Source organism: Panicum hallii, chromosome 4 (assembly GCF_002211085.1).
Source record: "Panicum hallii strain FIL2 chromosome 4, PHallii_v3.1, whole genome shotgun sequence".
In the NCBI taxonomy this organism is placed as follows: domain Eukaryota; kingdom Viridiplantae; phylum Streptophyta; class Magnoliopsida; order Poales; family Poaceae; genus Panicum; species Panicum hallii.
In genome coordinates this window covers 24,752,604-24,824,692 of record NC_038045.1, presented here as the reverse complement: position 1 = coordinate 24,824,692, position 72,089 = coordinate 24,752,604, and the positions used below count along the sequence as shown (strand labels likewise).

Below are 72,089 nucleotides of genomic sequence, written 5' to 3'. Positions count from 1 at the left end.
GGGATGTGGGTCAAATTAATCTATTAGGCTGAATTGGGGCTGAATCTTCCAAGTGATTTCCTCCCGGCGATGGATGCATGATTTATAGCGCTGGCGATATATAGTCTCCTCGCACTCTGCCTAGAATCTGGCAAACGAAAACTGCATCGAATGTAAAAACAATGCACAACAATCCAGACTATAAGCTCAACTGCATGAATCTGCAAACACGCGCGTAGCCATCCAAATATAAGTGACATAAAACAAAAAAAAATATTGATGACACTTAGAAATTTCATTCCTCAATTCGCTTGAACGGTGTCCTGCTGGACACTTTCCGCGTCCCACGTGGGGACTACGTCAAGGTGACCAACTTTCGCTGTATTTATTTTTGTTTATTGCTGATGGACTGTTGTAGGTTTTGCATAATGTGTCAAGGAATGGCACTGTTCATGGACTGAAGAGTGTGCCGTCGAGCGCCGGAGATTACACACTTACTTTTTTTTTATGACAGCTTGCTTTTCTTTGACACGGAAGAACAAGCGATAAGGATCGAGGAAGCTCTTATGTCCTACTGTCGAGCCACCGGCGAGCTCATCAACTTTGACACATGTTCCATTTTGTTTAACAGGAACCATGATCACAATGTGATGGAACAGATCCCGAGGCAATTGGATGTTCATAGACCTGTATTCGAGGCCAAATACTTAGGACTACCAACTCCTGAGGGCAGGTTAAAAAATTACAGGCAGGTTAGTCAAAAAGGTGAGTTCATGGGATGAGAGGTGCTTGTCATCGGCAGGTAAGGAGACTCTCATCAAGTCAGTTGCTCAGGCCATCCCAGTCTATGTGATGAGTGTTTTTCAGCATCCCGGTCTAGTACAGAGTGCACGAAGCAAAAAAAACACATAAGGAAATTTAGGCGGGGTGAGATGACCGGAACAAGGAAAACTCACTGGATTGCATAGGAGAAATGCACAAAACCTAGGGGTGAAGGTTGCCTGGGTTTTCGAGATCTGAAAATTCTTAACCAGGCGCTGTTGGCACGCCAAGCATGGCATCTGAGTGATAAATCTGATAGCCTCAGTGTCAAATCTGATAATCTGATAGTTGTTTATATTTTTTCTAGGTGCATATAATTTTTGTTATGAATCTAGATATAACAAATATATATTATGTCTAGATGCATAAGTCAAATCTATATATTAAAAAACTTAAAATAAATAATAATTTAGTACGAATTTGGCACGCCAAGCATGGCATACTACTATACATTCATGGGAGTCTGCTAGGCATGGCTTTCCCATCAGTTCAATCGCCCACTTGGAGAGCAGTAGTACACGGGCTGGAACTTCTGAAGGAGGGCGTGATTTGGAGAATTGGTTTTGGTGAAGGAGCACATATTTGGCAGGACCCCTGGATCCCTAGAATCTGGTCGCTAAGGCCAACAGCTAAACAGCTAAATGTAGGCCATGCCGCTTAAAGTGGGAGTCTCAACTGAGAGAGGATGGGAAGGCGCGAGGAGATTATCCATAACTACTTCTGGCCACATGACGCCCAGCAAATTCTGGAAATCCGACTACAGCGACATCCAGAGAATAACTTTGTTGCCTGGCAGTCTGGCATTATGAGAAGAGTGGAATATTCACAGCCCAGAGTGCCTATCGGTTGGCAAAGGCCCTGCACGATGAGGAATTGGGGAGGATCCAGACGAGTTCAAACAATCAAAACGGTGGCCACTATGGAAGGATTATTGGAAGATCCCGCTGCCACATAAAGTTCATCTTTGGATGGAAGGTAATGAATAATGGTCTGGCCACTCAGGACAATAAGAAGTGTAGGAGAATCATTGAAACAAGCACTTGTGAAGTCTGCGGAATGGAGTTAGTCATGCACGCGTTGGTTAGCTGTGGGCATGCAATGGCTTTGAGAGCAGCCATGCGATAGGTGTGGAGTCTGCCGAATGAGGGACAGTTCATGGAACTGTCAGGTGATAAGTTGCTAACTTGCGTTAATATGTTGGGGGTGGATGCTGGGGCACGGCTATTACTCTTATTGTGGAAAACATGGCAGGCGAGGAACGACATCACGCATGGCTCTACCAAGTTAGATTGAAGGTTTTGTAGCCTTCCTGAATAAGCACTGGATGGAGCTATGCGCCATCCGACAACAGCAGGATCTTTTCGATGGAAAAGGTAAGAAACCAGTTGCTGACTCTTTGCTTTCAGGAAAGGTGAAAGAAAAAGAAAAGAAGCCATCCCGGTGGCAAAAAACAACAGAAGGTTGGATGAAGATCAACATGGATGGTGCCTTTGATAGCAAGACCGGTGATGGAGGCATCAGTGTGGCCATCAGGAAAAGTATGGGGGATGATCCAGCTCATGGCGTGGAGATATGTCAGGAAGGGAAAGGATGCTAAGGAGGTGGAGGCATTGCATGCAGGGAGGGGCTGGCACTGGCCGCAGAATGGTGCAGACAGGAGGCGATTTTGGAAACTGATTGCAGCACCATAGCAAAAATGTTGGCCACCGAGGAAGGATTACATCGACCTTAAGGTTCATCCTGAAAGAAGCCCGCCAAGCTGGAAGGTTGTTACCTGAGTGGAAGGTCATCCACATGGGGAGAGAGAGAGAGAGAGAGAGTAAGAAAGTAGCGCATGAGTTCGCGCATTTGGCAAAGCGAACAAAACATTCTGTTGTCTGGCATTTCGTTGCTCTGATGTGTGTCTAGCAAACATTTGCTCAGGAATGTACAGAATTTTCTGAGTAATAAAATTTTCTCCTCCCCTTGCAAATTTTTTTTAGGAATTTCATTCTTTCAAACCATATATGTTTGGTGTGGCCGTATGGATCACACTCGTACATCACAACATACATGCACTTTACATACACAAGTCGTTTACTATTGAAATAATAGTTAGAAAAACTATTGAAACTTTAGCTGGACTCAAACTTAGATGTGATGAATCTAAGCTACTAAGCTATATGCATGTTAGGGAACTCTCCTGACCCAAGCCAATGCGCAAGGCTAAAAGTTCATTTGAATTTTAAGTGGGAATAGTGATTTTATAACTAAAGGAAAAATATTTACAAATAATAAAATCTAAATTTGTTTTATAGGTGGAAACGGGAGTTCAGGTGAAATAGGGATGAAGAGTTTGAGAGATGAAAGCTGTGATTATATTAACCAAGTTGAGAAGTTGTAGGTTCTGAGAGAGGAGTATTGCATAGAGAGTGGATCTCTTCTCACTCGTGTCTCATCGTCTCCAACTGCCGCTGCAAATACTGGATAGATTGCCACATTTTTCTCTTCTTGAGGTGCCTTCGAAGGCTCTTCCTCCCATTTTCTGTGCATTTGCTCTAACATCCTCTTCTTTGCAACAATCTGTCAGTGCACTGTATGGCGCTGAAGTTCGTCTTCCCTTAACCTCTCAACTTAGCCTGAGCTTCAGACTACCCCGCCCGCCTCTCCTTACCCTTTGATCTTGTTTGTATTTGAGAAACGAAAGGCTGCACTAAATCTGGATAACATCCTCGAAGAGAGAAGAGCAGGTTCCGCCCGACTACCGGAGGCTCAAACTCCCCCCTCCCACCCAATTGTTTGGTGGCGTTGGGACTAATTTGCATTTGGGAAACAACTGGATAACATCCTTGAGAAGGGCGCCCCACTTGCGAAGGCTCATCCCCCTTACTTCTTTGGTGGTGTTGGGACTAACCACAATAGGAACACCCTTGAAGAGAGAAGTGTCACAACAATCTCGTGATTACTTGAAGGTCGTATTAGTAGACCCTATGTTCTTATACCAAGATACTTCTACTAGAAACAAACTACCAAGCATATAATTAATAAATCGTCTAAGAAAATGAACTCAACAAATTAATTAACTTTGGATTAGCTGTCTTTTCAAGTGTATGACCACTTGTATTTATAGAGACATCAAATCACCAATTAAGACGGATTACAACCTAATACCCTTCAACGACTATATTCGTTAATCGTTCAAATATTCTAGGGCTCACAATAATTTTCTTCCTAACATCAGCAGCTTTTCACTTGCTCCCCTTCAGCCTTATGCAGCTTCTCGCCGAAAGTTTTGCTCCCCTTCGGCCTTAAGCAGCTTCTTGCCGAAAGTCTTGCTCCCCTTCAGCTTTAAGCAGCTTCTCGCCGAAAGTCTTCCAGCCCTTCGGCCATGCTAGCTTGAACTGCATCCTCGGTCGGCTCCGAAACCATGTTGAGCATAGTCTCCAAGCCTTTGTCGCGTCCTTTCAGCCGCAACCCTTTGGCTCATCCTCAATCCCATGTGATTCACACAAGAAAATTACTGAAGATCGAAGCTAAGTCAGCGGAAAAAATTTTGCCGAGTCCTTGAGTCAATGAAGCCGAAGGTAGCTTCTCCAACAGGGAAACTATAGCAGTCTGAACTTTTATTACGGAGGCAAACAAACAGGTTACACAACATATTTAGGACCAGGACCGTGCCAGCATAAACGGGCTCTGTACGAAACTCTAAAATAGGGCCTACTACGCTAATGAAATAGAACATTAAGAAACGTATATATGGTATAATGTATTAATAGCAATAGAATACATCAAGAATTATATCTATTAATCTTGGTTGCATAATATTTACTTGAAAATCTTCATTCTTACGGTGTTCCTTTAAATGAAATCTTCGTTGATAGACTCATAATCAATCTCCTTGAAGAACAAAATTAAAACTAAACTATCAAAGATTCAAAGAGATATACATACATATAACTGAAACGTAACTGAAGTAGTGAAGTCTGAATGTAGATTAGTACTTTGTGGAGAATAAAATTACCTATTTACCTTGAGTCCGTGTCTTCTTGGCTGTTGATGTGATTGGGCGCCGTGGAGTCCGAGAGTCCGAGGTCACGGCCCTCCTCGAGTCCTGGTCCTGCCGATCATCGACATGAGAACGTAGTCGGAGAGTTGGAGTACGTGAACGCCGAATGCTGCGAAGAGACCGTCCTCCTGTCCTCCGCCTGCGACAGTGCGGCCGCCAGCCAGCGGCCCTCGCGTCGCCCACGTACTCACGTCGAAAAGACTGAAGACGAACCGGTAAGAGGAAGCCAGCCGCCAGGTCCTCGACTCCTCGCTCCGCGGCCTTTCGGTCTTCGGGACGGGAGGACGCGCCACCGCCCGCGACTCCGCGAGGTGCGGACCTCCAGACCGTGTTTGGGCCGGCCAGGGAGGGGAGTGCGTCGCATTTGGCTGGCCAGCGATTCTTGGGCCTGATTCCGGATGGGCTGCAAAGAAAATTAGGGGGCTCTAGAAAAATAGGGGCCTGTACGGTCGTACGGGCTGCACGCCAATGGGCCCGGCCCTGTAACAACAATTTTTAAGGAAAAATAAAGTAAAAACTGACACTAACCACCGATACCATAAGGCAAAAGAAATAGTTCGTCAATTTTAAATTATATATCATTTTGGTTTTTCTAACATATAATTTTATTATTATTTAAATATAACATATATCTAGATGCATATTAACAACTATATATATCTTGAAAATACCAAAATAATCTATAATGTGGGGTAGAGAGAGTAAAAACCAAAGGGAGCCTTGTTATTTAAGTTGTGAACTAAAATCTTTCATGATGCCAAGTCAGAATAAATAATATTTTGCTATCTATTTCTCTTTTTCATGTTTCATAGTTTTTAAATACAGTACAAACACAGGTACTAACAATACGCACGTATATTCACCCTTACAGATACATGCACGCAATCCTACCTCTATAAGCATCTTCAAAAGACTGAGCCGGCGGTAGTGCATACTTCTAACAAACAATAAAGCAGGACCTTCTCTGACACAATTCCTCCCTTTCTTTCTCTCTCACACACAATTTCCGACTTCGTGTGGGCCTCTCTTCACGAAATAAAGTTTTCCAAAATTTGTCAGGTATGACGGCCCCCACTATATTTCATTAAGAAGAAGCAACTGGTTTCCCAGTCGAGAAAATCTCTGAACCCTGGCCGCGCAAGTGAGGGGAATTTTTTTAACCCAGCCTAAGATTCACTCCCACGGTGAGACGAACCTGAGATTTAAGGAGTACTAGTAGAGCTAGCTAACCAATTCAGCTTGCAGAAAACAAAATTTCGTCAGCCTTACGGGCCAGCCTACTAATAGTTCTACTCCCAACCAGCCCAGGTGGACGTCCCCACCCATCTTGCCCTTGGATTTAAAATTGGACAAGTATTGGGCCGAGGCATAATTTTAGTGTTTCCTCCATTATCTTATTTTCTTTTTTTATATAATAAGGATCTTATTTGCTTTACTTTCCTCCACAGATGATGGGTCAAACGAGCAGTGGAAAAATGCCAATGACGTGACCTCCCAAGATTGTCCTGCCTCTTGGGTTTGATCGAACGGTGTACATAAGAGGAGCACCATGCTACCAAGCACCTCAAAGCGCCGCAGACGTCGTCTTCGACACAAGCCTCTAGAAACATTTGAGGACACTGTTACACCAGGAGCATCCCGATGCAATAATAGTTAAAAACACAGGGACCACACAGGGCGTGCAGTGAGCCCCCCACCCCTGCCCGCAACGTCCGTTGACGTCTCGACCTAGCCCGATCTCCTGCTATCGATAAACAATCGAGATCTGGCGCGGGGGTCATCGATCCCCTTCCTATTCATGGACAGCCAGGCCGTCGTGATTCACGAGCAACGGAGACGGACAGCACGAAACCGGCAGCTTGACGTAACCGCAAGTTACTGGTAGATGACACGTATGGGCTACCTGTGGTCCTCCATTCTTCGAACTCTCATTAAGATCGGAGAGGTGGGCACGAACGCATCCACGAATTAGTGTGTGGCCCGCTAGCTGATCCGCTGCTAATCTTAATCTAATTAATTAGCGCACGCTAAGGGCACCGAACTTTCTACAAGTGGGGCTTACGTGACCCTTCCTCATCGGCTGGTTTTGGTGGCTGGCTCACTGGCGTGCGTACTTCGGGAGATTGATGATTTGTGTGCGAGGGACGAAGGTCAAAGCTAGGATTTTCTATTTGATATCATGTGGCGGGCTTATAGTCAAGCTCACGGTCGGTTTCTTAATTAGCATCGTTCTGATCGATGCTCAAGTATTTTACATATTTACTAAGAACTTGTGTAGACAGATTTGCTTAATTAGATGTTCCACGGATAGATTTTCTGAGATCGTTTCCACAGAGCAAACAAAAATCAAATTTATAAAGTACCTGAAGTAAAATTGAGCCGTACTAGAGAACGACTGAAAGGATCAACTACCTAGTTTTCTCGCAGAACTTAAAACCTACGTACATATCTAATCACTCTATGTGTCTAAACCTTAGAAAGTGTGACTATTCTAGTGGTTCCAAAATTTTACAACCTAGTTACAACCCTGTACTAGCATGTGTTGGCAATCCTTAACCCAATAGAATAAATCCGCAAGCGTACGAAGATACCAATATAGCTTTCACCTTGGAGTATTCTAGATATCATATCCACGAGGAATGATAGGTGTACTGGTAGTGACTCTTGTTTATCCAAGTAATATGATGGGAGTGAAGAGGTCCAGATGAGATAGATAGAGGTGTTCTAACATCGTGTTGCTAACTACTTCTATCAAGAATGCTTGACTTTACTACTCTAGTTACTAAGCGGCCCTAGAGGAAGGACTCAGACACGAATGAGAAGAAAGTCCAACGGCAGTCGGCTACTACTGCTATAAAAGCATCCAAACGTGATGGACTATGTAGGACGGACAGGTCTGTCACCAGCTCTCGTGTTGGTGTTTTACTGCCACGCCCACTGAGAGATATCCCCGAGATGGTAAGTTTGTAGGTAAAGTGTGGCAGAACCGCTCGAATTATTCCGGCTCAAGTGCGCTATTGATCGCCGTACAACTGCAATCAGCTTAACGCACTTCAGACGGAACAATCCTTTGGTCTGTCGGGTCTCCGCCCGATTCAACCACGGTTCAGCAGGATCGAAGTAGGTTTACCTCGCACGATGGCGAGTTCACATCACAGAATAGCTCATCAACTTTAATTTACAGCCATATATATATATATTATTACAAAACGAGTTCAAGAGAAGTAAATTTATACAACCATGTTCATACTGACAAGCGTAACAGCTTGTCTAAACTCACAGCGGAAGAAAAAGTTTTACGCGACTACACACGACGCGAAGGCGAACGCCAAGCTTAGCCCAGGGCTTGGTGTCACTCCGGAGGGTCTGTGCTGGCCGGGGACGGGTCCCACTCCACGGACCAGCCAAACGGAACGGACGTTGGCCACCCAAGGTTGTCCGTGGGGTTCTCGTAGGTTATACCTGAAACAAACATTGGCAAGGCTGAGTATTCTAATACTCAGCAAGGCTTACCCGGGTTGGGTATACTTAGCCCATAACTAGACTCATGAAGGCATTGCAAAGGCTCTGGGTTTATTTTCAGCTGAAAAGTAACAAAGAGTATGAACTATTTTCAAGTTTTAGCTTTCATTTTCTAGTTGAGTATTTATTCTAGATTAGCACCTACACTAAGCAAGCAAGGTAGTGTTTATCATTCAACAAGATTATCTACCATTAGTTCCACTTCTTACTCAATGTGGCAGAAGGGATAAGCAGTCTCAAGCTTCGTGAGAGGCGGACGATTCGAATCGAATTTAACCTTGCAAGGTAAACCTAACACACACGTTTGGAATACCAACAGGGCGTCCCAAAGCAACCGTTTACCTTTCTTTCCGACTCGTGGACAGGCCACCACAAGCGACTTGCAGGACCGTACGCACACCCAATGTGTACAGGACATACGTCTGTAGCGCGACTACAAACCCGTATTCCTGTCTGCCTTGCAGAACGTACTCCCACAGGTCGGTGCGTGAAAAGAACCAAATTAATCGAGTGGTGGGAGGTATGTCCACTTACCGGGCCGATTGGTTACTAGGCTTACCGCTTACCATATTTCGCGGCATGTGGCTAGTACTTTCAAAAACGTAGCCACCACTACCACACTTTTCGACCTTAAAGCTTTTATCAAAACAGACAGGGTAAACTTCCAGGTCATGATACAACACATGACCCTGTCCGTCATCCTTATAGTGGTTGCAGAAATGTAAACATGCAACTCCTATACCGCGCGAGTGACAGGAAATCACTCGACTTCTACCGGTCCTATTAGCGGAGCAACTATCCGATAAGGACTCGGGAGCATTACATTGGATTGCTAGGATTCATGCATCTAGGGTTTCACTTCAACTCCTAGACTTAATGCAAGATATAATATAAATAAGTATAGATTGCAGTGTAGATAAAATAATGGGATATGTCCGGGGCTTGCCTTCGGGAGTAGGGGTAGGGGCAGGAGAGTCAGAGATTTCCGAACTCGGGTTCGGAACTTCAGTTAGTCCTTCGACGACTTGCGCTGGATCTCCTAGAAAGCCTTGGTCTTGTCCTAAGACCAATTCGTAATCTCCGTCGTCGAGTGTCGTTGATTCTATATGAGATGCAACAAATCAAATAAGGTGAAATTTAAATTTAGAAGTTCACATTCCAAATATTATAGCTTATCCAAATAACACATAAACTTGTATAAAGTGAAGAGGTTTTTAGATTTAAAATACTATTTATAAAGATATGGTAGAATTTACTAAAACATTTAAATTAAATTTTACATGAACCAAAATTTGAACTAAAAGTTTTTAAATAAAAGTCTATAGAAATTTACTTATATACTAAACATTGTAGATATTACATTTATGAATGATAAAAGGTCCAATTAAAGAAGGCTGTACATTAGGTCTATTTAAATTTTGAAAGTCCAAGTTAAAGATGTTAAGTTTAAATCGAATTTTGAGTTTGAAATTGCACAAGATTACTTAGGGTTTAAAGAACATTCATGCTAAACTTAAAGATAAACAATAGAGCATGAAATGACAAGGTCAAATGTGTATTACCCCTTAATCTTAGATGTTTAATAAAGGCAAAAGTATTTTGTTTCACACTAAACTCTATTAACGAAAATCATAGAGTTTGAAATCTATTTTCTAACAAAATTGGTTTCACTATTTTTAGATTTTTCTGTGAATTGTTATGAATTTTACAAGACAGAAAAGACCCTCACATGAAATAACAGATTCCCTTTACACATTAGCCCCTACTCTTTAGCAGAAAACCCCCTGGAAGAAAAACCCTTCACGCAATTAGATCCAGACCATGGCCGGCGGTGGGGGAGGCACAAGTCCGGCCAAAATCCGGCCGGAGACGTCGCCAGCGATGAGGGGAAAAGAGAGGGGGAGCATGAGGAGAGCTAAAGCTACCTGTGGGTGGTCTCGGAGGGGGCCAAGGTGGTCGGAGGAGGGCTACCCGCGGTGGGCCGAGCCGGTGACTGGAGGCGCACGGCGGCGGGGAGGTTCCGGCGTGCGGGGAAGGGAAGGAACGGGCGGGGGAGGTGCAGTGGGGCACGAGGAAGCTACGGATGCAGTCAATTTGGGGAGGAGAAGAGTGGAAAGGCAAGTTCCACGGCGACCCGAGCTTCACGGCGGCGGCAATGGAGAAGTGGCGGCTCTGTACGCGCGCGAGGTGCTCCGGGCGGCCTTTTTATAGACAAACGGGGTAATGGCGGCTCACTGGTGCCGTAGGGCAGAAGGGAGGGGAGGGGATAAGGCCTGCCGCGGGGTTTTGCGGCGGCGGCAGGAGAGGCGCCGGCGGCGGTGCGGCAGTGCCGCAGGCGCCGTGGCGCGCGGCCAGGACGCCAGCAAAGGGGAGGGGTAGAGCGGTGGCCAAGCAGCAGTCGACGCGTGGATGGGGGGAAGGGCAGGGGAGATGGCCGGCGGTGAGCCAGGGCGGCTCATAACTCCGGCGACAGAGAAAACAGAGAAAGCAGAGCAGGGGGGGGGGGCAGAGCGCAGGGAGGAAGAAGAGGTGAACTGACTTAGGGACTGATCTGTGATTTCAGAGAAAGACAGGGGCCTTACTGTAAAGGACTTGTAACTTTTAAACCAATGCTCAAATGAAGATGGTCCAAAAATCAAAAGTGCATGGTTTTTCAAACCCTACAACTTCTCTTTAAGGTTCATCTACGTTTGAGCAATAGTTTTGGAAATAAAATAGACTTAGTAATAATTTCATGTTTTATGTAAATCCCTAAGTAAAATTACTTTTGCACATACATCCTATGGTAATTTCACATATATTTTTGCAATTTAACCACAGATACTACTTTTTGCAATATAACCCTTATGCTTTTAAATTTTTTTCCTCATCTCCATCCATTTTGCATAAAAGGACCTTTAACTAATATTAATTACTTAAACATCCTTTCTTTCATAGCAGTGCATACATAAAGTATATCTTTGCCAAACTTTGAACATACAAGCATGCTTAAAATCTAAGGTATAACCTAACTAATTACCTGAGTGTCACAGCCTTCCCCCCTAAAAAGAATCTCGTCCCGAGATTCTGAAGCAGGATGGGACAGGAAGATTAAGCTCGAAGATTGGTTTGGAAGAAATCGGGAAAGTTACTTTGGAGATAAGATTCGGTTTCCCATGTTGCCTCTTCCTCTGTGTGATGGTTCCATTGAATCTTGTACATTTTGGTGGTCTCTCTTCTGGTACTTCTCTCTTTAGTGTCAAAGACTCTGATGGGATGTTCTGTATAGGTCAGATCTGGTTCGATTTCGATAGCTTGGGAATCGATGATCTCGGTGGGAATTTTAACACACTTTCTGAGTTGGGATACATGAAAGATGTTATGGATGGCCGCTAATTGAGAAGGAAGTTGGAGACGATAAGCTACAGGTCCACAAATTTCAAGGATTTCAAAGGGTCCGATGTATCGAGGAGCAAGTTTCCCCTTTACACCGAATCTTTGAACACCTCGGATAGGAGATACTCGAAGATATACGAAGTCTCCAACGTAAAACTGTAATGGTCTTCTTCGTATATCCGCGTAGCTTTTCTGTCGAGATTGGGCAGTTTTTAGATTGTTCTGGATAAGCTTGACTTTATTCTCTGCTTCTACAACTAGATCAGGTCCAAAAATTTTACGCTCGCCGGTTTGTGACCAACTCAAAGGAGTCCGGCATCGGCGACCGTATAATGCTTCAAAGGGAGCCATTTTAATACTTGTCTGATAGCTATTGTTGTAAGAGAATTCTGCTAGTGACAAGTACTTATCCCAATTTTTGTCGAATTGGAGTACACAAGCTCTGAGCATATCTTCCAGAATTTGGTTTATTCGCTCAGTTTGCCCATCCGTTTGGGGATGATAGGCGGAGCTTCGAATTAATTTAGTCCCAAGAGCATTATGGAGCTGCTCCCAGAACCTAGCAACAAATTGTGCTCCACGATCTGAAATGATCGTTTTAGGTATTCCATGGAGTCGAATAATTTGATCTAGATAAATCTCGGCATACCTTTTGGCATTATATGTGGTATGCACGGGAAGGAAATGTGCAGTCTTGGTTAATCGATCAACGATTACCCAAATAGAGTCATGCCTCCGAGAAGTGTTGGGCAAGCCAACAATAAAGTCCATACTGATATCCTCCCACTTCCACGAGGGAATGGGTAGAGGTTGAAGGATACCAGCAGTCTTCAAATGACTGGCTTTGACTCTTTGGCAGGTATCACATTCTGACACATATTTGGCGATTTCTCGCCTCATACGAGTCCACCAAAAGTTGTGTTTCAGATCCTGATACATCTTTGTGCTGCCAGGATGTATAGAGAATTTGGATAGATGGGCCTCATCCATTAGTTGTTTTCGGAGCTTATGGTCTTTTGGTACAACAATACGCTCGTTGAACCATAATACTCCTTCAGGATCTATTTGGAAACATTTATACTTTCCTTCTCCTTGCATCAGTTTCTGTTTAATGGTTTTAATTCCTTTATTACGCTGTTGTGCTAGAATAATGCTATCTCTGAGTGTGGCTTCGACCGAAAGATGGTTTAAGTCACCTTGGGAAATGATCTCTAGATTGAGTTTACTTATTTCCCAACAGAGAGTTTCGTCAAATGCTTCAATGGATAGGCAAGAACAATGTGCTTTGCGGCTAAGAGCATCTGCAACGACATTGGCCTTGCCTGGATGATAATGGACCTCCAAATCATAATCTTTAATAAGTTCTAGCCAGCGTCTTTGCCTCATATTCAGATCTGCCTGAGTAAAGATATACTTGAGGCTTTTATGATCGGTATAAATATAACATTTCGTACCCATCAGATGGTGTCTCCAGATTTTTAAGGCATGAATAACAGCTGCAAGTTCAAGATCGTGGGTGGGGTAATTTTGTTCATGAACCCTAAGTGCTCGTGATGCATATGCAATTACTCGGTTGTCTTGCATAAGTACACAACCAAGTCCAGTTCCCGATGCATCACAGTAGATGTCAAAAGGTTTTGAGATATCTGGTTGAGCTAAGATTGGAGCCGTCGTAAGATGACTTCTGAGAAGATGAAATGCATCTTCGCATTTTTGATCCCAGGAGAATTTCACACCTTTCTTTAATAGTTCGGTCATAGGTTTGGCTATTCTAGAAAAGTCAGGAATGAAACGACGATAATAGCCAGCTAGACCGAGAAAACTGCGAATTTGATGGACGGAGGTTGGGGGTTTCCAATCCATCACTTCTTGTACTTTGCTGGGATCGACGGATATTCCGTCACCAGAAATGGTATGGCCTAGAAATTTGACTGTATCTAGCCAAAACTCACATTTAGAGAATTTGGCATATAGGTGGTGGTCTCTTAATCGTTGAAGGATGACATGGAGATGCTTAGCATGATCTTCTGGAGTTTTAGAGTAGATCAAGATGTCATCAATGAAGACCACGACAAATTTGTCGAGTTCTTGCATGAAAACAGAATTCATGAGATACATGAAATAGGCTGGGGCATTTGTGAGACCAAACGACATGACAAGATACTCGTATAGACCATACCGAGTGGAGAAGGCTGTTTTTGGAACATCGCTGGGCCGAATCTTAATTTGGTGGTAGCCGGAACGAAGATCTATTTTAGAGAACACCTTGGCTCCGGCTAATTGATCAAAGAGGATATCAATGCGGGGTAGAGGGTACTTATTTTTGATAGTCACCGCATTGAGAGGACGATAATCAACACACAGCCTTAAGCTATTATCTTTCTTTTTCACAAATAAGGCCGGACAACCCCATGGTGATGCACTTGGACGAATGAAACCTTTATCTAAGAGATCTTGGAGTTGAGTTTTTAATTCGGCCAACTCATTAGGAGGCATACGATAAGGTCTCTTAGAAATAGGGGCTGTACCAGGTTGAAGTTCTATAATGAACTCGATATCTCTGTCTGGAGGCATTCCAGGTAAGTCATCTGGAAAAACATCTGGATATTCACAGACGACTGGAATATCTTCTAGTTTGACTCCAGATACAGCATAGGTGCAAGAATTTAAGGATTTTGGTTGTGGAAGATAAAGAATGGTAGGCTCATTTTCCGGGGAACCTATCTCCACGGTTCTTGAAGGAATATCTAGAGACACATGATGTTGGGTCATCCAATTCATACCCAAAAGAACATCCATCCCTTTCAGGTCTAGCACTAGCAGATCGGTTTTGATTAGATGACTACCTAGCTGAATGGGTACCATTCTACAGATTTGATTGGACAAAATCTTACCACCAGGAGTTATAATCCTATAGGCTTCATTTATATAACCGATTTCCATGCCCACTTTGGTCCCGCAATCCATACTAATAAAACTATGGGTGGCACCAGTATCAAAAAGAACAGTAACGGGGTAATGGTTGATAGAAAATGTACCCGTCATTATTGGTGCCCCTTCAGGAAGTTCGGAGAGTGTAGTAAGATTCACCCTCCCTTGTCGGACCTGCACCACTTGTCTCTTACCCTTGCCCTTGTAGTTTGGATTAGATGTTTGCCCTTGGAATGATTTCCTAGGTTGAGGGCAATCCTTAATGAAGTGGGACGGGCTTCCGCAATTGAAACAACGATTATTGTTTTTCCTGGAGTAGCTGGCGGAAAGCTCGGCCGCAGACCTTGTTGGGGTTGTTGTCGAGTTTGGGGCAGAGGTGGTCGGTTGAATTGTGCTTGCTGGGGAGGTCGGGCTACCCATCTGCCAGATAAATTACCTCGAGGTGGAGCTCGAGGGGCATTACTCGGGACCAACCGATACCTTGGCGATTGTGAAATTGCAGGTCCTGTGGGTGCCTTCCGTTTCTTTTCAGCTCTATGAGCGGCAATGCAGTCTTCTTGAGTTATGGCCATATTGACCAACTCATTGAAATCATTGGCCTTCACTAAATTCAGCCATTCTTTGAGCTTGGTGTTTAAGCCTCGACGGAAGCGATCACATTTGCGGGCATCTGTGTCCGCATGCGATCCCGCATACTGGCACAGGTGATTGAAAACCTGTGCATACTGTGTGACAGTACGGGTACCCTGGGTCAAGCTCAAAAATTCATTGAGCTTTCGCTCGATGAGCCCCGCTGGTATATGATGTGCTCGGAATGCAGTCCGAAACTCATCCCAAATGACCACGTGTTCGGCGGGTTGCATTGCATGAAACTGGTCCCACCAAAGACGTGCATGGCCTCGGAGTTGCTGGGCTGCGAAGAGCACTTTGTTCTCCTCTGAACATGGAGCTGACAGTAAAGCGAACTTAGACTCGATGGTCCGCAACCAGGCATCTGCGTCCAGAGGCTCATCGGCCTTGTGGAATAAAGGAGGTTGGGTGCTGAGGAAGTCCTGATAGTTGGCCGACAGAGGTTCACCTCGGCCTCGAGGTTGCTGCTGGAAATGGCCCATCTGAGCTTGTACAAGTTGATTTAGAAGCTCGGTTTGCCGGGCCATAACCTCGGCCAGGTTTGGAGGTGGCGGTGGTGGTTGCTGGGAACTACCAGGTTGTCCTGCCCGGAATCCTTCCGGGGTTCCACGAGTAGCTCCAACCATCTGAAATCAAGGAGACATCCATTGTTAACCATAATCTTGCTCCAGTTTCAGATAAGATACAATTTATCCAGCTGAAATATAATGCATATGCTCCATTCAATCTACTCACAATAGGTACACAAGTGTTGAACAAGATATCCCAAAATCAGGATTTAGATTACTATAAAGATACTACTATCTTACATCAGCACACTCAAAATGTTACAAACTTTTACCTAAAAGTACATGCCACATATACAACAAGTGGCTTTATAACTAGATGTTCTACCCACTACTTATGTCACATCTTATACATTTATTACATCTAAACCACCACGCTGTCAACTATGACTAAAAGTCATCAAAATTGCCCACTGATGACTGGCTTCCAGAGGAGGAATGATGGGGACTGACGACCGGATCCCCATGCTCAGAATCAAGTTCGGAGACTCCTTCGATCTCCTCGGGATCTTCCTCTTCAGCTTCAGGTGCTGCAGGTGCAACGGGAGGAATCGGGGGCTGCTGCAATTCTTCAATCTGAGCTTGAGCATCATCCACTGCAAGGATCAGATCTTGAACTTGTGCCTGTAGAAATTCAATAACAGTATCCCGCTGAGTGATTATGTGATCACTCTCGTTGATCTGATCTTCACGATGATGGATGGTCTCGTTTTGAGTAGCGATTATTCCATTCTTCTCAAGTACCACTGCTTGAAGTTGGTCTGCCTGGGTGAAGTATCTAGCAGCGTCCCCGTGGAAACTTCGCGCAGCAGTAATCAGATGGCCTATCTCACAGCGTAGCAGCATGTGATAGTGGTATTGCACGCCCGTGTAACGCCTCATTCCTTGCACTACTTCTTCTGGTGGACCTTCCAGCCTATGACTTTCAGGAATTATTCTGAGGTCTCGCTCCACTTCACTAGGATCTGTTGTGGCGAACAAACCTATAGGTTGTCCTACAACTTCCTCGGGGTGTTGATTGCAAAAAGCATAAATGGCTTCTAGGGCCGCTGCTTCAATAGTATCCATAATTCTGTAGCCCGTCGTGCTGATCTCAATGGGCTGCCATTGTGAACGGAAGGGATGCTGAGGTATACTCATCCTAACATGGGCCCTATGGATTCCGTCCTCCACATGTTCAACAGCGTCATACTGAGGGGGTTCTGTGTAATAGAAAGCCTGCAAAGATTCCCATAACAAACGGGGAAAACCTTCCCAGTGAAGGGCATTGGTGTGGAGATGCCCTTCCGGATCCCAGAAAACATTGGAAGGTGCTGCCATCTGCGACCGGGATGCAAATGGTAAAACTTGTTATCTTGTTAGAAGAATACAAGATAAACAGATCAAGATAACCAATTTGATAACAGCAAAGGCTGGAAATCAGATGGAAAACTAAGATCCTATATAAGATACCCAACTTAAAGCTATCCTTAACTCTTCATTACCCCATTCCAAAAACAAATGGCACATCTATGATGTATAAAATTCTTTCATTGAGAAAAGATGTATGCACGCGCTACTCGTCCTCACAACCAAAACAACTGCCGAATACATTCGGACTTACGTAGTTAGTTTCGGTGGCATAACCATACGTCTCTCACTATATATAACTAGTCGGTAAACCCTACGCGTCCTAATAGCGTAAACGTGGTTAGTGTACCTGCAGAAGAAAACACAGATATATATATATCTCATGAACCTTTCATGGCAGCACAACATGAAAGCGTCCCCAATCATTACTGTTCACTATAGAAACAGCATCTGTACAATTACCGCCGTACAGACAACGTTAACATACGTTATCGAGATAACGTATTCACGGGGGTACCGCAAAATGCGGGGGTATGAACAGCGATCGCCATACCCTGCGCCGAACCATATACTCCCAATATAATCAACCTAAGTTGGTATATTGGCAGCATCTCAAGTAGGCCACTGCTTGAGAAACAGCGTTCGGCTCGCATCACCGACGGGAAGGCCAAGCTCCCTCAGTTGGCTGAGGATCCTTACCTTCTTACCTCCGTACGTAGATGTCGTTACAAGAAGTAAAATTGAGTTGTACAAAAATTTAAGTTCTGACAGAAAGTAGTGCTGCAAGTCAGATTTACATATATATATTCTCTTATTGCCACCTGATACTTTCCCAAATAAACCCTTAGGGCTTTACGTTCTAATTACCAACCTTAACGAATCCAACGTACTTTATAAACTCATTTGTTGGCAACTTTTATCCATAAAACACTTTTTAAGAGCTTTCCCAGATGCAAGGATAAACCTACAGCTCTGATACCAGCTGTGGCAGAACCGCTCGAATTATTCCGGCTCAAGTGCGCTATTGATCGCCGTACAACTGCAATCAGCTTAACGCACTTCAGACGGAACAATCCTTTGGTCTGTCGGGTCTCCGCCCGATTCAACCACGGTTCAGCAGGATCGAAGTAGGTTTACCTCGCACGATGGCGAGTTCACATCACAGAATAGCTCATCAACTTTAATTTACAGCCATATATATATATTATTACAAAACGAGTTCAAGAGAAGTAAATTTATACAACCATGTTCATACTGACAAGCGTAACAGCTTGTCTAAACTCACAGCGGAAGAAAAAGTTTTACGCGACTACACACGACGCGAAGGTGAACGCCAAGCTTAGCCCAGGGCTTGGTGTCACTCCGGAGGGTCTGTGCTGGCCGGGGACGGGTCCCACTCCACGGACCAGCCAAACGGAACGGACGTTGGCCACCCAAGGTTGTCCGTGGGGTTCTCGTAGGTTATACCTGAAACAAACATTGGCAAGGCTGAGTATTCTAATACTCAGCAAGGCTTACCCGGGTTGGGTATACTTAGCCCATAACTAGACTCATGAAGGCATTGCAAAGGCTCTGGGTTTATTTTCAGCTGAAAAGTAACAAAGAGTATGAACTATTTTCAAGTTTTAGCTTTCATTTTCTAGTTGAGTATTTATTCTAGATTAGCACCTACACTAAGCAAGCAAGGTAGTGTTTATCATTCAACAAGATTATCTACCATTAGTTCCACTTCTTACTCAATGTGGCAGAAGGGATAAGCAGTCTCAAGCTTCGTGAGAGGCGGACGATTCGAATCGAATTTAACCTTGCAAGGTAAACCTAACACACACGCTTGGAATACCAACAGGGCGTCCCAAAGCAACCGTTTACCTTTCTTTCCGACTCGTGGACAGGCCACCACAAGCGACTTGCAGGACCGTACGCACACCCAATGTGTACAGGACATACGTCTGTAGCGCGACTACAAACCCGTATTCCTGTCTGCCTTGCAGAACGTACTCCCACAGGTCGGTGCGTGAAAAGAACCAAATTAATCGAGTGGTGGGAGGTATGTCCACTTACCGGGCCGATTGGTTACTAGGCTTACCGCTTACCATATTTCACGGCATGTGGCTAGTACTTTCAAAAACGTAGCCACCACTACCACACTTTTCGACCTTAAAGCTTTTATCAAAACAGACAGGGTAAACTTCCAGGTCATGATACAACACATGACCCTGTCCGTCATCCTTATAGTGGTTGCAGAAATGTAAACATGCAACTCCTATACCGCGCGAGTGACAGGAAATCACTCGACTTCTACCGGTCCTATTAGCGGAGCAACTATCCGATAAGGACTCGGGAGCATTACATTGGATTGCTAGGATTCATGCATCTAGGGTTTCACTTCAACTCCTAGACTTAATGCAAGATATAATATAAATAAGTATAGATTGCAGTGTAGATAAAATAATGGGATATGTCCGGGGCTTGCCTTCGGGAGTAGGGGTAGGGGCAGGAGAGTCAGAGATTTCCGAACTCGGGTTCGGAACTTCAGTTAGTCCTTCGACGACTTGCGCTGGATCTCCTAGAAAGCCTTGGTCTTGTCCTAAGACCAATTCGTAATCTCCGTCGTCGAGTGTCGTTGATTCTATATGAGATGCAACAAATCAAATAAGGTGAAATTTAAATTTAGAAGTTCACATTCCAAATATTATAGCTTATCCAAATAACACATAAACTTGTATAAAGTGAAGAGGTTTTTAGATTTAAAATACTATTTATAAAGATATGGTAGAATTTACTAAAACATTTAAATTAAATTTTACATGAACCAAAATTTGAACTAAAAGTTTTTAAATAAAAGTCTATAGAAATTTACTTATATACTAAACATTGTAGATATTACATTTATGAATGATAAAAGGTCCAATTAAAGAAGGCTGTACATTAGGTCTATTTAAATTTTGAAAGTCCAAGTTAAAGATGTTAAGTTTAAATCGAATTTTGAGTTTGAAATTGCACAAGATTACTTAGGGTTTAAAGAACATTCATGCTAAACTTAAAGATAAACAATAGAGCATGAAATGACAAGGTCAAATGTGTATTACCCCTTAATCTTAGATGTTTAATAAAGGCAAAAGTATTTTGTTTCACACTAAACTCTATTAACGAAAATCATAGAGTTTGAAATCTATTTTCTAACAAAATTGGTTTCACTATTTTTAGATTTTTCTGTGAATTGTTATGAATTTTACAAGACAGAAAAGACCCTCACATGAAATAACAGATTCCCTTTACACATTAGCCCCTACTCTTTAGCAGAAAACCCCCTGGAAGAAAAACCCTTCACGCAATTAGATCCAGACCATGGCCGGCGGTGGGGGAGGCACAAGTCCGGCCAAAATCCGGCCGGAGACGTCGCCGGCGATGAGGGGAAAAGAGAGGGGGAGCACGAGGAGAGCTAAAGCTACCTGTGGGTGGTCTCGGAGGGGGCCAAGGTGGTCGGAGGAGGGCTACCCGCGGTGGGCCGAGCCGGTGACTGGAGGCGCATGGCGGCGGGGAGGTTCCGGTGTGCGGGGAAGGGAAGGAACGGGCGGGGGAGGTGCAGTGGGGCACGAGGAAGCTACGGATGCAGTCAATTTGGGGAGGAGAAGAGTGGAAAGGCAAGTTCCACGGCGACCCGAGCTTCACGGCGGCGGCAATGGAGAAGTGGCGGCTCTGTACGCGCGCGAGGTGCTCCGGGCGGCCTTTTTATAGACAAACGGGGTAATGGCGGCTCACTGGTGCCGTAGGGCAGAAGGGAGGGGAGGGGATAAGGCCTGCCGCGGGGTTTTGCGGCGGCGGCAGGAGAGACGCCGGCGGCGGTGCGGCAGTGCCGCAGGCGCCGTGGCGCGCGGCCAGGACGCCAGCAAAGGGGAGGGGTAGAGCGGTGGCCAAGCAGCAGTCGACGCGTGGATGGGGGGAAGGGCAGGGGAGATGGCCGGCGGTGAGCCAGGGCGGCTCATAACTCCGGCGACAGAGAAAACAGAGAAAGCAGAGCAGGGGGGGGGCAGAGCGCAGGGAGGAAGAAGAGGTGAACTGACTTAGGGACTGATCTGTGATTTCAGAGAAAGACAGGGGCCTTACTGTAAAGGACTTGTAACTTTTAAACCAATGCTCAAATGAAGATGGTCCAAAAATCAAAAGTGCATGGTTTTTCAAACCCTACAACTTCTCTTTAAGGTTCATCTACGTTTGAGCAATAGTTTTGGAAATAAAATAGACTTAGTAATAATTTCATGTTTTATGTAAATCCCTAAGTAAAATTACTTTTGCACATACATCCTATGGTAATTTCACATATATTTTTGCAATTTAACCACAGATACTACTTTTTGCAATATAACCCTTATGCTTTTAAATTTTTTTCCTCATCTCCATCCATTTTGCATAAAAGGACCTTTAACTAATATTAATTACTTAAACATCCTTTCTTTCATAGCAGTGCATACATAAAGTATATCTTTGCCAAACTTTGAACATACAAGCATGCTTAAAATCTAAGGTATAACCTAACTAATTACCTGAGTGTCACATAAAGTGTCGCCGAGATCAGAAACTCGAAGGTGCAAGGAACACAAGTTTAGACAGGTTCGGACCGCCGAGAGCGTAATACTCTACGTCCTGTGTGTGGTTTGTATTGTCTTAGGTGTTGATCGGGGTGATCTTGGTAATCCTGCATGAAGCACGAGTTGTCCCTCATGGTCCTGTTCGAGGAGGGTCCCTGCCCGCCCTTATATAGTCTGGGGGGACAGGGTTACATGAAAATCCTAGCCAAATACGAGCTTAGGAGTTCTACTCGAATATTTTTCAGGTAGTTTCCTTCTATTCCGACTAGTTCTACTACGTTACGAGTAGTTATAACTGGTGTAGGGCGTGGGCCATATCCAACCCCTTATCTCATAAGATGTACGCCATGTGCACAGTCCCGTGGGTCCGAGTCTGACAAGCCCCCCAGCTCTTCATAGTCGAGTACTGCAGGCTTCCGAGTACTTCCGAAGGCGTCTTCAAGTTCTCCCGAACTCCACCTTGAAAGTGTCTTCCGAGTACTTCCTTGGCTGCATCGAGGCTGTGAGGTGCTCATACCCCGAGTAGTTGTCAAGCCTTCTTTTATATGGGTGCGATTGAACTCGCACACCATATGGAATAGCCCCAAGCCTAAGGATGACTCGAAGAATCATGCTGAGGGTCTATTTAGTCTTGAGTCTTCTATCCTTATCTTTTAATAAGATTTTAAAAAATAAGTCGCTGATGACACGTCCCTGCAGCCCTGAGTCTTGAATCCAAATCCCTAAGGTTTTGATAAAAAGGATCTAAAGAATCATGGCATGCAATATATGACGGTAAGAATTTGATGGTTAAGATAGCCAAATTGGTTTAAAAATTCGAAAACCGCTTTTTTCAGGATGAATTCCTTGAAAAATTGGTTAAATAAATAACTTCTTTAAAAAGCGCCCTAAATTGCCACTCAAATCAAACCCTTTTCCTTAAGTCAATAGCTATATAAGACCTCTAAGTTAAAAATTAGAAAACCCCTTTATTTTGGGATAAAAGTCTCTAAAATAATGGTTAAACAATTATCTTCCTGAGATAAATCTTCAAAAGCCTCTTAAATTAGATTCTTCCACGAATCTTCCTAGTGAGAGAGCTTAAACAATCTGCCGAAAGCATGCTAAATGCCTTGTTGACCCTAGCCCCCGAGCATGGGAGACAGAGGAGTGCGTCAAAAGCACTCGGAACATCTTGTTTGTAGTCGAGATACACCTAGTAGTCGGTGGCACCAGCCCTCGAGTCTAGGCATTGGCCAAGTTGCCACTGGATCTTTAACTGTCGATGAAGCTGACTAGTCGGAGTCGAATCCGACTAGTTTTGTAGGCGAGAGGAGTAGTTAAAGTAGTCGCCAGCGTGTCGCCGAGCAGAGTCGATTCCGACTAGTTTTTTAGGCGAGACGAGTAGTTGAAGTAGTTGCCAACGTGTCGCCGAGCAAAGTCAATTCCAACTAGTTTTGTAGGCGAGACGAGTAGTTGAAGTAGTCGCTAGCGTGTTGCCAAGCATTCTTCACGAAGTTGAGTAGTCGTCGATGGTTGTTGATAAACCCAACTAGTCGGAGTCCAATCCGACTAATTGCAGTCAAGCGATCAGTGTGCCGACAGCACGAGCAGGAGCCGTTCTGAGTAGTTGATGTAGCAGGCGACGCAAGCTGAAGTTTTGCCGAGTAGTCGTAGTCAGGGATGTGTAGCCGAGCGTTCTCGCGAAGTCGAAGTAGTCGTTGGCGGTTGTTGATGAAATCAACTAGTCAGAGTCGAATCCAACTCGCCCAGCGGCATAGTCCCAGGTCAGGTCCCCTGCAAGGTAAACATAAAAGTATGTTGTAACTGATATATATGATATCGCGTTGGAAGCAAATCCCAGCATTGTAAAATGCATGTAAAATTTTTCACGTTTTGCTCTTGCTAGGTCACATAATTTTTCCGGGTAGGTAGCCTATTATGTTTAAGCACCTGATCCCTGATAGCCATAGACCATAGCGCAGGGAGGGTGGCTACATGCACGCGTAGGAACATAGGCGTACAAAAGAGTCAAGGTTTCACGGATTAAAGCGTGTGCTACCTGGATGTTTTAGCAACCGTTAAGAGAAAACTAGAGCAGTCGGCACTATGCAAAAAAGAGAACGCTCGTGGAGCGCACTTATAGGGTTTAACCTGACTGCTCGTGTTGCAGGACGGACCGTGCAGGCAATCGGGAATAGGCATGACATGGCCTTACCACACAATTCTGTGGGGTTGAACGCAACCCAAGGTAACTAACCAGGTCTAAGCATCACACCTAAACTATCGAGTCACTGCTTACTCCTATCTCGTGCTAAGGTAAAAAGCACACGCAAATAAGTAGAACTTGCTACTTACACCATCAAGGGATCCCGCAACTAGAGAGAGCAAGTATTCAAGTACTAAGGAGATAAAGCAATGTTACCGACAAATGATGAGAAAGTTACTTGAACTGAAGTTTCATTCCTCGGAGGTACAAAGTTGGAGAGGGGCCGACACTCCAGCTCCTCTCCGGACTCTCACCTCTCCTCTCTCCCTATTTTCTAGTTATATGTGGGCAGCGCTATGCTTCACCTTGACCTTGCTTCAATTCTCCGTGCTTCCAAATGGGTTGATGTATCCTATTTATAGACCAAGGCAGTGAGGGGTACTTGCAGGCAAAGGGCAAGGCAGTTGGCAACAAAGTGGGGCCGATCGGCCATCTGATACACCAACTTTTGATCGTGCGTCCGGGATTCTTTCTTGCAATGACGGTTGGAGTACCTGCCAAGCTGATTTGGTCCGAGCAGCTGAAAAGTGAGGCCAGTTGGTCTAGGCGTGGCCCGCCGGCCTAGGAATTTCTCTCCAGGCATTGGATCAACTACCATTGTGTGGCTGACAACATGGATTAGATCTCCCAAGTCACATTGCAATCGGTTGGATGTTATCCCTGTGGAAGGTGGGTCCTTTGATCCATGTGACAAGCTCATCCATCCCTCCAATTATCTTAACCTCCATCCAATGGTTGACAATGATCCCTCTTGTGTTTCTTTGCATGTAAGTGCAGATCCAACCCTGCATGATAAGGCTAACTTTGAGTGGCCACTTCGGAAGCCCATTTGAGATGCATATTAGACCTTCCGGCCTTAGCTTCACTTTAAGTGTGTCTCCCAAATGTTTGGGGGTCCATTGGTGAGTCTCCAAGGATCTTATGATGAGTAGGGAGCTGTTCTTTGGAGGTGCAGGGCCGGCCGGCCAAGCAAGGCCACGTCGGTGATCTTCCCGAAGGTATAACTTTTCTGTCTAGACTCCAAATTGTGTGATCCAAGTGTCTATTTGGATCATCTCGAAGAGCTCTTCAACATGGTTCGGTCAAATATGTGATGTGAGTAACCTTTGCACCATGCCCAATTGTTCTTTGGTTCGACATTTCTAAATGAACCTTCATTTGTATGGCCTTAATTGCTACTTCTCCAATAATGGTATTTGTGTACCATAGTACTTATATTCCTTGAAAAACATGTTGGGCCACAAAACTCATGGAACTTATTAGTTTACATAAAGCTTTATATCCGCAGTACTTCAAATTCCATCATTATTTGCAATGGTTGGCGGCCAAAATGGTTTTTAATGGCTGTCAGCAGCATGGCAATTCTAGGAATTGAAATTGCAGAGAAAGTAAAGAGAGTGTTAAAAAGCTGATTTTCTCTCAAGGTATCGAAGAGTTGGCACTCCCCTAGTCCTTGTTGGAGCACCCACACAAGGGTATCGCTTCCCCTTGATCCGTGCAAGGATCAAGTGCTCTCTAGTGGATATCTATTCTCCAACTCCGGATCAGTGGATTTCAAACCGAGCACAACCTTCTTAGGGCTTCTCACAAGACTCCTTGACAGCTCACCAGAATATCACCACCAAGCCATCTAGGTGATGCTGATCATCAGGAGTAACAAGCAAAGAGCTTCTCTTGACCTCCACAAGATCAAGAGAAAAGGTGGATGCACACTTACTACTCTCTAAGCTAATGATGTCCTTAATATTCAATTAAAAACTTTGCAAATCACTCTAGTGCTTCACTTTCCCTTGACTTCCAAATGTGAGTGTGAAAGTATCCTCGTGTCAAGAGAGCTTCCTTAGAGCTATAGAACACACATATATATATAGCCTCACTCCAAAGAACTAGCTGTTACCCTTTATTTATGTGCAGATGCAACATTAATCGGCTGGTTCAATCAGATAAAAATGGCATCACCGGATCAATCGGTGATCACTTTCTGCACAGAAACAACGATCACTGACAATTAACCGACTGCTTCAGGGCTTTGTCTATATGAACAGTGAGTCTTACTGTCATTCTAGAGGCATATGCTGATTCCCAAACACCTAAGAACTGATTCGGTCAGGCTAAAACCATTGAACACCGGATCGATCGGTCATTTCAGAAGATTTTGCTCTAGCAACACAGTACCACCGACTAAATCAGTCTTGCTTAACTTCCTAACCACCGAACCAATCGGTCATTTCAGAAGGTTTTGCCCAGTTAACACAATATGACCGACTGATTCGGTCATGACACTTTCACTAAGCACTGATGCATTCAGTCATTCCAGTAACTTCCTTATTTAGAGCCAATGACACCGACTGATTCGTTGACCCCACATTTTCTTAAAGGAATGAGTCGGTCAATTGAATTTGTGACTCCTGAGTTAGGTGAACTCGTCCAATTCAATTTCTTTACATTTTTAACTCGTGTCTAAGCTTCTCGTGACTTCCTCTGTGCTACCTAGTGTGTGCATCACACCTACTTCTAAGTTTACCTAGGTCAAGCTACTACATCTTGCCCACTTTATAGTACGGTTAAAGGAAAAAAGTTCTAGACTAGTGTCTCTCAACGACAAATAATACTTACAACTAGCTTATCCTTAATCTTTACAAATATCCTTTGCACCAATACAATGAAAACCACAACGAGGGGGCCAAGAATACTATAAAAGCCTATTATTACACTAACTTAAAATTATTGATGCAAAACATACGCTAGTCACGATAATTATATTATCGTTAATCATTAAAATCAAATTAGAAATCTAGATGCTCTTTCAACGATCAAACCGCACGAGAGGCACCATAGCACGAGAAACTCGAGTAACATATGAAAGCATGGGCGAGCGTAGGCGCTCCAGTCCGGACAACAGTTCCAATCAAGCAAGCGCTACGGCGGCCGATCCATCTCGAAGAGAGTTTTTTTTTTGACAAATCTCGGCGAGAGCTACGACCGCTACTCTGACTAGCCAGCCAGTCTCGCTTGCGGTCGCCGACGGCCTGCGAAACCGCGGCACTGCTGGTGGCGCGCCGAGGAACTGCACCTCAGGCTCGTGCGCTCACTCACGCAGCTGCTGCCGCCACGTGTGTGAGCGCATGCCCCACCGCTGCCGCCGCGGGCCCGAGCACCGCTCCTGCCACCTCAGGCCGCGGCCACCTCAGGCTTCAAGTGGCTAGCGGCCTCTCGCCTTGCTTCGCTCGCCCGCGGCCACCTCAGGCTTCAAGTGGCCAGCAGCCTCTCGCTCAGCACGATGCCCCTTTTGTGTTTGCTGAATCCATTTTTTTAAGAATCCACCATGTTTTGGTTTCGTTTTCCGTTTTGAACCATATTCTTTTGCTTATATGCTTGTGTTCCTTTATAGAGGATTGTGGTACCTTGGCATGTTCTATAAGTTTCTCTATAAGTTTTTTGCCCTCAAGATTCCAGTGTCATGCACAAGTTAAACATATTTTGCCATGTTTTACACATAAAAAGGGTTGTGGTACCTTGGCATGTTCATAGGCACATCATATGCTGTACCAGGTATATATTGCCGGTAAACTTTAGTTTATACTAACGATGGATTTATTATGGGTACATCACATACGATGGATTTATGGGTATATCATATACAGTACCACAACGTATGTTAAATAAAATATGTACTTAATTTTAATTTATATATGTGATGAATTAATGGGTACATGTGCGGTGCCACTATGTATATTGAATAAATATGTATATTGAACAGATGTGCTACCTATTTGTCTTAAATGCAGGATCAATCTAACATTACACATAGATTAAAAAAATGAGAATAAGCAGCAAAGAGTCTAACGGATAACTTTCAAAATTTGAAACTGAGCAATTGAGTGATATCTAGTGCAACATGTTGGATCAGCTTTTCGCACGGCTCGATGTGCTTTATGTACATTCCGTCGAAAAGTAGCTTTATGTGCTCATCCGTCAGCTCGGGATTCCTCCAAGGTACATATACTGTCCATAAATAAAATAAATACACTACATATACACCCGCTAAAAGACAACCGAGTGGGATGCGTGATGGAGGGCCAGGATAAGTTCCATCACAGCTGCACGGTGTACCAACCAACTACCGTAGGGGTTGTTGCGACGGTCTCGTTTGTTGGCACGTGAAAACACGTATAATTTTATGGGAGATGTCGCTAGGATTTTGTTAGGCGAACCTAGCTACTTGTTCTTGACCTGCAGACAACTTCTAGGAAAGTTCTGGAGGTTCATTATTTTATGTTGTCCAACAAATATTTGTGTCCTTGTCAACATTAAGCCACCATGATTCCCTTCTACCAGTCAAAGCAGAAGTGTTAAATTTTACCGTACTATATATTATGTTCCAGCACTGAAAAGAATTCACAAAGTTTAGCTTTCATGCCTGCAATTAATCTCGATTACACTACTTCATGCCTGCAATTAATCTTGATTACACTACTAAGTAGTAAGTTGTTTCCAATTATCGTCAGTGCAGGAAATATTATTGTAACCATAATAACCTTTGTCTGTATAGTCAATAGTTATGCTATTGTAACCACGTCTATATGGGAATTATAAAAATATTAAAATTAAATCCCAACAAACTAATACCAATATAATTATTGTTAGCCCTTCGTGTCATATCGTTCTAACTTTGTTCTATGTAAAACATTTCTATCTTTGATCATTAATTTCGAGATTTATGTTTTTAGATTCCCCATAAGAAATATTTTTATAATGTAAACGTTTTGTTGTTAAATTATGAAGAGTTTCTAGGAATCGACGATGAGAGATAGAAATATTTGATTTAGGATAAAACGAGAATGACAACTAATTAAAATGGAGTAGTCACTTGATAATAAAGAACATAATGCAATGATGACACGAGGAGAATGATATTCTAAATCATTGTTTGGGGATGTAGAAGTTTAGTAGAATATACTCTTCGAACCAAGGTTTTGACGTTTTGCATTATTGGATTTTCGAGGCATTAGTTCTCCAATTGTAAGTAGTAGGTACAAACAATAATTCAGGTGATGAAACGACAAAGAGCATTAGTGTTGAAGGTTCACAATCGACTGCATCTTCGATCCTGCTCACACAGCAGATTTCGCCAAGCTCATACTCCGTTTGGTTCCGATTCCGGCAGCAGATTCGCGTCCAAAAAATCAGCTTCGCAACCAAAGGGCTCGGACGGCCGTAGCGATTCCAATAAATCTACCGATTCCCGCAGTTCACTTCCGAATCGGTCGCTACCCCATATTTCACCGATTCTCCCGTGTATTTACCCGCCTGCCATCCGTTACAACGCACCGCTTCGTTCTTTTTCTTTCTTCTCCCGACCGCGCGTGCTCAGCGAAGAAGACAGGGCTCGGGCGGCTCTCCACGCCGGCGCCCCCTGCCGCGCCCCCGGCCGCCGCCCGCGGCCCCCGACGCGCCCCCCGCCGCCGGCCGCCGCCCGCCGCGCCCAAGCCGCCGCACCCCCCGACGCCGCTGAGCTCCCTCCGCCGCCCCCACCCCCGACCTCGTGCCCACCCCCCCCCCTTCCTCGTGCCGCGCCCGCCCCTCGCCCACTCCTCCGATCTGGATCTAGCGCAAGCTCGGGCTCGGCCTGGGCCCAGGCTCCCGCCGCGGCATCCCCGCAGTCGTCAGCTCGAGCTCCCGAGGTGCGTGCCGCGCGGATCTATGCTCCTCCCCTGGTGATTCTTCGGGTTTTGTCGTTCTTGAGTGTTTTCCGTTTGGTTCGCGCGGAAAGGAGAGGTTTTTAGGCCGTTCCTCCTGCTGATTCCGCCGGGCGTGGTGGATTTGATGGAGATTGGCTCGTTTTTTAGGAGGAAATTTGGTGGGATTGGTGTGAAATGGAGGCGCTTTCGACTGTTCCCGTAGTTGACTTTCGTAGGATTTGGCCGGTAGAGAAGGATTTTCTAGTACTCATTTTTGGGGCAACCGTCGTCGTATGCGGTGGAACAAATGCTGCTCCACCGTTCTGTTGAATAATTTGTGCCTGTGCTCATTTTCGTGTGCCTCCTGGGCTACATCTGATTTACTTCTCGTAATGCAAAAATCCCTGGTACCAGTTATGCTTGGTTTGATATGAGCGATATTGCTTGTGTTTACAAACGATGCATATGCATCTGCTATTATTGTATTGTCTTGTCTCTTTTCTTTTTATGTGTAGTGGTTACTAGTGGAAGTTAACATGTACTATGGAATCTTTTGATAAAAGTCCGGTATCTGTATTTCGTTGTACTAAAAGTTGAAACTCATGGTGTTCTGTAGAGAGAATGTTAGTTATTTTCTCACAAAGTTACTCTTAATCAAGTAATCAATCATGCTTTCTTCGCAGTCCTTTGTAGTCATTGGACGCATCAGCAATCATGAAGCATGGAAAATTCTTATACAATTCTGTTTCTCATTTTACTTAAATGTTTCTGTGTTACCAATATTTGTATGCATGCACAGACAGCTTTGTGTTATTAACTGCATATTCATTTGGCAACCTTGATATTTTGTTATCAGATTCTTGCTTTTGCCCTTGGAATCCATGTCACAAAGTTGAGAACAATTGTCCAGTATTCCAGTATGCACTTATCTTTCAAATCCATTTGTTGTAAACTTGTAGTAAGCAAAAGTAGTAGGATGCACAAACATTATCTCTTCTTATTAGACAGACTATTCAATTATTCATGGCATCTAGCATTTTTCTGTTCTGTCAACTGATCAATCTTAGATTAGAAGGTCACCTTTTTATTCTTAGCTGTGTGATCTTTCCAGCATGTTATGAACTAATTGATTGCTTAGCTTTTCTGTTCTGCAGCAGAGCACGAGTAGCCTGATGTATTCCAGTTTACACATCTAGTTCCTAAGCTTTACTTTCTGTGTTTGATTCAATTGGTAACCTACCTTGTGATTCTTGTGAAGACAAGACTAGCACTAGATAAAAGCAACAATCTGAAGTCTAAATCACACATTTGGCTTGCAAAAGAAAACATTATGCATATCTGCGCAGGCTTGTAGCATTATCATGGATGCCATATATAAGTTACAGTTGTCATGCATAGTTGCATACGTGTGTTAGTGTGCCCATGTTGATGCAACCTTGCTGGGTATAAGGCATTGTTAGTATGGGTATTTGACATTGTGAACTGTGCCTGAATCATGTGACCCCATGAGAGAGCTAGAAGATTGTGCATTTGGTCTTCTAGTTGGTTATCTTTGTGATGGATTATTTTATATATGTCACTATTGAAAACGGATAGAAACATTCATGGTGTTTTTTCACTGATGAGAGTAACAATACACGATATCTTGTCCTAGATGGAACATTTCTCTAATTCTGAGAGGCATGGTTCTCTTTCTGTTAGGTATGTATGAAACTATGAATGACTCAAAAAAATTGATTTTGTTGTCAACTGAACTCTTCTTTTAATGGAACTGATGTTTCAGAAAGTACTAGGAGCTAGGCAAGCGGTCAGCCTCCGCTTAGCGCCTAAACTCTTGGGCATAGTTTGAATCTGCTTGTCACATGATTACGATGATTAAGCTGTTTCTATATGCTTCTGTTTGTATAAAGTACTTTGCTGCATTTCACCTTCTTTACGATTTTGCAGATTTCTTCTCCGAAAGGTGTAACTTCTGTCTTCGAAAGCCCACACAAGATATAGGTTGGCAACCTTGCCTGGTCTGTTCACCCTCAAGAACTGAGAGAACTTTTACCTAGTGTGGAACCGTTATTAGTACAAGGCTGCTGACAGAACGCAAAGGAAGGAGAAATCTTTTCTTCGGTTTTCATGGTACTTCATAATTTGCTTATCGCTAACTACGGTTTGAAGTCAACAAGCAATGTTTCATATGTGGAGTCACTGGCTATATTTTTATGGATTGTTGGAGGAGCTCAATCTTTTTCTCAAGCTGAAAACTGCTTCGTTCGGTCCCTATGGACAGTTCACACTAAATTTAAGGAAGTCTTGAAATGTTTGCGAAAATTAGCAAAAGATAATATCACACCGAGGGATCCTACTTTCAGGATGGAGCATGCAAAGGTTAGAGAAAACCGTTTCTGGCCTCATTTCAAATATGCTATTGGAGCTATAGATGGGTCACATGTATAAGTTTCGGTACCTACAGAGGATGTTGTCAACCACACATGTCGGCATGGGTACACATCGCAAAATATTCTAGCAGTTTGTGATTTTGATATGAGGTTTACTTTTGTGGTTACTGGTTGGCCGGGCTCTGCACATGACACACGGATCCTCAATCATGCCTTAACAAATTTTGGTGACAAATTTCCGAAACCACCTGCAGGTACAAATGCTAACTTTGTGTATACTTTGGTATTATTTGAAGTATAAGTCATGAAGTATATGTCATTAACTTGTGTTCTTTTTTAGACAAATACTACCTTGTGGATTCCGGTTATTCAAACTGAACCGAATATCTTGCTCCTTATAAAGGAAGTACATATCATCTACCCGAATTTCGTCTTCGCAGACAGCGAGCACCTCAAGGGAAATATGAGATGTTCAATTATTTGCATTCATCCCTTCGCAATGTAATTGAGCGTGCATTTGGAGTCCTTAAGCAAAAGTGGCGTATATTGAAGTCGATGCCAAATTTCTCAACTCGTACGCAGGCGCATATCATTATAGCTTGCATGGCATTGCACAATTTCATTCGTGATAGCGCGTTACAAGATGATGCGTTTGACAAATGTGATGAAGATGAGAACTATATGCCGCGAGATGAGGACGACACCGAGGAACCAGAAGTGGCGCAACTAGAAGTGGATGAAATTCTTGAGGAGGAGAATGAGGTTACCATGAACACTGTTCGTGATAACATAGCTAATGCTTTGATTAGTTGAAGATAATATTTTAGTTAGGTCGAGGTGGATCTTATATATCTTTTGTATTAATTATATATGTCAAACAATTCTAATTATGATAATTTCCTCTCCAAAACGGTCATCTACATATCCTTACAATTAATCAGCATATAAATAGTCCTATACAGTCTCGGGGCAAAACTGACATTTCTCACAGAATCACACAGTTGACAACTGTTTCAGCCAAATAACTTTCAGCTTTCCCACAGCTGTTAGCTCACAGCAGTTTTTCCACAGCTGATTCCAGAAATCAGATTTTCATAAATCCACAGCTGAACCGAACGCACCCTCAGTTTAGCTTTTGCACGAAACACCTGGAAGAAGTCCTGGTCATTCTGCAGTAGCCAATGGCCACCACCCACCGCTATAGAAGGAAAAAAATTTTGTGCGGCGGTGCCGCATTTGGCCGCTGTGCGACACCGCCGCTGATTCGTGCCACGTGGACCGCAATACTCATCCAACGGAGAAACGAATTCGAAGAGGACTGCCGTGCGTGTACGTTCGGCTTTGGCTCCAACCGCACAGCCGCACGCACAGACGCCTTCCGCGTAACTTCCGTCTCGTCTCCGCACGGGCTTGACCACCTGCCGCATCTCGCGAGTGCCGATTGCCCTAGTCAACAGGCCGCCGCTGTAGGCCCCTAGACAACACGCCGCCGCCATAATTTTACCTGCGCAATTGATAGCTGACGACGGCACCATCATTGCTACCACTGCAATGGAAATCAAGCCTTCGTCATGCTCAACACTCGACATGGAGGCTGATGGAGATCATAGTGTATTTGAACCCCACCCTATGCAATCTGAGATCAATGTTGTTGCCGGGCATGATGACGATGAGATCAGTGCAACTGTGGAGAATCATGGCGACAAAGGGAGGCAAACAACTCACGTAAGCCCACCTAGTTGTCTAATTGCTCTTTATTTTTCATTAATATTGTTTAATCATGCATGAACATACTTATGTATTCCTAATCTGCCTGTCTAGTTATTTAATTGCTCCTTATTTTTTTATTAATATTGTTTGATCATGCATGAACGTACTTACGTATTCCTAATCTGTGTCTAGTTGTTTAATCGCTCCTTATTTTTCATTAATATTGTTAGATTATGCATGAATGTACTTACATATTCCTAATCTGCCTACCACAGATCAATGACAAAATTAGGCAAACTTCGATTGTTCCTGAAGTCGGAATGGCTTTTGATTCAGAGGACAATGCTTATGACATGTACAATAATTATGCCGGTGCAATTGGATTTAGTATTAGAAAGAGCACAACAAGACACTGACCAGATGGTAGTTTATATCAGAAACATCTAGTTTATAGTTGCGAAGGATATGCAAAAGATGATTCATCAAAAGGCATGACAAGGACAGGGTGTGGTGCTCGTGTTCAGTGTTAGTAAAGAAGGGATTTGGATGGTGCAAAAGGTTGTGTTGGAGCACAATCATTATCTTACTAGTCCAAATAAGAAAAAAATCTAAGGTCCCAACGGCATGTCACAGAAGCAGATAGGAAGCTAATTGGACAGATTAGAGAGGCTGGGATGAGACCTGCTCAGGTGTATGAGTTCATGAAGGAGTTTTATGGAGGAGCCGATAATGTGCCATTTACTAAGACAGATTGCAATAATGAGATTGGCCGTGAGCGCAAGAAGTATTTAGAATCTAATGATGCACAGACACTATGCAACTATTTGAGAAATAAGCAAATAGAGGATCCTACATTTTTTTATGCAATTGATATTGACGAGGCAACTGGTCGAATAGCTAATTTCTTTTGGGCAGATGGTCAGTCTATAATGGATTATGCATGCTTTGGTGATGCTGTGTCATTTGACACCACATTTCAAACTAATAAGTTTGAATTGCCTTTTGCTCCAATCCTTGGCACCAACCATCACAAGCAAACTATAATTTTTGGAGCTGCATTGATATTTGATGAATCAATTCCATCATTTATTTGGCTGTTTGAAACCTCTTTAGAAGCAATGTCAGGGAAGCATCCTAGTACAATTTTCACCGACCAAGACGCAGCCATGGAAGGTGCAATTGCTTATGTATTACCAAACACAAGTCATCGTCTTTGTATATGGCATATTTATCTAAACGCTGCTAAACATCTTGGGCATGTAATTCAGAAGCATCCTAAGAAGTTTCAACCTGCTTTTAAGAGCTATGTTTATGAAGATAGATCTGAATTTTACTTCAATAAGAAGTGGTATGACTTGTTAGAGGACTACAATCTTGAGGATAATGAGTGGATGGCAAACCTTTATTCTTTGAGAAGAAAATGGGCACTTGTCTACCATGACTCATTTACAGCTGATATGACCTCTACTCAAAGGAGTGAAGGAATGAATAATGTTTTCAAGAAAAGATTTCATAGAAAACTGGGTCTTTCGGAGCTACTTGTAGAATGTGAGAAGGTATCTGCTAGTCTTCGTGAAAATGAGGTGAATGCAGATTTTCATTCACGTAGAAAGATCCCAAATAGTTACAGCCCCAGTTTGCCTATGTTGAAAACTGCAGCTGAATCATACACAAGGAGAATGTTCTTGGAGTTTGAATTAGAATTTAAGGATCAATTTCTATTAACCGGGCAATTGTTACAAATAGAGGGGTCAATTTTGACATACATGGTTACACATATGCAATCATCTCATGGAGCAACAGTTGTATTCAACACTGTAGATATGACCATCAAATGTTCTTGCAGAAAGTTTGAGTCTATAGGTGTGTATACTAATTTTGATTTGTAATTTGTTTTGATAATCCCTATTGATGAATAATGGTAACCATATATGCCAGGTATATTATGCAAGCATGCCCTCAAAATCTTCAACATAAAAGATGTTTTTGTTTTGCCATCACAATATATACTAAATAGATGGACAAAATATGCAAAACGAGAATTTTTTGTAGAGAGGCAAGGGGCAAAGAAGGAAAATTTGACAGCCCAAGCTGCGCGTATCTCACGAAAGGCGACATCTATTGCATTGAAGAGCTTCTTGATGATTTGGAGAAAGCTATTGATAAACTGGACTTGGAAGCAGATAATTCTATAAGCAAGGTGCAAAAAAAACTAATGAGGTTCCTCCAATTGTGACGGATTGTTCTACAAATACATTAGCAGGCAAAATATCGTTTAGAGTGCCCGAGGTGGTAAAAGGCCCAAAGAATAAACGAACAGTCTTATTACTTGAAAAGAGAAAAGGGAAGAAAAAGAAAAGTGGCGACAACAAAGGTATTGATCCGACAAACTGTAGAAATTTCCCTAATATGTAGTGTTCCATTTAATTTTTTGGCTAGTTTAACTTGTATTGTTGATTTCAGGAGAAGATGATAATAGTGCAACTGAAAACAGACATGAAGCCACTCATATTTATGGCCATCCTTCAACGGTGGCAATTCCATCAATCCAAAGCTGTTATGCTAATGCTGCAATGCCACACTTCAATATGTATGTGAATTCTTCTGGAATGGATGCCCATGGTGTGCAAGGAGGATACACAAGTCTTTTACTTGGAGTTCATCAAGATGCCGCATCAGCTGTTAGGAAATTACATTTTGATGGTGTGCCAAACAATGAAAACATATGACAGTTGTTGTATTGGTTATTTGTACTATGATGCAACCATTTTAATTTTAAACTGACAGATTGCTGCTGCTGATTAAGTGTCAGCTAGTACTGGTTATTTTCTTCCTGGTGCTCTGCTGATGTTTAAAGTCGTAAATCAGCAAGCCGGTATGCTCCTGGCAGTGGCAGCTTCTGGTTTGCCAATGCCACGAGCACGAAAAGTAGCTGGTTCAGAGAAAGCAGCTCTTATTTGGCATTTCATCAAACACTTGGTGGTCAGGGGACAAGCCATAGCCCAGCCGCCATCTCGGGTTGAAAGTCACGAACCCAAGCACTCATCCTGTGCTTACCTTGTGCTGCGAGCGGAGCGCGGAGGCGAGGCGCCGACCGTCGTGGCGGTGGATGGCGGCAAGGGCCTCGGCGATGTTCTGCTTGAGGTTGATGACGGCCTCCTGGAAGCTGCCGTGCGTGTCTGTGAGGCGGAGGAAGGCGTCGAGGAGGCGGTCGGACGCGGAGGAGGCGGCGCCGGAGAGCACAGCCTGGGCCGGAGAGCACTGCCATGCGTGTCTGGCACTCGCGAGATGCGGCAGGCGGTCAAGCCCGTGCGAAGACGAGGCGGAAGTTACGCGGAAGGCGCCTGTGCGTGCGGCTGTGCGGTTGGAGCCGAAGCCGAACGTACACGCACGGCAGTCCTCTACGAATTCGTTTCTCCGTTGGATGAATATTGCGGTCCACGTGGCACGAATCAGCGGCGGTGTCGCACGGCGGGTAAACGCGGCACCGCCGCACAGAATTTTCTTCCCTATAGAACCCCACCCCTTCCGTCCGTCAGCCTCTCCATCGTCATCCAGGGCAACTCAACTAGCACGGTTGCAAGATGCCGTCCAGCTAACCAATACTTCCCGACGCAAGCAGCCCCAACGAGCTAGACTAGAAAATACCGGCAGGCAGAGCAAGGGAAAAAGCGCACACGCTTCTACCACACCAACAAATAAACCAACCTCACTCGCCATGGGCCTCTCCAGCGGCCTCCACGACGTCTCCGGCGCCGCGCCACTGCCGCTCCTCCTCCTGGCGTCCGTCGCCTCTTCGCTCGCGTCTCTCTTCTCCGTCGTCAGCTCCCCTGGCGCCGGCGCCAACCCGAACACCACCACCCCCTCCTCCGTCCGTATTTCCGGCCTCGACGCGCTCGTGGTGCTCGCGGACTGTCTCGCGGCATCCTACGTCTCTACCGCGGATGGGGCCACCGCGGCAGCTGCTGGCGACTGCACGGTGTGCCTGTCGGCTATCGCGGAGGGCGAGCGCGTGCGCACGCTCGCCTGCCGGCACGCCTTCCACGCGGCCTGCCTGGACGGCTGGTTCGACCAGAGCAGCCTCTCCTGCCCGCTCTGCCGCGCCGGGCCAGCCGCGCGAGATGACGATGCTCGGCGGCGCAGCGCCAGCGAGGACGCCGTCTCGTGGTTCGCCCGTTTCTGACCACAAGATGAAAATTAAAGAGTAGTGCAGATACAAGAGTGCTTCCTTCTTTCTCTATTGCATTTGGCATCGTACCCTTTCCTAGGATATATTAGCATGCTCGCATGAGCCTATCGGAGGGACTGTTTTGTAATATCTTCAACAGAAGAAACAAGAACAAGTTGTTGTTTTCGCTAGCTGACGGAGACATGGAATGGGACAAGACATAGTACTCGACACCAGTTCGAGTAATGAGTACAGAGTGTTGTCATGTCTTTTTACACCTTTTGTAAAATGCATGAGATTTTAAACCTGATTAGGTAAAACCTTCTATAACCACTGTACTACAGCCCCAAGATAGTGATTTTATAGTGCTTGTTATAAGTCAACTTCATTGTGGTCGTTATAAGTCGTTTTAGCGACATCTTTATAAGTCATTTTAGCGACGGATCATTGGTCGGTGTAAAGTTATGTCGATCCTAACTATTTGTCGGTAACAGGATAAATCTATGCCAACCGACTGTATGATGCACAGGAAAGAAATACGACCAACAATCTAACAGCAATTATTCAAATGGATACAATATAAATTATTATTCAGTATATGTCTCAAAATTATTCTGTTAACAGTAATCACAAGATAAATCAACAATTGGAACATTCATAATGATTCATTAAAAATGATCATATAACATTGATACTAAGTCATCCACAGTTCCATACATGGGGTAGCTAGCTAAGCTAGTCCAATTGCACACTACAAGAGTACAAACTAAGCTGGCTCACAGCTATCAGGTTTGCATCTATGAGCGGCTGTTAGCATTTCCACATCTACCATTATGGGTCAAACTATCACACTTCACCACAACCATTAAGCTTGTGCAAAACATTCATCTCCTGGAACTCCAAAATAAAGCAAACACAAAAGGTTGCATGAACACTTCTCTTCCAGCTTGCAAACAGCTTCAACCATCCTTCCTAGCATTTCTTCCAGAACTGCCTGAAAGTGAATACAGCATGGAATTAGTGATAGTTTTGAGCAAGGTATGAAAAAAAGAAAATAACATAAAACCACTCAGAATGTTGTTACTGTCATATTAGTGGATATCAAAGAACACAAGTGATCTTAACTGTTTATTCATTTGAGCAACACCTAACTAAGCATACTAGTGTTGTTCCTTACTTATGTACACACTACACAAGCATCTTATATGTTTAGTCATTTGAGCAGCACCTAACTTAGCACAAGACTTATGCAAACGAAAAAATACTACTCTATTCAGATGCTCATTGTGAGTTTATATGCCAGCCAACAGAACAAAACATGAAAGAAATAATTTTTCATCTATTCCCAGCTACTTCTCACTCCAAATAATGCTCAATTTGCAGAATTTTCACACTATTTCGACAATTCCAGCTCTAAAGATAAGCTAATTGCTATGCAGATTACTCTATGCAGATCACATGCTATCTAAATTTATAAATTCATATCTCTCATGAACAGATTGCTCTATGTTGTTTGTTGAAAGTAAAATTCAGACTAAATACCTCCAGTACCAGGGAGGATTTTGATGCCTTGCTAACCTTCACCTAACATACACATCATTAGTTAGAAACTTGGCCAATCACCATAAATGCAAAAAATAAACAACAAAAAGTTTAGGTTATTACTTTTTTATATGGCCATGCAATTGCCATCATATGAGAATCACCCTTTGTGTTCATCTCAGCATGAGGACGAGGCAGAGTCGCATCCCTTTTCAGCACTAAACTAACAATAACTTCACAATATTGCTTTCCAAGAGGCTGACCTCCTACCAAGGTGGTTGGATTAGTTGAAATAATTGTTCCCTTAGCCACAGGTAGCTCAGATCTCAACACGGCATATAATATCACTTCCTTTCCAACCTGAAGCAAATGATGCATTCATGAGAGCTGAATCAATGTGCAGAAGCACAGAAACAGAAATTTTATAGGATGGATGAGAAAATTACAAGTTCATCATGTGGTGAGCGAGTGACATCATTCCTTGCTGGGGCTGATGGGTTTGCATTGATAGGGCTGCACTGATTGGACCGATGGGGCTGCAGGACGCCTATTGACAAGCAAGAACAGATCATCGTCGTCATCACATTCTGGATCACATTGTGCCTCATCATCATGTTCTTTGGATCTTGGGCTCTACATCAAACATTAGAATGAAAAGAATTTGTCAGACGCATGTTAAGAAATGTAGCCTACTAACACTCTGAAATCTAAATTGTGTATAGCACCACACTTGCGTCTGGGCTCGTGAATTAGAACCATTCTGTGACATGATTTCCGCATCACGCCTTGCCATCCTTTCCTCTTCTTTTGCCGCCTCCATTTCTACTATGCGTTGTTCTAAAGCTGCTTTCTCACTTTCAACCTTCTTACGAGCCAAAACTTCCATTTGAAGCCTTCCAAATTTTATTTAACATATATAGCCCAAGAATATTTGTTCCCTATCTGACCATGCAACTGAACTACATGTGCACTTGTTGCAATACTTTCATAGCAGACTATCCAAGATAATATCAAATTTACTGCTGATACAAGATAAGTAATGTACTGCATGTATTACAAAAATATTTGAAGAAGATTGCCACCATTAAATTCAAGAAATTGAATACATGAGCATACTGAGTACAAAATCTGTGAGTTGCATATAGTTGACTAATTACATGTCAGGTTGCTTAATGGAAATGCTGAAATCAAGTGCTTAATGCATCTAATTGACACTATAAAACAACTGCCAAAATCCAAAGCAGTACCGAACCTTCAATTGTTTCCCCACTTAAACCAATAAGAACTTGGACCAAAGAGACTCCTCAGTGTAATTTCTACAAACATTGTGTGTGTGTGGGTGAGCAGAGCACATATATTCCTAACAAACACTATCGATGGAACTCAGGAACCAACAAACCAAAGAAGAGTGGTGAGATTCAACCTTCAGTGAAGTGCTCGATGTCGAAGACAGGGACGTGGGGCTGGTCTGGAAGTCAGGGAGGCGGCAGCGCACGTCCTGCTCGAGGACGTCGAAATGAGAGACCTGAACAGCACAGCAGCTAGGCGACGGAGTGGGACGTCCATGCGGATCTGCGGCCTCCAGGTGCGGGCGGAGGCGTCGATGAGGTCTGGCTCGGGGTACAAGGCGACAGCCTGGATGGGGCCTCACGGGGCGCAGGGCGGCGACTTGCTGGACAGGCACCTCGCGGGGCGCAGGGTGGCGGCCTGGACGGGGCCTCGTGGGGCACCGAGCTGCGGCCTGGACGGGGACTCGGACCTGGAAGCGAGGGGAGTGGAGAAGCGGCTAGCAGCGAGTGGAGATTGGGAGGTGAAGGGCGCGTGACTTGGAGAGCGCCAGTGCGGAGCATATTGATTTGGGAGAGGTGGGAGCTGGGGCTGGCGGCAATTTGGGGGAGACAGGTAGCTGGAGCCGGCGGCGGTGAATTAAATTTTGGTGAAGTGGAGGAAGAGAAGTTAGGGTTTAGTATGACTGATCAGTGGGTCTCATGAAAAATTTTGTGCGCCGGTAACTGGACCGGAGCACGCGTGTAGAGGGAAATGGCCTGGTGTACTTATGCCGGCCGATGGTTTAAGGTAAAAATTTGAATTTACCAACTAATGGTTGTTCGGTAGAAATACCAATAGATGTGCAATCGGGAAATCGTAAAATACCGACCAATAGTCTGATGGGATTCTATACCGATTGATAGTTCAACGGTGATTTCTACTTATACCGACAAATGTCTAACACTAATATGGGGAACCACAGTGAACTTTAACATTATTTATAGAACATGTACTAATATGTGTAGTATTAAATGAATTTTTGTTGAATCCACCACAAAATACCAAAGTCTATTTTTGGCCTCCCAGCTACTATACGTGTCTAATTTTGAACCCCCCTCCCCAACTCCAAAATCTATGGCAGCGGTTTTTGCAGTTTGTTACCAAGTACTCCCTCCATCCTATGAAAAGTGCAATCTTGCATTTGAAAAACATCCCACAAGGAGTGCAATTCTAGAAATTTGATCTCAATTACCTACCTAATTAAGTGGTCAAATTTGATTTGCATGCCAAAATTAACTGCATGTGGCCAAGAAATGAGGGCATGAGAGTCTTTTCACGCCACCACCAATCGATCTGAAAAAACTAGAATTGCACATTTCATGGGATGGAGAGAGTAAGCCACTACGTGGCTAGGCCAACTTAGCATACTCTCTCTTATCTCCTCCCTTTGAAGACACAAGAAATTATTTGGAGATTTTGATATTCCTTTAGGGGCAAACTGAAAACTACTGAAGAACAAGCCATGGCCGTTTCGGCTTCCATATAGCCACTGTGTTCATTGGCATAGGGTGCACAAACTGGAAGAATTTTGGTGGACGACAAAGGTGCGAGCGCATGGTGAGGGGAGTGTTAGTGTCGGCAGGGCGCAACTAGGCATTGGTGGAGTGGACATAGGAGGGGATGAGGAGGAAATCATTGGAGGGGGCAAGGTGGGAGTCCGAGTGGAGTTAGTGAGGTCATGGTGGTGCGAGTGAGGGTGGCCTTCATGCTATCGGGAGAGTATGGCTTCTGGTGAGCATGGTCGTGCATAGTGGGCGATGACTCGAGTGGGAGCACCTCCAGCATCGGATGACATCATGCGGACCAAGGGCGGAACGACATGAAGTGGTGGTAGGTCGATGCGTCTAGCTGTGGCGGCAGGTTAGCACGGCTTGGAGTGATGGTGGCTTAACACAGTTTGATGGGAGGAGGAGGCAGGTCGGTGAGAAGAGGGAGATTTTTTTTGAATTTTTTTAACTCAACCAAAGGAAAAAAAAGTTACCAATTTCTGTATGCTTTAATTTTTTTGTAAGTATAGATGTGAGTAGCAAATATATCATTTTTGAAATGATATAAACTTTTATACATGCATTTTGTTATACATGTGATAGTTAAGCTCTAATTATTTATATTTCTGTATGTATCGATGTAGCTATCAACTAAATTAGTTTTCAAATGTTCTAAGTATACTGAAAGGATCTCAAGATGTCTAGAGGGGGGGTGAATAGGCTAATCTAAAACTTAAAACACTTTAAACACAGTTAGTAACACAGATGTCCGGATACTCCGGATATATGTCCGGATACTCCGGGTTTTGTGTCCGGAGTTTCCGGAAATATTGTCCAGAGAATCCGGGTATGAAACAATGTACACACTAACAAGATATTGTTGCTGCAATTTAGATCGAGTAAATTCAGGCAAGCTAGGAGTACCTTAAGAGCGTTTCTAACTAGTTGTCTTGCTCTAGAGACTAGTATAATTGTAGATCAGTCTCAAACCCTAGAAAGTTAGTCTCACAAGCAAATATCTAATAATACTAGTAAGGAGCACAAAAGAGAGATAGAATTTGTTTCCCGAAGTTCACTCCCAAAGGAGCTACGTCTCCGTTGAAGAAGGATTCAAGAGATGGTGCTCAAGAACCCCTATGCTCCTCTTCCAAGGGTGAGACCAACGCTCAAACCCAAGACAACTTACTATGTGTTCCTCCGAGAGGAATGAAGATTACAAACTTCTTGTGGTGCTCACAACTTGCTTGAACACTCACAAGTGACGCCTAGCCGTCTAGGAGCTTGAAGCTCCAAGAGTAATAAACTTGAATCCACCGGCTAGACAAGAGTGTTGTGCTTAAGAGATGGAATGGAAGCTTACTAACACCAATTTTTGCTCTTGCAACAATCTTACTCGAATCCCCAAAGAAAATCACTCAAGAATGAAAGAGGGGATGTGAGAGAGTTCTCCTTTTGGTTGCAAGTGTGTTCTGATTCAAATGAGCAAGGGGGGATGGAATGAAGGGGTATGGGGGGTATTTATACCCCCTCTCACAGAAAACTAGCCGTTAGGTAAAAGGTACCCGGATACTTCGGGTATATGTCCGGATACTCCGGACATTGGGATTTGGAGACTCCGGTCTTAGAGAAACTTTGGATGGGTAAAAGTTACCCAGAGACTCCGGGCGTTTGTCCGGATACTCCGGATCACTATGTCCGGACATTCCAGACAGTGAACCGGACAGTCCGGATAAAACATGGAATTTCACAAGAAGACTGTTTTTAGTGGTAGATTTGATTCTCATGGCTTTTGTAGGTTCTCTTGAGTACAACTACCACATCAACACCTGTGGATCAAAGTCCCTCTTGATAGTACGGCGTTTCTATACTCAATTTGAAAATAAAATCTAATTCTTCAAGTAAATTTGAAACACCGCTTTTCATTTCCCTTTTTGAGGGGTCATGTTTTTGTAATACGCTTTGCTTCATCATTCTTAGCCCCTGCACACATGCTCGATAACATGATTAGATATATATGTGCTTTGTCATCTACCACCAAAACCCACTAAGTGACCTAGATATCTTTCAATCTCCCCCTTTTTGGTGATTGATGACAACCCACATGTATTTCATTTAATAATCATAAAGATGTAAGCTTAAAGAGCTCCCCCTTAATGTATGCCATGAATTTGAATTTCAAATTGACTTCTCAAAAGTCAAAGTTGGCACATTATGAAGAAAACATGAAAAACTCTTTATACATTTTACAATGGGGTGAGCAAGTGTGTGCTAAAACAACGTGTGATGCAAATGACAGGTTATGCACTCAAGAAAAATTTGTGTTGGCTGCAAGAACCCCGAAGACTCCTGGTATATCTCCGGAGACTCCGGACAGGATGTCCGGAGTATCCGGCTACGTACCCGGAGTGTCCGGACCTTCTGCACAGAACACAGAAAACAACAAGTCATCACAATTTAAAAAGCATCACACTATCATTTAAGCCTTAGAACAGTTTCAAATATGATAACCAAACAGTATTAAACATAGAGTAGCACACATTACAAGTTTTCAAATAAGATACAAGCCAAAAAGTACATAAATGGTCATCTTCACTCCTCCTTTGTCATCAAGAACCAAAAAGGGAATGAAAATAGCAAAGTGGTCTACTCCACATCATCATCTTGGGCGCCATCATCAGATGTGTCTTCATCCTCATCCGAGTCGGGGATCTCGCGGTAGTTGTGAGGTTCTTATTCCTCATTCTCTTCTTCTTCATCAAAGATCTCTTGGCCACGAGGAGGAGAGCGACGAGAACGAGTAGGTGCACGAGTGCGTCGACGTGGGCAAGAAAGAGGGGCGTGAGCAGCAGCAACAGTAGCCTCATCCACAGCATCCCACTCGGCGAACGGGTCATCAAACTCTGGCAACTCATGGTAAGGATCCACAGGAAGTCCTAAGTGACCCTTGATCTCAATGATATCATGGCGGTTTTCATTGATCTCATGAGTAGCGGTCTTGCACATGCTAAAGATGCTCTTGAGTGCCCGTTTGATGAACGAATCATGATGACCATGGCGAGAGGAAGAAGGTACACCGGAATGGGATGGAGCGGGATCAAATCTCGGATTCCTTGTAGCACCGGCATGAAGAGGAGGTGCGTGCAGTGCATCACCGGATCGAGGACGAAGGTGAAGTATTGCATGCTTGCAGTCCTTAGGAAAGGTGACCTTGATAACCCTCTCTATCATGTACATGAGATATGGAGCAGATGGTAGAAATTTCTGGGGATCATTTGTCGTCCTCCTCAACTCATTCCAAATAAAATCCATGATTGAGAAGGGTCTCCCACCGGGCATGACACGAGCAAGAAGGTTGCAAGCGAAGTATCTTAGTGCCGTAGCATCTCCATCCTTAGCATCAATGGTGGCACGAAAGAACTGATTCATCGTGTAGTAGAAGGGTTGAAGGGTGCTTGCGTTACCGGCTTGGGCTAGAATTGGATTGTAGAAGAGGGCCGGTAGTTGATTTAGCTTCAATTGATTCTCCACATGAATGGGATCTCTCTTCTCATCCTCTGAGCCAAGTCCAAGAAACCTAGAGAAGGTCATGTAATCCACTCCATATTTCACTCCCTCTATTGTCCAAAAGAAGGCAATTTTTCTTGCATCATAAAAGAGATGGATCTCTTTATTCCAATCATACCTAAAGCCCATGATGTCATAAAGTCCAAATTCCTTGCACTTAGCAATTGCTTGATTGAACAATGGATCGTTAAGCTTCTCAAAGTATGCCCAGTCCACATACTTGCAAGGGACAATTGGAGCCTTGCCCTTGCGCATGACTATAGAAGAGTAGAAATCCTGATGCAACTGACACCAAAATCTTCTTTCCAAGTTTTCTGCCTTCTCATACTTATACACGTCCTCCTTGCGTGCATTGGTCAGTGCCACAGTTTGCTTGAAGTAATTTCTTCCCATTTTAACCGCAAACCCGGGCAGAATTTGAGGACGGGTGAGCTTCGGGCACCTGGGATATTGGCATTGATCTTCTTGAAACTCTATTTGAAGACGTGGAGGTGTGCGAGGGCAGATTTCCCAAGCAATTCCTCTTCTTGTTGGATTTGCCCGGGAAGGAGGAGGCACAGCCATGCTTGGCATCATGTAGGGAGCTTGTCGAGCTACACGAGATGGAGCTTGGCTGCTGCTTGCAGGTTCCTTGCCGGGGCGACGGTTAGGTCGAAGCTCCCTTGGAGGAGGGCTCGGAGGGGAGTCCTCTTCCACTTGATGTTGTGGATCATGGTGATGTTTTTGCTGTCGCTGCCCTGTAGGAGCATTCGCAAGGTCTCTTCCCATAGCCTAGACATAGGATTGAGCGATTAGGATCAATCTAGAAACAATAGAGGAGAAACGTGCTGGCTGGAATTCTTGAAATCCGGAGAGTCCGGGTATATATCCGGATACTCCGACCACACTGTCCGGAGTATCCGAACAGAGTATCCGGAGTCTCCGGGCATCGAGTTCCAAACCCTAGATTCAAGAAATTGAAAGATTCTACCATGGGATTTGAGTGAAATTTTGGGGTACGAGTTACTAGACATGAGTGAAGATAATGCCCTAAAGGGTATTCAATTTCATCAACTACATTGAGAGATCGGGCGATTCGAAGTTTGAATACCTTAAGAAGAGTTGAACACGTAGGAAACTTCAAATCCAATGCTTCCCAGAGTTTCCAGAGGGGAGAATGCTCTTCCTTCAAAGATTTGCAAGATTTGTGCGCTTGGATGGTGGAAATCGCCCCTTGGGCGAGAGGGAGGAAGAGGAGAAGAAGAGGGAGGCGGCGGCGGTGAAAATGAATGAGTGAAACGTTTTAACCGACCGCCTCCACGGTATATATGGGATGGTTTTACCATCCGGAGTATCCGGCTCACCCCGAGCAGAATTTTAGTGAAGGATAGGATTGAATTTTGATAGAGATATCTCGTGATGTGAGAGGCTCACTTAGCTTGAGACTAGCCAACAATCAACAATGGGAACAATAGTCTCAAGTAAGTAAGAAAAGATTCAAATTTTTCTTGAAAATTACTCTATAGCAATCAAACATGTGCATGATCTCAAATTAAGTTACAAGAATCCAATATATTTAGCTCACTCCTCAAGGTACAAAACCTTTGCTCATCAAGTGGTTTAGTGAAGATATCGGCTAGTTGTTTATCGGTGCTTATTTGACTCAAAACAATATCTCCTTTGGTCTCATGGTCTCTCAAGAAATGATGTCTTATATCAATGTGTTTGGTTCTTGAGTGGTTTACTGGGTTGTTAGCTAGCTTGATTGCACTCTCATTGTCACACAAGAGTGGAATCTTACTAAACTTGCAGCCAAAGTCGCTCAAAGTAAATCTCATCCAAAGTAGTTGCACACAATAAGCACCTGCAGCAACATACTCGGCTTCGGCAGTGGATAAAACAACAGAATTTTGTTTCTTAGAACTCCAAGACACAAGGGACCGACCAAGGAATTAACAAGTCCCCGATGTACTCTTCCTATCTACTTTGCAACCGGCATAATTCGAATCGGAGTAACCAAGTAGATTGAAAGTGGAGCCTTTGGGATACCACAAGCCAAGGTATGGAGTGTAAACCAAATATCTTAGAATTCTCTTAATAGGCATAAGATGATATTCCTTAGGATTAGCTTGAAACCTTGCACACATGCACACACTAAATATGATATCGGGCCTAGATGCACAAAGGTAAAGAAGGGATCCAATCATGGAGCGATACACCTTTTGATCTACGGCCTTGCCATCTTCATTTAGATTGAGATGTCCATTAGTTGGCATGGGTGTCTTGATAGGCTTGGCATTCTCCATGTCAAACTTATTCAAGATATCTTTAGTATATTGGTTTGACAAATGAAAGTGCCTTCCTTGAGTTGGTTGATTTGAAATGCAAGGAAGAAAGTTAACTCACCCATCATGGACATCTCAAATCTCTTTGTCATGATCCTACTAAAGTCCTCGCACCAAGATTGATTAGTAGAACCAAAGATAATGTCATCGACATATATTTGGCATACAAAAATTTCTTTATCAACTTTACGAGTGAAAAGAGTAGGATCGGCTTTGCCTATCTCAAAGCATTTCCTTAAGAGAAAATTCTTAAGGCATTCATACCATACTCTTGGAGCTTGCTTAATCCCACAGAACGCCTTATGGAGCTTGTAGACGTGATTAGGAAACTTGGAATCTTCAAAACCCGGTGGTTGCTCAACATATACCAACTTAGAAATTTGTCTATTAAGAAAAGCACTTTTCACATCCATTTTGTATAGCTTGAAATCATGGTGAGTTGCGAAGGCAAGCAAGATACGAATTGATTCAAGCCTTGTTACAGGGGCATAAGTCTCACCAAAATCCAAACCTTCAATTTGTGTGAAGCCTTGAGCAACCAACCTTAATTTGTTCCTTATCACCACGCCATGTTCATCTTGTTTGTTTTAAAAAACCCACTTCGTTTCAATAACATTTTGTTTGGGTCTTTCTACTAAGGACCAGACTTCATTCTGTGTGAAGTTGTTCAATTCTTCTTGCATAGCCATCACCCAATTTGGATCATCTAGAGCTTCTTCTACCTTAAGTGGTTCCAAGGAAGAAACAAACAAGTAATGTTCACAAAAAGTTGCCAAATGAGAATGAGTAGTTACCACTTTAGTTATGCTTCCAAGGATGTTATCTACGGGATGATCCTTTTGGATATTCTAATGGATTCTTGGATGAGGAACTTGTGCTTCATGTTGTATTGGTTCAACTTCTTATTTAGCCTAAGATTGATCTTGATGTGGAGTTGAGGGTTCAACTTCTGTAACCCGGATAGTCCGGTCTATAGTCCGGATATTCCGGATAGGGGATCCGGAGTCTCCGGACGTATAGCCGGAGTTTCCGGGTTGCGCGGCGGAGGTGGATGTAGATGACCCTCTCAACATCAACATATCACCATCATCATCTTGATCTATTTGTTCTTGAGGCTTTATTTCACCAGTGGCTAGCTTCTTGATTGCCTTGCTTGGTGATTCCTCCATGCCTACAATACCATCAACTTGCTCCCCTTGAGAGCCATTAGATTCATCAAATGTCATGTCACAGGCAACTTCAACACAACCGGAGGTTTTGTTAAAGACACGATAGCCATGAGCATTTGAGGCATAACCAAGAAGAAAACCTTCATCAACTTTAGGTGCAAATTTAGAGTTTTTGGGCTTCTTGTTAAGAATGAAACACTTACTTCCAAAAACTCTAAGGTAAGATACGTTCGGCTTTTTACTAAGTAGAAGCTCGTAGGCTGTCTTGTTCAAGATCTTGTGTAGATAAAGCGATTAATGGCATGACATGCCGTGTTGATTGCTTCCACCCAAAATTGATCCGAGACCTTGTATTCATCAAGCATTGTCCTTGCGGCTTCAATGAGAGTTCTATGTTTCCTTTCAACAATTCCATTTTGTTGTGGAGTATATGGAACGGAGAACTCATGACCAATGCCCTCTTCATCTAGGAATTTCTCAATGTTGGTGTTCTTGAATTCGGTGCCATTGTCACTTCTCACTTTTTTGATCTTGGTGTCGAATTCATTTTGAGCTCTCTTTGCAAATTTCTTGAGTGTATCTTGCACTACACTTTTGTCATGCAAAAAGAATACCCAAGTGAAACGAGAATAATCATCAACAATGACAAGACCATATTTATTACCACCAATACTCATATAAGCCACCAGGCCGAATAAGTCCATGTGTAGTAGTTCCAATGGCTTGACGGTGGTGACAATGCTTTTTGATGAATGAGAAACACCAACTTGCTTTCCGGCTTGACAAGCACTACAAATATGATCTTTCTCAAAAGAGATATTGGTTAGTCCTAGAATATGACCCCCCTTTAGGAGTTTGTTGAGGTTTCTCATCCCAACATGGGCTAGTCGGCGATGCCATAACCAAACCAAGCTAGACTTTGCCACCAAACATGTATCAAGTTGAGCTTTTTCTTGTGAAAAATTCACTAGATAAAGCTTTTCCTTTAGTACACCCTTGAAGGCAACGGAGCCATCGCTTCTCCTAATGATGGTCACACCTTTGTTAGTAAATAAATAATTAAAGCCCGACGTACAAAGTTGTGATATGGACAATAAATTATACCCAAGTGATTCAACTAATAGAACCTTTGAAAGAGAAAATTTTGAGTTTAAATCAATATTATCGGTGCCAAGCACTTTTCCCTTTTGATTTCTGGCAAAGGTAATATAATGATCACCATCGGATTCTTTTAAAGATTCAAACATACTTCCTTCTCTAGTCATATAATCTATACATCCGCTATCAATCACCCATGTGGATCCACCGGAGAAGTATTCCTACAAAACAAAATTATTCCTTCCTTTTAGGTACCCAACAATACTTGGGTCCTTAAGTGTTAGTCACAAGCACCTTGGGTACCCACACATGGCTTTTTACCTTAGTGTTCCATGAGCGGTGACCCACAAATATAGCAACCACTTTACCATGATGGTTCCTAGTTAACACATAATCCGCATAAAAGGATATTTGAGAGGATGACTCTTGTGTCTTAGGAGCTTGGAACTTGTCTTGCTTTAATGAAGATGCGACAATTTTGGCACCCTCATCACGTGTTGTGCCCCTCTTGACAAACTTGATATGACTTGTCCCTCGTATCTCACCAATTCCCTTGCGGATGGGAGTAGTCATGTTCACTAGACCTCTTTTTGCTCTTAAGGCGGCCTTCTTGTTATTCTTGACATATGAGATGGTTTGAGATGCACCATCTTCATTCTTGTCAAGTCCCTTACCTTTCTCAAATTCATATTTGCTCATGTACTTTGACCTAAATCCCTTGGTATGCTTCTCAAACTCACCTACCCTTAGTGAGGGATTTGTCTTGAATACTTGCTTGTGAGGTGGTGCTTCTTCTTGCACTAATTAAGTGAGTCCAGTAATCTCTTTCTTCATGGCATGCATTTCAGCATGGTTAGTGGCACAAGTTTGAATATCAATATTAAAGCATCATGCACAACCGTTACTAGTTGAAGGACTAGATGACTTTGATGACTTACAAGCCTTAGAGGAGCTTTGCAAGAGAGTATTAACTTTAACTTCAAGTGCCGTGTGAATGGCTTGCAAGCATGTTAAACTTTCTTGAAGTTTCTCATAGTTTCTCTTCAAGTTAGCATAAGTGTCTTCAACTAAGGAGAGTTCTTTAGTTAAGTCATTCACTTTCCTCTTTTCGCTAGTAAATGACTCTTCTACCTCAAGAAGTATGCTATCCTTGGCTTTTAGGGACTCCTCAAGTCTCTTATTTTTCTTCCTTTCATTGGTAAGGTTCTTTTCAAGAGTTTCGGATTTTTCTCTCTCAAGTCTAAACAATTCTTCTTGTGATTCAAGAGTCTCATCTAGTTCATCTAGTTTCATCATTTTAGTTGCCGCACTCTTGCCATATTGTTTAATGAGACTAGCAATTTCATCTTCCTCATCTAGTTCATCATCCGATGAGTTTGGGGATGTTACCTTTGAGTTCTTTGCCATCAAACACATGATTGGACCTTGATCTTCATCATCGGTGAGATCTTCAAACAAATTTGATTGATGTGAAGAGGAGGCCTTGAATGCCATAGTTCCAACATCTTCATTATCGGAGTTGCTCTCTTTATTTGAATCCCATTCTTGACCAAGATGAGCTTCACCAGCACGCGTTTTGTATCTTGGCTTGGCCCTCTTGGATGAGCTCTCCTTGTTGTCCTTGTTCTTCTTCTTTTCTTCCGGACAATCTGCAATGAAATGCCCAATTTTCTTGCAACCAAAACAAGGCTTGCTTGATCTTCTTATTGATTCATACTTGTTCTTGTCAAGGTTTCTGGAGTTGCTCTTCCTTATTACCCTTCTAAAGTTCTTGATGAAGAAAGCCATTTGTTCATCATCAAGCTCATTATCTTTATTATCACTAGAGTCATCATCCTTTGAGGTTTAGGTAGCCCTTTCCTTGCCCTTCAACTTAGCTTGAAGAGCCAACCCATTGTTCTTTGCCGCTTGCTCTTGGAGGTCGGCCAAATCTTGATTGATCTTGACCCTCTTTAATTGATCATGGTGAGCTTCTATTCTTCCAAGAACATTCTCGGCGGTGAAGTGTTTAAAACCCCTTTCAGCTCTTATCAAGCTAGGTAGTGTGACATCCCTAACCATGTAGACGGTCAAGAGCTTGTCCACTATCTCACAATCACCCCATTTATCTCCACCAAGTGACTTGATTTGATTGGTGATCTTCTTCATTCGATTGTACATTTCTTTGACGGTTTCATCTTTCTTCATGAAGAAAAGACTTAGTTCATCTTCTAATATTTTGATTCTTGACTCATGAACTTTTCTTGATCCTTGATGATTCACTTGGAGTGTGTCCCAAGCATCCTTGGCGGTGAGAGCATTTTCAATCTTATCAAACTCTTCGGCACTTATGGAGGAGTGGAGGATGTTTAAGGCTTGGTAGTTACGTTGCAAAATATAAGCTTGAAGCGGTGTAGGAGTTTTATCATCATCCGGAATGTCACAACCAACTTCCACAATCTTCCAAAGATCTTTATGAATGGCACTCAAGTAACCAAACATTTTTGTCTTCCATTGATTATAGCCCGTGCCATCAAAGTGAGGTGGCTTTCCCATGTGAATTGAGGCATTGTGTTCACTTAGAATTTGAAAAGTGTAGTCATGACCCACTCGGTGATATTTGTCTCTTTTCTTCACTTTTGATGAGCTTGAGGATCTTTTCTTGTAATCGGTGTCCGAGTCATCACTTGACTCAATTATAATCTTGGTGTTGAATTTTCCTTTCTTTCTTTGCAGTTTCTTCTTCTTCTTCCATGCCTTCCACTCTTGGAATGACAACTCATCATCGGTTGTTTCCAACTCATCTTTTTCTTCTTTGTGTTGACTATTCTTTTTCTTGTCCTCAGGTTTCTCAAATGACTTCTCTTTGTCAACTTCAACGGTTGGATCGATAGGAGCCTTTGATGAAGTGTCACTCGACATCTTGATTCTCTAAGCGGTTAAGCTTTAGAGATGGAGAACCTCACTCTGATACCAATTGAAAGGATCTCAAGATGCCTAGAGGGGGTGAACAGGCTAATCTGAAACTTAAAACACTTTAAACACAGTCAATAACATAGATGTCCGGATACTCCTGGTATATGTCCGGATACTCCGGGTTTTATGTCCGGAGTTTTCGGAAATATTGTCCAGAAAATTTGGGTATGAAACAATGTACACACTAACAAGATATTGTTGCTACAATTTAGATCGAGTAAATTCAGGCAAGCTAGGAGTACCTTAAGAGCGTTTCTAACCAGTTGTCTTGCTCTAGAGACTAGTATAATTGTAGATCGGCCTCAAACCCTAGAAAGTTAGTCTCACAAGCAAATATCTAATAATACTAGTAAGGAGCACAAAAGAGAGATAAAATTTGTTTCCCGAAGTTCACTCCCAAAGGAGCTACATCTTCGTTGAGGAAGGATTCAAGAGATGGTGCTCAAGAACCCCTATACTCCTCTTCCAAGGGTGAGACCAATGCTCAAATCCAAGGCAACTTACTATGTGTTCCTCCGAGAGAAATGAAGATTACAAACTTCTTGAGGTGCTCACAACTTGCTTGAACACTCACAAGCGACGCCTAGCCGTCTAGGAGCTTGAAGCTCCAAGAGTAATAAACTTGAATCCACCGGCTAGACAAGGGTGTTATGCTCAAGAGATGGAATGGAAGCTTACTAACACCAATCTTTGCTCTTGCAACAATCTCACTCGAATCCCTAAAGGAAATCACTCAAGAATGAAAGAGGGGATGTGAGAGAGTTCTCCTTTTGCTTGCAAGTGTGTTCTGATTCAAATGAGCAAGGGGGGATGGAATGAAGGGGTATGGGGGGTATTTATACCCCCTCTCGCAGAAACTAGCCGTTGTGTAAAGGGTACCCGGATACTCCGGGTATATGTCCGGATACTCCGGACACTTTTATCCGGAGACTCCAGTCTTAGAGAAACTTTGAATGGGTAAGAGTTACCCGGAGACTCCGGGTGTTTGTCCGGATACTTCGGATCACTATATCCGGACATTCCGGACAGTGAACCGTACAGTCCGGATAAAACATGGAATTTCACAAGAAGACTGTTTTTAGTGGTAGATTTGATTCTCATGACTTTTGTAGATTCTCTTGAGCACAACTACCACATCAACACCTGTGGATCAAAATCCCTCTTCATAGTATGGCGTTCCTATACTCAATTTGAAAATAAAATCTAATTCTTCAAGTAAATTTGAAACACCACTTTTCATTTTCCTTTTTGAGTGGTCATATTTTTGTAATACGCTTTGCTTCATCATTCTTAGCCCCTGCACACATGCTCGATAACATGATTAGATATATATGTGCTTTGTCATCTACCACCAAAACCCACTAAGGGGCCTAGATATCTTTCATATACACATGCATTAAGTTATAAATATAATAGTTAAGATTTTTTTGTGTCTTTTGTACTTATAGATGCAAGGTAGCAAATAAATCAGGCTTCTCATGTTCTAATTTTTTGTACATCCAATTTTTTATAAATGCAATAATGAAGCTCTAACTTTTGTTTTTTATGTTTTAGATGCATGCTAGCAAATAAATATATATTGTATGTAACATGTTGAAGGAGATGGCTCTACGGGTATTCATTCATCAATTTCAGAGAGGTGTGTTATACCATCTAATTGAAGTGATTGAGGTAATTGAAATTCAAGTCGTCTGGTATGTGGTAGATTCAAATTTTGGTATGGCACCAGCATATAGAGTACTTCCTGCATCATCATCATATACACATGGCTTTATTACTACTTACAGTCCTACAAGCCTAAATACATGTATGATTGATCGCAGAGATGGGTGAATGTGCTGGTGTCATGCCAAAGTCCAGACCTTCCCATATCTTGGGAGTTGAAGTTCAATTGTCTTGATTGCAAGAACCTCAATCACTTTAATCAGACTGACATAAGCCTTCCCATGTTTGATGAAGGAATGCCTCGTAGAGCTATCTCTATCAACACGTTACATAAGTCTCAGCAGCCTCGGATAATTAAATAAGTACTATTATATTTTCCCATGATTTCATCCATAGCCTTCACAAGTCTCTGCTATATGTCTTAGAAGTCTTCACAGCAGTATCTATATGACCTTCTGTATCACCCATTTACCTCCTCTCAACACTATATTGTCCAACACAAACAATTAGATTTACATTTTGTTTTGGCAAACGAATTGGTAATGGATGCACAACGTGTGGACTGATGCTCCATGGAGTTTATTAATTGCGTGCAAATTCATCAATGCGGTCATGGTCCACGAGCCAACGGGTTTCTTTTGTTGTCCATGCAGAACCTGCATGAACGAGAAGGATTACTCTTCAACAAAAACCTTTTGCAGTCACTTGTTCAAAAGCGGTTTCATGCCAAATTATATTTGTTGGACCGAGCATGGAGGAAGAGGGGATATGCTGGAAGATAGGAAGAAGAGGTGGAAAACATTCCAAACTTTGCTAAATACGATGCCTTTGAAGATATTACAATGGGTAAGCCTAAAGAAGAAGCTGAAGCAGATGTTGTAGAAAATGATCTTGGTCAGATGTTGCGTGATGCATAGAAAGACTACGAAAATAAAAACGATATACAAGAATTTGAAGCGTATGTTGGAGGACTACAAAATGTCATTGTACCCAGATTGCAAACATGGACACAAAAAGATGGGCAGCACATTAAAATTGTTGCAATGGAAAGCATCAGATTATTTATCTAACAAGGTATTGAGGAGTTATTGAAACTTATAAAAAAGCTACTCCCGGAACACATCGCCCAAAACAATATACAAAGCAAGATAGGTTATTTTTCCTCTAGGATTGGAAGTACAGAAGATACATGCATATCCTAATGACTGCATCCTCTATTGTGCTAGGAGTATAAAAATTTGGATGCTTGTCCGGTATGCAAAGCATCTCGGTATAAGATCAAGCGAGATGATCCTAGGGACGTTGAGGGGTTGCCTTCCAAGAAGAGAGTGTCCGCAAAGATGATGTGGTATTTTTCTATAATCCCTCATTTGAAATGTTTGTTCAATAATAAAACGAGTGCTAAAGTAATATGATGGTGCACAGAAGACAGTAAACAAGGCCATATGTTGAGACACCTTGCTGATGAGTCCTAGTGAAGAAAATTGAACAGAGCATTCCCAATATTTGCAGATGATGCAAGGAACATAAGGATTGGCTTAAGTGGGGATAGCATTAATCCTTTTGGTGAAATGAGTAGTGGTCATAGTACTTGACCTGTCAAACTTTGTATATACAATTTTTCTCCTTGGATGTGTATGAAGATGAAGTTCATTATGATGCTAGTGCTTATCCAAAGCCTAAAGCATCCTGGTAATGATACTGATGTGTACCTAAAGCTATTGATTGATGATCTTCTATTGTTCTGGAAAGAGGAGGGTGTTAGTGTGAGTGATGCGCACAAACAGAAATATTTTAACATACGCGCATTGTTGTTTGTAACTATTATTGATTGGTCTACACTTAGTAACATGTACAGATAGTCCAATAAGAGATCTAGGACATGCACCCATTGTTTAGATGAAACTGATAGCATATATATAAAAAACTGTCAAAAATTGTATACATGGGATGTTGACGGCCATTAAATACCAATTTTGCCTATAAATATATCCAGGAAACAAACGAGAACTAACATTTCTTACATGCATATTAGTTTAGAATAATGTTATTTCCATATATTTCTGGTTTTGTTGGCGTGTAGGGATTGGAGCAATTTAGAAGGAGAAAACAAACTCAAGATGGCAAGGAAACATAACCCCGACCAATCAAAATTTGCCACCTAAGCCTCACATGGATCAAAGGGCCACAAACCAACCAAACTGACATACCTCAGCTCAAGGAATGGACAACCGATATAAGGACCCACTTCTCAGCCTCCCTGCCAAAGGTAGTGGCCGATGGCGATTGGGCTGGTTCGGCCAAACCACTAGTTTTCCCGAAACAACCTTCATCCGCCTCACCTTCAGCTGATATGTGGTAGCTCCTAGATGCATCCCCATATTGGTTGCACTGGATTGGTGGTAGAATACTGGGCAAAACCGACCTAAAGAGGCTAGAAATAGAAGAGTGTGCCCTCCGATTCAACACACACCAAGAAGCCCATTCTCTCTTCCTCATTGCAAGTAGTCCTTAGGCTAGTGGAGTTTAGGCTTGAGGTAGCTCTTCTTTGTATGACTTGGATACGTTCAATAGAGTTATCTTCTTTATCATTACTTATTTACAGTTAATATACTGCTCTTCTAGTTATATGGTCCTTGTATAGTTTATGCTTGTACCATATATCTTGCATGTTTAGATGAGTAAATCTAGTACCACGGCATCGGTCCAAAATTTTTCATGTTTGCTCTAGCGCAATGTCTGTTGATCTGATGGATCGGGGCTCCACGACAGGTCAACAGAGTATCATTTACCAATGTAAGCATGTGACATGGGTTGGCTAAATGTTGCTAGATGCCGGTGTAGCCTACGGTTTGCAGAGGTTGGGGTGATAGGTGATGGCAGCCTTGTCTGTCCTTCATAATCCTTCATGTCCAGGTATGATGTAATAGTTTGTAAATTGCCGTAATGTACTAGAGTCTCCTCTACCAGTCGTAATCTGGTGTCTCGATAGTGCTTGAGAGCCTAGAGTTGGGTCATAAAAATGTGTATGTGTATATAATATAGATTGTGCATGCTTTGTTTAGAAGTACAAAAGGCCCTTGTAGCTTTTCTTTTGCCTTTCTTCCTGCCTAGTTCTCTTTATCTAAGCTTTAGTATTCGTGTGTGTCACACTACCCATAAGTATTGGTGGGAAAGATAATCTACTTTCCAATGCAAGAAACTTCATGTTATTTGGACTTCTCAATAAGGAGAAATGACCAATTTAGTGGAAACTGCATAGGAACCCAACAGCCATGCGAGACTCCTTGGGATTTCATTTCGTGGTGGCCTTTGAGTTAGTAGAACTCTAGAAACTTCAAGGCTCATTAACACTAAATTAGAAGGGTTGTTCTTAGTATAAATAAACCTTATATCCTATCTATTAGAAGACTTTCGATGAACCGAATACAACCCCTTTGTTTAGCTATTTTTCTCTACCCCTTTACTCTTGTGACTTCCACTTAGGATTACAGAAGCGACCACTTCATCAGCACCCAATCCGTTCTCCTGCTACTTTGAGTGCAGGCTGCATAGATTGGTTCTCTGAGGGTGTGATTGGGCAAATCCTTGATTCAGGCTGTCGTATAGAGATGGGGGTTGGCTTCTTGTGTATGTTTTCAAGTTGCACTGGTTATCCATCTTCTTGCAACTAGTTATCTTGGCTGAGAATTCAGCTAGTTATCTTGTTCAAGATCCTGCATCATGAAGATTGGGACCGAATCTTATCATGAAGAAAATTTTATTTCTAGAGGGGGAAGATGATGATGACACCCTAGCCATGTAAGCTGGATGCATCGGTTACACCAAATGCCATGCTTGAAACTACAATGATTACACCAAGAACAACTCCAGTTACACCTGAAGAAACAAGTAAAAGACCATCTACATACAACTAAGAATCGGATATGCGCACACAAGCATATGAAGGACTAGTTACGCGCAGTGCAAGGAAGCTAAGCAAAAGGTGTGTGCTTACCTCTCCTAGTTACACCATAATATGGATGAGAATGATGTACTGCCTAAGTCGTGTACTCTAATCTTATTTAGACTTATGTATGAGGTTTCTCGATCCGATAGGATACATGGAGAGTATCGAGGATTACAGAGAGGACACCAAGGATGCTGAGCAGAGTTACGCGCACAATACCATGGGTTACATGACAAGGGCTTCAAATTCTCATGCAAGTCTGTACCATCCTGTCAAGTCTCGAGCTGCACGATATACATGGTTGGAACTATCAAGTCTACTTTCTAACATAACGAACGGAGCATTGTTTGCTCTTTCCAATAAGGAGTAATGGCCAATTAAGTAAATTCTACTTAGAAGTCAAAAAGACACGTGAGAAGTGAAGGAGACTTCATGAATGCTTCCACAAGTTGGCATTTCATCTTTCAACATGGTGAGTTCAGTTCATACTAAGCGTTGTTCCTATTTAAGGTGTATTTATATTAGGAACAACCCTCCTAGTTAAGATAGTGTTTGGTTGATGGGATCAGTTGAAATGGAGCCATTCCATCCCAATTTTCATAGTATTTGGTTGGTGAATTAAATGGGTGGGAGCATCCCAGATAAAGAATATTCCTAGTAAATTCGGCATGGACTCATCCCAAAAATTTAGCCGAACGCGTCCATCCCAGTTCGATGCCGTTGCCTTCCTTCTCGAGCTCTTGGCGTCTCCTTCCTCCTGCAGTCCTGCTCACCCTCTCCGAGCTCTACCTCTTGCCTAGCGCCGCTCTCCCCCTCCTCCAGCATCTCAGGACTGTCCCCCGCGATAGAGATGCGCATTGGATGAGGCGAGGCTGTAGCTGCACAGGATGCCCCAACGTCCGGCGAGACCGCAAGACCCACCTCTCAGCACAGCTGGGGTGAGACACGAGCGCGGCGAGGTCAAGAAGCTTAGGCTCCAGCGAGGCTCGAGCACGGCGAGAGTGAGTAGGTACGGCTCCGACGAGCCTCGAGCATAGTGGGGGCGAGCAGGTGTGGCTTCAGCGAGAGGCTCGTGCTATGGGACGGTAGCAAGGTTGGGCTGTTGGGTAGCAGCGGTAATGGGGCACGCGCTTCGAGTGGTGGCAGCGGCGTAGCTTGCGCTGCTCTCTGCTGGACAGTGGTCGATGGTGGGGGTGTGTCTGCAGCGCTATGGAGCGGTGGCCAGAGCAGGCTGGGGACAAGCAGGCACGCGTACCGGAGTGATTAAAAGATGCCCTAGTTTCTTCTCCTCTCCGTGTTTCCCGGGACACGTGTCGATCAGCGCTGGCTCTGCGTGCTGCCGAGCTCACCTATGAGCTGCCTCTTGCCTCCTCTACCACTTTTGCAAAAGACCATCTCTTTTTCTCGAAATCAACCCTCACTCCAAACAGGTTGCAGTTCCATTCCAGCATGGCGCCTCCTCAGTCTCCCGCAGAACCCTAGACTTCCTGCTCCTCGCCGCCTTGCCGATCGCCGCCGCTGATGTGGTGGCCCCGATGGAGGCCGACATCAAGAAGGAGGTCAGCTAGGACCGCGGTGCCCTCATCGAGTTCTACGCTCCATGGTTCGCCCCCCTCCCCCCCTCTTTTCTCTTAATCTTGCCGGATCCGTGGTTTATTGGTTCATGTGGGGAGCCATCCACAAAGCTGGAATGTGCTAGTGCAGTATCGGATCTTTGGGAACTACCTATTTTGGCACGTGTTTTCCATTAATCCTGAACCCTTTTCCAATTTGTTAGACGCGGATGCAAATGTCGCGAGATTTATTGGTGCTTTGCTATAGGGGCTCGATTGCAGGCTTTTTGAAGTTATTTCTGTCAAATCCCCCACCTCCAATATGTCACGGCTAATTCCTCATGATCCCCATCCCTTTCACTCCATTATCTTGTATGAGATCCGTGGGTGGCTAATCTCACTTTTCTTTCTCAAATGTGCATTGTAGGCCTAGATTTGTGCACTGCTCCATTTCTTCATCCTTGAACGAACTTGTGCAGCTGCTATAGTAGGGAGAAATAAATCCCTTAATCTCCTTCCTCTGGCTGGTGCTTTGCTTCCGTTCTGCATATATTTGGCGTGCTTCGTGCGCCCTGTCATGGTTGCAACAACAATTTTGTGAGATAGGAATTTGATATGTTTTATATTTGGCTCAAGGCTGTTCAGGAGTGCATACATATATACTAATTAGCAACATCAGCTCAGTGAATCTTTATGTCAGTTCCGGAAATGGCTGGCAGCTAAACCAACTCGAAGTGTGTATCATGCGTCGTGATCGTATGTGGCCTAGTACATAATGACTCAAGATTTATATTAGTTCAGGCAATCGTGCCCTAGGGGTCAGTCAGTTGTATTGCTTGAGCCCAGGTGCTCGTGAAAGTTTGGGGAATTACAAGCTTGCGAGTGGATGATCTGGTATGATCGAGATCTATCAAGGTTTTTGGTCTCTTTCCTAAGCGTATGATCCTCCCTTTTATAGTCCAAAGGGGGGTCTCCGTTACAAGGGAACTAAAGGTAGAAAGAGTGAGGTAGAAAGAGAGAGTGTCCCTTCCTTCGTAGGTCGGAGTTGCCAGCTCTGTCAGTCGGAGCCTTTCGATGAACACCGTCCAAGTCCTGCGTCCTGGGATGGCCATCTTATCTTGTCCCTATGCGTCATGCTCCATCGGCCGGGAGGCGAGCATGCGATGATAATTATGGTACGGTAGTCACGCTCCATCCCTAGCGCTACGCCCCGTCACTCCGGTGTGATGGAGGCGTGTCCGCCGCATCGTGATGACGTTGCGTCCCGTCCCTTCACGAGAACGGGTAGGTGGAATAGTGTCCCCCTACAGTGGCAGTAAGAGGGACTGTAACCCCTGTGGGCAGAGTGGTTGGCCCTGTACGGTAGTTGACTCTCATGCATCCGTCCTTATCCTCAGCACCTGCCCCTAGGGACGGTCAGTGTGCGAGGTCCGGCTGGCCCTCGACCTCGTTAGTCGGGGAAAGAGACACGTGCGTGACTTGTGCTTAGTAAGGTTCAACCAATGTCTTAGGTCGGAACCATACTACGGACCTAGGCCTTGGTCGTCCCCTCGATCGGGGACGTGAGCCAAGGCTCTAGCCGACCGGCCGGTAGGTCAGGACCGTGGGCCTGGACAGTCTGAAGAAAGTCACAGCCCAGGAGGGCGTCTGTTTGACCGGCGTGATCTTAGGCCATTCTGAGTGCCAGCAGGAAGTGGGCCTGCTGGGGACCCTGGTTCCCCCAACTCGTCAGAGGCCCCTGAGTGGCTTTGCGATTTGTTTAATTGCGAACGCACTATTCTCACCGCATCGTGTTTTTTCTCAGAGTGAGAGGTCACATCACTCTACCTCAGCCGCAGAGAGACATCGCGTAGGAGAGGCTCCCCCTTGTGACCGCGAGTCAATCATGGTTGCCCTAATTTGACCGTGTGATAAGTGTGCTGCAGCGGTACCAGCTGCCTACTTTTTGGTACGAAACATTGAGGCCTGCTCGATCTGTTGTGTCGGCCTGCCGCAGAGTGGCTCTTCTGTGTTTCCCCCGTGAGGATTTCCATCCTTTTTAGGTGGAGCCACACTCCACGTGGTGAAGCTGGCTTTCGGGACAGAGGGTGCTCGAGCAGCTATAAATGGAGGCCCCTGGGACCCCTTTTTGATCCCATCCAGAACCTGAGTCATGAGGGAGCCTTGTCTTGTATAATGGAGTTGCTCTCAGCCCGTGTGCGTTCGCCTGACGGAATCAGTGGTTCCTTCAGCATCAGGTGCTAGAAGAATGCTTGCGAGCAGTAGGGGATAACGCGTGGGCAACACCGTGCGCCTGGGCTTCTCCCAAGCTTGGTCCTCCGAGTGCTTGGCTCGAACGATCGAGGGGAGAGGGTGCGCAGGCAGAGCATCGTCTTCGTCTAGCAGTCGGCGTGGCTTCCCCAGGCGCCTTAGATGACCACAGGGGAGGCGCCGGCTCCTGGCGGAGGATGTGTTAGTGTTTCCACCTACCGGGTCTAGGTATGGGGAGGAACTCCTGGTCCCTTCCTGGTGTGGGGCGTGCTTGCGCTAGCTGCTTAGGAGATAGAGCTCCTCGCTGTCACCTAAGACGGTGACAAAGTTCAGTTGGCAGTGGCGGCAAATGGACTGCACGCCGGCGTCCCCTGCCAAGGTGCCCTTGAGGAAGGGGGTGCAAGAAGAAGGCTTGCGAGGAAGATGCTCCTCCCAGTCTTCCCGCACTTATAGCAGCCCTCCTCGAGGCTTCCATCGTTACCACCCTTGTGGTGGTAACAGGTTTTTGTACCTTGTAGCGGCCATGGGCTGACTGTAATTTGTAATGTTTATCTGTTAGGAATAAAATGTGTTTATTATGGAGCGCTTTGTATCTACCATGCCCGACCGCGAGTCTAGTTGGGGGCTAGAAGTTTGTCATTTTTTATAAGTAGGAACACGGTATCCCGACTTGCCACGGCCTTTGTCATAAAGGAAGGCGATCGAGTGGGGGCATCGTACGCGTGCACGCGTAGAGGTGACCCCGTCCACCGTCTCAGCGACTGGAGGGGTTGAGCCGGCATCACTTGCCTCAATGGCTCGAGTGACGGGCTCGGTGAGCTCCTAACGGGTGTGCCCAAGGATAATTTTGGGCGTCCGAGTGGAATCCGGGTCCGTCGTTCGTGACGGGGTTGGCATAGCCTACAGGTGGCATTCCACTGCTCCGTGACCTGGCTCCCGGTAGATGCCCGAGTCGTCCGACTGACTAAGGTGGCCCGCTGGCCTCTCCTCGATGGAGATTCTGTGGGCATGGCTCGAGGTCCGGATTGGACGATAAGGTCGAGATGACCCGAATTGCTGCCTGAGTAGGTCAGGCGAGGGCCACTGGGGCTCATCTGTGTTTTCTCCCCTGGCTCCATTTGACGCGAGGTGGCCTCTTGTCCTCCATGGACCAGCCTTTGAACCTCGGTCGGTCGGGTTCCCGAGTCGGGACCCATCGGCGTGCGCCCTTTCGGGTCTCACGATATTCCGAAACCAAATGACTAAATGTGAATATCGGAGCGCTGGTGCAGTGTTTTGAGGATGCGCACCGGAGGTGATCTCGCCACATCACAGGAGGCGATGGGGCTCTTGGTCCGCCATGATTTTCGAGATCAGCAGGAGTAACTGCGCCTGCTGCCTTTCCCTGTTTTGATTTAATTTGAATTGGAGGGGGGAGAATTTGTACCTTTTCCTCTGCCTGCGGAGGTCGAGGGGTCATGCATTGCGTGGCACTAGGGACTCATTATAAGGCTTCTCCATCCCAGCCAAACGTTCTCACCAGCGAAAGTTATCTTTTCCGTTGAGAAGCAAGGGAGAGGTTCTCCTATTTTCCTTGCCCTTTTGCGAGATGGTGGGAGAGGAGCACCTGGTGGACGATGGCTCCAGTGCTCCGCCTTGGGGGCTGCCGCGCCTCCGGGAGATCCTGCACCATCAGGGGTAACCGTTGTTCACCCCATCGCTGTGCTCTTGGCCATGATTGGTGATGTTTGGCTCCGCGTTTATGCAGAGCTATCTCCACGGGTCCTCGGGACTTCATCGCCGTGCACGGAGCAGTTGGAGAACCCTCCACGGTCGCGGTGTTGGCGTCGTCGGGGCTGTCCTCTTTCTCCGAGTCTGACTCGGGTCGGCGTAGGGAGATGCGGGACCGTGTCCATGAGGCGTCCAACGCCAGGGGTCAGTACTTGGATACGACACGAGAGATCGGCAGGCAGGAGTCCGATCTCGCTGCCATCTAGGCCACCGCTTCAGAAGAGGAGACGGCTTCGGCCTCGTTGAGGCCGCAGATGCACGCGCCCGGGCAGCAGGTGTGTGTGACACCCTAGGTGTCTAAAAGACTAAACTTAGATCCAAACTATGAAATCAGGCATAAAAGAGCAAGAAAGATATAAAACAACCTATAAAAATCTGCCTTTCAAGCAAATGAATACGTGTATATGTATATATGCATATACATGTGAACTCTTGCAAACAAATCCTTGTAACTTTCAAAGTTGATCACAACTGACTCTAAAAATTTAATGGCACATTTGTCATAACAAGAGCAATAAAAGTCTAGTTGAACTCAATGGCTAACAGTGCAAAAATTCACATGAAATGATGTGTCATTTAAATACTTATTTTTAGAAATTCAAAATAACTTTTTATGCAATGCTCAAATGAGCATAGTCATAAAGGAGAAAATGTATGTCTTGAAAAGTTGAACAAAAATTGTTTTCAAATATTTTTATTTTGATCTTGGGAAGAATGAGTTTTAGCTCATTTTTCACCTAGGCCCCCCTATTTTTGCTTCCTACACATAAGTCCCATCATCTTCTCCCTCCTCTCTCCTCCCCCTACCCTGTCCCATTGCCGGTAGGCCAGCTGGCTGGTGCACCACAATGCAGCAGAGCCTGCCTGGCCATGTGGATCCTCCGCACCCTGGAAATCTTCCATGGACCCGTAAAATCTCGTGCTACACCCTCAGGAAGCCTCCACGCGGTGGCATTCCTCTGCCGCGGGCGCTGCTGGCACCACGGCGAGCCTCGTCGGGGCCAGCAAGGCAGCTGCTGTCATACCCAGTTTTGAAAAGGGAACCAAATGCATCTTATATGTGCACCAGGATCAAGTTCTACACATATGATAGACGTCATAAGTGTATACCCGAAACAATGCATTAACGAAATAGAGTATCATAGTACTTTATTATATGATCGACAGTCTTAATCTTAAGCGAATAAATAAACGTTTATCACTAGCAGCGGACTTCAGCTTCTCAGGCAGATGACTAGGAGACATACGCCTAGTATTCTTCAAAATCTTCGGGGAACTCCAGACAATTATCTTGTTCTGAGTAGCATTGGTTTTAATAAAGCAAGCGTGAGTACACTTATGGTTGGTACTCAGCAAGTGGAGTAAATTATATGACATGCAAGGCTGTAAATCAAGGAAAAACTGACATGGTTTGACTTCGATAAGCATTTTTAGTTGATCAAGTTTTATTTAGCAAGCATTAACGAAGTGTAAGTATATACCAACCTTAAACAAATATCAGAGGTAAATTATCAACAACATAAATAAATAAAGGACATCGATTTAGATCATCTTTATGTTCAATTATCATGTGAAGGTCCAAGCTGCTCGTAATCGTGAGCATGCCTGATATATCAGTTTTCACTCTGCAGAGGTTGTACACTTTACCCACAACTGGTGTCTTCCTTGATGCCATGGTTTGCAAGGCCCTTAAACACTTCCAAGGTGAGTGGCAGTGATTCACTACGAGGCCTTTACAAAGATTCCCTAACCTGCAACAGTCCGCTAAGGTTTCAGGCCGCAGTGGTCATAACCCTCCCTAATGAGGCGGTACCTTAGCCAAGGACCATAAACAAAGCCTCCAAGAGGACCGAGCTATACCCCATCAACGCACTCCCCTCTTGCCCCTTCGATAAGACCGTTACAAGCTAAAGTTTCTAATTAATTATCCAAGACCAGAGCCATGTAGTATTGTGGTTGTACTGTTTTCTTGGGTGGTTCTCCATGTTCCAATTAATGCAATGATCTTAATTATCACCATAAAAGTATTCCAGAATATGAGTAAACCAGTGTAGCATGATTTCAGGTTATCCAACCAAAGTTTAAGTAATAGCAACTAGTGTAGCTACAACATAAATATAATAATCCAGGTTTAGTCAAGGAAGTTCAAAAGAAACTAGGCACATCCTTAGTTTCGGATCCATCATATTCTAGACACATGCATGCATATAAAGTAAATGTGTGTATTTATAATGTTATTCGAACTGAAGTTTGATCAAGGACCACTTGCCTTCATCAAAGAACTGCTGCTGCTCAGGAACATCTTCAAAGCTCGGCTCTTGCGGTCCCTCGAACTGCGCATCCGTCTATCGTAATACACAAGTACATACAACCAAAAAAATATGATAAATAAGAAATAGTATACCAAACAATATAAACAGAGCAAAACAACATTATAAACCTACTGTATATATCGCAAGGATCGTGTGAGCGCAAGAATCGATGAAAATAGAGTTAAAACGGAGAAGTTATGGCTAAAACATGATTCTAGGGGCTTATTTGTAGAAGATTTGAAACTAGAAGGGCTCTGAACAAAGAAACCAAGGGCTAAAACATAATTAAACCTTAGATCTAGGGTTTAGATTGCAAAATAGAAGGCTAAGGACAGCGGGTTCTATTTTTGGAAAAGACAGGGGCCTAAATAGAAGAAAAAGGATCTATTTGCGAATACTTTTGAACTACCGTGGACTGCAGGTTGATTTCTATGAAACTCAAGGGCTAAAGTGCAAAATTGCCTCGGGTTGACCGGTATCTTGCTTACTTGACTCGGGTTAGATCTAATCTAACCCGTTGGATCGGGATCTAATGGCTGTGGGGCGGCTAACGGCGTCGGGCGGCGGCACGGAGCGCCAGCGGCGCGGGAAGCGGCAACGGACGGTGGTGGCTCACTGGAATATCGAGTAAACGTGTTTCAGGGCACTGTTTAGCCTCGGGTTTGACCTGGGAGTAAGACAGCGAGACGAGGAACGCATTTAGAGGCTCTGGAAGAGGCGATAGTGACCGGAGACGGCGGCCGGCGGCGAGGTGTGGCTCGGGGCGACGACGAGCAATTTGCATGCACGGGAAGGCGGGGGAGAGGGGGAGAAGCGGCTGGCGAGAACCCTCACCGCAACGTGGAGCTTCTGGAGCATTTGCTCAATGGCGGGGAGTGGCGGAGCGATGGAGCAGCGAGCGGCCGAGGCGTGGAGGCGACAGCGGCGGAAGAGCTCGGGCGGCTTAGGGTTTTTGGGCGAAGACGGCGGCTGCGACTTAGGGAAGAGCTAGGGCACGAGGGCGGTGGCTTTATAGGGTGGCCGAGGCACCTAGGCGTCGGGTGCCGGCTGGACTCGGACTTGAGTCTGAGCTTGGCTCGGGGAAGAAGATGGCCCCGACAGGTGGGGTCCACCTGTCAGCGAGCAAAGGGTGAAGGGGAAAGGGAGCAGGCCGTGCGGGTGAAGTTGGGCCGGGGAGAAGGAGCAGGCTGGGCCACGCGGAGAGAAGGAGAAAGAAAAAGCTAGGCCGCTGGGCTAGGCCGCACGGGAGGGAGAGGTGAAGGAGTAAGGCCAGGTTGGGCCGAGCTGCAAGGAGAAAAAGAGAGAGGAAAAAGAGAAGAGGGAGTGGGTCGGGCCCAATTTGGAAAAGAGGGAAAAAAGAATTGCACTCAAATGCTTTTGAATTTGAATTTGAAACTTAAATTCAAATGGAAGACAAACAATAAAACAATGCAATGGGGCATGTGTTGTCCATCAAAACCTACCGGCGAGCAGCGACAGGCAACACGAGGAGTCGGGAGGCTCCCGGGACTGTTGGTGGGCCCTGGTCTCTCGGTCAATGGCCCAGGATCCGGCACACGACCTGATGTTTGGGTTGCTAGGCATGCCACCTGACCTTGTACCTGATCAGGAAGGTGTAGAAGTGATTTATGTTAGTTTTCTGCATGCACAGACACATGTAAATATTAGTCTGAGCCGTGATTGGCTCATCGGGTGACTCCCGATATCGGCTGTAAAGAGCCGATTGTGTCCAGTATCAGATAGGATCTAAGTATTTGAATAAAGCACGCATATCCGATGGTAGTATAAAACTTGCTCTGTAACTAGTAAGCTAATCCGATCTACGATGGTTAAAGCCTTCACTGCATAACCGGAATATCCTACATGTAATTAAGGCTAATAGATACGACAGGTAACGGAATAGCAACCTAAACAGAGGCCTAAAAACCAACAGAGAGCCGATTCCTGGAACAATCCCTCTTTAGGTTGATACAAAGCATCAAGCGTACTGCCGGAATATTCTACCCGTTTGAAGGGCCTAATCATGCAGATGTAAGCTAAATCTTCGATGAACAAACACTAACCATAACAGATTGGATCTACTAATTAAGAATAGAGCAAGGTGCTACCCTTACACCCGAGATCGGGCACGAGAAGAGCTAAACATTTACAAGTAACAAATGATGCATGAATAAAGCATGAAAGAGCCGATGTTACTCTATAAATGCCAAAATAACTAGTGTTACTCACCATCAACAATGCTTCAGTACGAGAAACACAAAGGTAGACAGGCAGGAATGATGCTGCCCCGATCATGCTCGCATGATCGGGGATGCACGGCACTTACCCGAGAAACCCTAGAACAAGGGTGGCGATGCGCCGAGAGTTGTTGTGAATGATTGTTTGTTCGTCTTTCATTCATAGTCCAAGGTACATATTTATAGTCCGAAGACTTGCCTTCCCTAACCAATCCTAACTGACTATGACATGAATCCTGGCTATCTCTATCTAAACTATTTTAAACGCACACACCTATCTAGATACATGGCCAATCCTGGCCTCAAACACCTTCGCAGGGGCTGATTCACAAGCGCACTACGATTATTTTTTGAGCCCATCTTGCTTCGCGGCCCACCTTTTGGCCCAGCTAAATTATGGCGATAACATATGCCCCCTGGTTTCGGCAATAATTATTCTGAAACTATTTTTTCTTTTTCGTCGCCCCGCCTCTTCGATTTCCAAAATCCGTACACACGTGCCTCTTCAACTTCCAGGGGATGTGACTGCTCTGCATCAAACTCCTTGGGAACCATCACGGTGCTGATTCATATTCTGCTCTACCTTTATAAACCTGCCCCCAGTAGTTTTCTTTCTCTCATCCTCTTCCTTCATTATTTGACAACAACCAGAGCTGATCTGCCCGATTTCCTCACCAGCCAAAGATGCTACAGCCTATTCTCTGACCTTCTCATCCCAATTCCTTTTGACTTAACATTTACCTCTTCGGCCATCGGATTCGAGAACTAGTGGTCAATGTGGACTATTCATGTCTTCTGGAAAGCCTTGGGGCCAATGCTGCAGCAGATTCATGCTGATTATGAAGCCCCTAAGGAAGAGGTATTACCATTAGTTCAATATTTCTTTTTGACTTCGCTTAACCCCTCCTATGATTCCATTTGTTTTCTCTGCAGCAGGAAGATGGTCCGGAGACTAGGAACGATGATGGCTCCACCTTCACATTCTCACCAGTTGCCCCCATGGTCCTCTTCGGCAAAAATGCACCTCCCCCATCAAAAGCCATCATGCGGATCCAGCTTGGCTCCACAAAATCGACCCCCAAGCGGAAGCGAACCTCTGACATTGCTGCCCCCCAAGCTCAAACTAAGGCGAGGAAGATGGCTGTCAAGAAGATTCGGAAAGAAGTTGGACCATCTTTTACCGATCAAGAAGCTCCGATCGCCAACCAGGTTTAGATCGTCCCTCTTATAATTGATCCTCTGAACATGTACATTTCGGCTTAACTGCTCTTTCCTTGCTTGGAGCCTGATATCATAGATATTTCCAGTAGGGAAGAGCTAGCGTGCCAAGAAGACCCAATTCCAGAGGCCCTAGAGGATCCTTTGTCGATGGTCAATGCCTTAGTCAACCTTCCGGATCCAATCCTGAAGAGTCCAGAGAACCCTGCGACGTCAGCCGATACTTTGGTCGGCCTTCAGGATATGCAGGAGCCGATCGTCACCACATCAGTTGTTGGTCCTTCTCTGCAGGAGCCGGTCATCACCTCGTCAGCTACCAGTCCTCCTCTGGAAAGGGTGCGTCTGCAGAAACCGATCGTCACTACATTGGGTGTTACTCCTTCTCCAGACAGGGTGCGTTTGCAGGAGCCGATTGTCACTTTATCAGCTGTCACTCCTTCTCCAGAATAGGCATGTTTTATCACTGAGCCATTTGCTTCTTCCTTTCCTTGTGCCGTACTGATTTTACACCTTCTTTCAGGGTCTGAACCTCTCAGAACTTCTCTCATTCGACCCTGCATCCGTCGGCTCAGCCATACTAAAAGTGGATGATCATCAGCCAGATCCAACCGGTGTCGCCAGCCAACTCCGCGTGAAGGGCCTTTTGTCAGCTCCCATTGATGCCTTGGTCCGGGACTCTGACACAGTGAGGCAAATTCTCGAGGAGATCAAGTCTCAACTCCCGGAAGTCCTTCAAATCAAGTTCTGGCCAACTGGACACCTCCCTTTCTTTCGAGCAAAGGTAGAACATGCTCGGCACAGGATTGAAGCTCGTCGCTCTCAAGCTCCCTTGAAAGCCGATATTGCCGAGAGGTGTCGATTTCTTAATGAGAAGAAGGTGGCTTTGGATGCCAAGGCTGACACATCTGCACACTCTCAAAGGCTTCAACTTCTAGAGAAGGAGTTAGAAGACCTCAAGGCTAAGGTCCGGGCAACCGAGCAGCGCATCCAGGAAGAGAAGACCCTCATCGCCAGCTCCAAACGAGAAGAAGAAGACTTGACCGCACAACTGAAGACAGAACTCACAGAGCTGAGCACTTTGAGTCGGCAGGTAGTGTCAGGAGAGGACAAGGACGATGAAGCAGTTATTGCTGAAGCTGATCGCGTCCGCCTTGAGGCTATCGTAGCTATTGACGAGTTCCTTCAGTAGACTACCTTGTAAGCATCCCTTGTAAGATAAACCTGCATGTATCTGAATTAAGATTCTAAAGTCGATGGTTGTACATCGGCTATTTGACCACCTCAGTGCGTTGGGTGCAAAATATGTTTTTTTATATATATGCAGGCCGACTGTACGTGTCGGCCCCCTTTCCTCGTGTCCAGCCTGATGCGTAACATCGGCTTTCACTTGCATGGACCAACTGAGTGCATGGGCTCACAGCCTGATGCATAGCATCGGCTTTATTGCCCATCATCCCACATACTTGGGAAGTATTTCTTGAGATGTTGACCATTGACCGCCACCGGAAACTTGACGCCATCTAACTCCTCAAGCATATATGCGTTCCCAGGTAGGACTTGGTCAACTCTATAAGGCCCATGCCAATTTGGAGACCATTTGCCATACGCTGCATCCTTAGTCCCCAATGGTAACACCGCTTCCCAAACCAAATCTCCAACTT

The 72,089-nt window shown here is 44.3% G+C and overlaps 3 protein-coding genes across 4 annotated transcripts; 2 read left to right on the top strand and 1 right to left on the bottom strand.

Moving 5' to 3' along the window:
- The first annotated feature begins 34,512 nt into the window (after positions 1-34,512).
- Positions 34,513-36,567, top strand: LOC112890405 (protein FAR1-RELATED SEQUENCE 5-like). The gene is made up of 2 exons (XM_025957300.1): positions 34,513-35,701; positions 36,302-36,567. Exons 1-2 carry the CDS (start codon positions 34,513-34,515, stop codon positions 36,565-36,567), a joined length of 1,455 nt encoding a protein of 484 aa, XP_025813085.1.
- A 680-nt stretch (positions 36,568-37,247) lies between these two features.
- On the top strand, positions 37,248-38,371 carry LOC112889695 (E3 ubiquitin-protein ligase RHA2A-like). Its single transcript, XM_025956443.1, has one exon. It carries the CDS (start codon positions 37,263-37,265, stop codon positions 38,019-38,021), a length of 759 nt encoding a protein of 252 aa, XP_025812228.1. The 5' UTR covers positions 37,248-37,262; the 3' UTR covers positions 38,022-38,371.
- A 274-nt stretch (positions 38,372-38,645) lies between these two features.
- On the bottom strand, positions 38,646-41,451 carry LOC112889542. 2 transcript variants are annotated; one of them, XM_025956240.1, is made up of 5 exons: positions 40,972-41,450; positions 39,995-40,181; positions 39,672-39,908; positions 39,549-39,590; positions 38,646-39,000 (listed from the first exon to the last, which is right to left on the bottom strand). In XM_025956240.1, the coding sequence occupies exons 2-5, from the start codon at positions 40,160-40,162 to the stop codon at positions 38,872-38,874; spliced, it is 576 nt and encodes a 191-aa protein (XP_025812025.1). In that variant the 5' UTR covers positions 40,163-40,181; positions 40,972-41,450; the 3' UTR covers positions 38,646-38,871. The 2 variants fall into 2 exon arrangements, with proteins under 2 accessions (XP_025812025.1, XP_025812026.1); XM_025956241.1 differs by lacking the exon at positions 39,549-39,590 and having other exon boundaries at positions 40,972-41,451.
- Between the last annotated feature and the right edge of the window lie 30,638 nt (positions 41,452-72,089).

What these genes read in the sequence shown, in the direction of transcription:
- LOC112890405 (XM_025957300.1), top strand. Translation starts at nt 34,513, where the DNA reads ATGAGACCTGCTCAGGTGTATGAGTTCATGAAGGAGTTTTATGGAGGA. An exon ending in CAGAAAGTTTGAGTCTATAG is followed by an intron (nt 35,702 to 36,301) that starts GTGTGTATACTA and finishes TGTTGATTTCAG; the next exon opens with GAGAAGATGATAATAGTGCA.
- LOC112889695 (XM_025956443.1), top strand. Translation starts at nt 37,263, where the DNA reads ATGAATATTGCGGTCCACGTGGCACGAATCAGCGGCGGTGTCGCACGG.
- LOC112889542 (XM_025956240.1), bottom strand. Translation starts at nt 40,162, where the DNA reads ATGATGATGAGGCACAATGTGATCCAGAATGTGATGACGACGATGATC. An exon ending in TTGCATGGCCATATAAAAAA is followed by an intron (nt 39,591 to 39,671) that starts GTAATAACCTAA and finishes TGTGTATGTTAG; the next exon opens with GTGAAGGTTAGCAAGGCATC. An exon ending in AATCCTCCCTGGTACTGGAG is followed by an intron (nt 39,001 to 39,548) that starts GTATTTAGTCTG and finishes ATTCACTTTCAG; the next exon opens with GCAGTTCTGGAAGAAATGCT.